The 68,391-nt window shown below is 58.4% G+C and overlaps 2 protein-coding genes across 14 annotated transcripts; both read left to right on the top strand.

Annotated features, from left to right (window-relative positions):
- Positions 1–12,921: 12,921 nt before the first annotated feature.
- ELN (elastin) lies at positions 12,922–45,968 on the top strand. 13 transcript variants are annotated; one of them, XM_062592281.1, is made up of 34 exons: positions 12,922–13,263; positions 22,447–22,500; positions 23,094–23,120; positions 23,397–23,429; positions 25,382–25,426; positions 26,287–26,379; positions 26,962–27,021; positions 27,163–27,231; positions 27,317–27,364; positions 28,939–29,010; positions 29,278–29,307; positions 29,531–29,602; positions 33,423–33,449; positions 34,286–34,354; positions 34,710–34,754; positions 35,074–35,157; positions 35,250–35,309; positions 37,212–37,316; positions 37,408–37,452; positions 39,389–39,541; positions 39,626–39,685; positions 40,062–40,130; positions 40,243–40,305; positions 40,665–40,808; positions 41,218–41,271; positions 41,602–41,736; positions 41,926–41,973; positions 42,770–42,826; positions 43,288–43,347; positions 43,983–44,024; positions 44,440–44,481; positions 45,049–45,078; positions 45,217–45,267; positions 45,384–45,968. In XM_062592281.1, the coding sequence occupies exons 1-34, from the start codon at positions 13,185–13,187 to the stop codon at positions 45,431–45,433; spliced, it is 2,175 nt and encodes a 724-aa protein (XP_062448265.1). In that variant the 5' UTR covers positions 12,922–13,184; the 3' UTR covers positions 45,434–45,968. The 13 variants fall into 13 exon arrangements, with proteins under 13 accessions (XP_062448265.1, XP_062448264.1, XP_062448268.1 ...); XM_062592280.1 differs by having other exon boundaries at positions 33,423–33,464; XM_062592284.1 differs by lacking the exon at positions 25,382–25,426 and having other exon boundaries at positions 33,423–33,464.
- Positions 45,969–47,752: 1,784 nt separating this feature from the next.
- LIMK1 (LIM domain kinase 1) lies at positions 47,753–64,150 on the top strand. Its single transcript, XM_062592294.1, has 16 exons — positions 47,753–47,860; positions 51,494–51,590; positions 57,078–57,216; positions 58,061–58,170; positions 58,285–58,491; positions 59,158–59,263; positions 59,355–59,539; positions 59,642–59,825; positions 60,142–60,228; positions 60,912–61,043; positions 61,220–61,279; positions 61,685–61,750; positions 61,883–62,039; positions 62,166–62,221; positions 62,308–62,465; positions 62,652–64,150. Exons 1-16 carry the CDS (start codon positions 47,803–47,805, stop codon positions 62,836–62,838), a joined length of 1,989 nt encoding a protein of 662 aa, XP_062448278.1. The 5' UTR covers positions 47,753–47,802; the 3' UTR covers positions 62,839–64,150.
- Positions 64,151–68,391: the final 4,241 nt, after the last annotated feature.

The raw sequence follows: 68,391 nt of genomic DNA, 5'->3' as shown, positions 1-68,391 counted from the left end.
CTGGACAAGGTGGTCTTCATTAGAGCAGACAGGGTCCTCACCTCCCAGACTCAGACTCTTCTAGAGATTTAAAGAAAGTAAAAATGAGAAAAAGAGAGCTTTTAATGTAAAACATCTGGCATGTTATTCTGCCTTACACACTAGGATAGGAGAGAAATGAATCCTACAGATAGCAGGGAGAAAATGGTAGCTTTCCCACTCCAGGTGTATGCAATGACTGGTATAATGGTGGCTGGTTCAGAAATACCTGCATACATCAAATTCTGTTCCATGGTCTGGTGTCTGAACTGAGAGCAAAGGGACATGTATCCCGAGGGGATGTGCCCGGAGCCATGGATCAGGGAGGTGTCCTGTACTCTGTAGACTCCAGAGACAGAGCAGGCTGCACAATTTACAATGATCTGGAAGAGCTTGAAACCGACTGAAGATAAACCGGCTGCACACAAAATCTTGGGACAGACCTGCTGACTGCAGCCTGTAAGCTGACATCAATGTCCCATGCTTCCTTTAGGAAGCTCAGCACCCAGAGCCAGAGGGAGCCAGGAGAGTTAAGCAGAGACAGGCAGGCTCTAGGAAGATGTCACAGAACAAACCATGCCTGGGAAAGAACTGTAAAACATTTGGTAGTTTCTCTAGCAAGCTGGCAGGAAAGCAAGTTCAGATGGACTCAAACATCATTTCCACCTGATCTGAGAGCTGTCCAGAAAAGAGAGGCAGTGTGCTGAGCTGTGCTGAGATCAGAGCCTTGCAATGACCCAGACTAATGCTCCCTTTTATCACCCAGCTTTAAACACATGCTTTTATGATGTGTGAGTAAGGGGCATATGGTTCTCTAATTAACTCAAGAGTGCTGAGTTGTGAAATGTTGCGAGAAAAAACAGCTACAGCAGAGATGGCAAGGCATGATGTGTCAGAGCGCAGCCTGGTCCCTCTGCCAAGCAGCCCCTCTTGCTCAGCTCAGGGGAAAGATGCCTTTGCCTGAGTGCACTGTCTGCTTCTGGCACCAGGTATCTGAAAGGGCATGGCCAACCATTCCCATGGTAGAATATTTGCCTTTAAAAAAAAATATTTTGTGAAAGACTTGAAGGAATCCACCCGAAACCCTCTGTCTGATGAATCTTATATTCATACTGTGAATACTCTCACCCAGTAGTTCTCTCTCCCGGGAGAACTTTGCATTGTGGCTGTCTTTTCTTTAGTCTCTTGTTTGATGGGACTTTGTTCTTTGTTTTTCCCAACTGGACTCACATGAAACAACAGAGCAGTGACCTTGGCCCTATGGCTTCTGCTCTGGATGACCTCTCACTTGGCACATTTGCACAGTCACAGGCATGTGCAGATCCAGACTGAGCACCAGGTGACCTTAGAAACTGGGAAAGACCTTCATCATTTCTGACTTAAGCTTTTTTCCCCGTTTTACCTGAAACAAAATTTTCTTGTTTTCCATCACTGAAATCAAAAGCAAACTCCAAATCATTTGGACGCAAAGTGAAATGATCCATATAGCATAAAACAAGAAGGCTCATTTTGTTTTATTTCTTCTCATTTAAAATATAACCCAATTCTTTGCTAAAATGAAAAAATTCAAAAAATTCTGTTCTGAAATTGTGAAATATTACTTTTTTCTTTTTTGTATGGAACTTCTTCAGCAAGCAGTTTACATGGACTGAGGTGCCATTCTGCAGTAAATAAATTATTAATTAAATTAAAATATTAGCCATATGCTAGTTATGAACAGCATCTTAACTGGCCTAGTTAGGCCAAAGTGTAACTGTGGATCATAGGATCTGGGTGACAGGGCAGAGACTAATTTGAAAGTTGTCCCAAGAGCTTCATCCATGCGTACATCTGTGGCAAATGGCCCCTGTAGTCAGCAAATGCCTACCATCAGGACAGTCAGACAGTCAGAACTAGGGGCTTCTGAACACAAGCAAGTGGATGGAAGAATTGTCTCTCTTCAGACTTTGTTGCTGGGAATAAATGAGACAAGGACAGTAAAGTCTCTGTTAGCTCACTGGGAATGGAGGATTTGCAGGGTTAGAGACATCATTGCTTGAAGTAACAGGGGAAACTCTGGAAAAGCTGAAATACAAATTTAATGATTGCTGTGACCCTGAGTAGAGAGAGACTATGGAGATACATGTGCTGTTTCTATCTGAAAGTGAAGGAGCTCTGCCCCTACAGAAATGCTCCAAGCAGCAGGGCCTGCTGGTAGACCCTGGCAAAGAACTGAATCAGAGACAGCCCAAAACCTGAAAAGAATGACAGATACAAACTTAGCAAGAGAATGAGCCCTGAGATTTGTGCACACTCTGGAAAACAGCAGGAAAATTAGGAAGAAAGCTACTGAGGCACAGGGAGAGAGTTGCAGAAAGCTGAGCCCCTTCACCTCAGTGGCACTGTGAGCTCAGCAAGAGATGAGTTACTTGGCCAGGAGCAGAATCCACCAGCATCATTTCCTATACCTTCATATCTGGTCCTGTGCAGACAGGTTTAGCACCAGCACCAGGAAGTTGCCTGACCCAGCTCTGTACCCTTTGTTACCCTTGCTTCCCCTAAATCTCCCTGTACTCCCAGCTTCCTCTCATGTCCTCATCTGACTCCTTTTGGCCAGCCAGCTGGGAGGAAACAGCAAGGGTTGGTGGAAGGCCAGGGCTTCGCTTGTGCAGCAGTTTGCTGCCAGACTGAATGGCTAACAGCTGATCCCTCCCCGCCACTGTCCAGGGGGTTGTGTTTTGGGGTTTGTTCCTCAGTCTAGACAAACGTATGAGAACCAGAAGTCTGTGAGTCCTTCTAAGAGCCTCAAAAGTGCAAAGCACGGTGTCCAGTGGCTCTCGCCGAACTCTTTGTAACCCCAAACCAGGGATCTAACAGTGTTCCCAACTTACACCTCCTCGTGCTGTGCCATACCCAGGAGAGGCATCTGGAATAGCCCCTGCATGTCTCTATGTGGGATATAAGGGAATCTCTTAGCATGACCCCTCCTGACTGTGCCAGGCTTCAGTAGCAGTCCAAAGACTGGGGGTCTGCCTGCAGATGGCAAACAAGGCTCTCCCCTCATTTCTGTCCTACAAAGTGGCCACTCAGAGGGAAACAAGGACTGAGGATATTTTAGGAGGGATTTTTCTAGCACAGTCACTGATTGGGGAAGAGTAACCACTCCCTGCAATGGGGAACAGCAGCCAGGTTGGGCCAGACAGAGCCCGTCTGGCAGGAGGAGCCCAGCAAAGCATGGCCAGAGAAGAAATGTGGTCACTGCTACTGCTACTCAGGTAGAACAACTGAAGAACAACATCAGCCCAAGAAATGTGGGCCATGGCTGGCCAGAAACACGTGTGATGGAAAGAGAAGTCCTGCAATTACAGTGATACAGCCCTAGATGAGCCCCTGGAGTTGTGAAAAGGGGTCCTGGCTGCTACAAAAATGAAATGTGCCCCACAAGCCCATTAGCTCATCCAGTGCCCTAGTGTCGATCCCATCCCTCATGTTGTTCATGCACGCTCAGCTCACATAGGAAGTTCTGAGTCCAGTTCCCATTAGCACCTGCCTCTGGTGTCACCAGCCCTCACTCAGACCTTAACTCCTCTGGCCTTCCTCAGCTGCCTCTGACACACTCCTCAAAAGGTCTCAGCCCTTCTCTTTCTCTCCAGTTCCTGCATCTGGAATTGACCCTTCCATTCCACATGGTGTCTGCATTTACCTTGACCTCTCATTCCTTCACATTCCCATCTTGCACCAGACACTTGCATGGTGTAGATATCTTCTTCCTTGTTGCCGCTTTGCAACACTGGACCATCCATCTCTCTGTCCTTATCCTTCTATGGTGCTGTCCTTTCCCCTTCTCCCTTGCTTCTCCTGTGAGCTATTATCTGATTTCAATGCCTGGTTCCTCCTTCTCTTTTTCAGTCCCCTCCATCTCTTTCAGTGAATTCAGCTCCCACACTGTTGACTCCTTTGTGTGCTGCAGACACCTCCACATTCCAGCGCTGGCTGGGTCCCCCTCACTGTGGGTCACTCTGGCTGGCTGCTGTTGCCAATCCTGCCCCAGCTGTCTATGCCATGGTCTAACCACCTCCTTGGCCCAGCATTGGGCTCTTCTGCCCTCTCTTCCTGCTAGCCTGCTTGGCCCCACACCTGCTTGCACCTGCAGAGCATCGCTGTGGAAACCCCCATCTTGGCTGGTAAATAGATACCTAACTTTGACCATGAGCTCTCTTGGTTCCTCACTACTTTATTTCGTTAGAGTAATGAGTCCCACACTTACATTTCCAGCTGCTTCTTCAATAGCCAGGCATTGCAAGACCAGGGCCAAGCCATCAGCATGGAGCTAAGTAGCTGCCTGCAGCCCTACTGGAAAGGACGTTTTAACTTTTAGGGTCGTTTCTGTCATTTCCCAGCAGGAAGAACATGAAATGCCAGTGCCAGGAGTATGAGGCTTTTAATTATACATATGCTGCCTCTTCTGGAGTCAATCAAGAGTGCAGGAGATAGTTGTTGAACCAAATCCCTCCCCTGATAAGCATTTTGACACAGTGACCTTATCTCAAGGTCACCCACAGCCAAGCAGGTCCCTCTCAGGCCTCCAGGTAACCTCAAAACAGGAGACTTGCATCTGTGAGTCTTTGTGGGGAGTTAATTCCCTAGAAGGGGATTATTTGAAACAGGACATCTGTGCTGACCCACAGCCTTGTCCACATTAGCAAATGTATCCTCTTGTGTGTTTTTCTTTTAACCTAAGCTCCTTGAGTCATGTGACTGTGGGAGACTCAGATTTCACTTTACTGAGAAGAATATGTTAAGCTTTTCTGGATGCATAGAAAAGTTGGAGGCATAAGTATTGCGGCTTAAAAAGCAGAACACAAGGATCCATATCCAGTATGTACTTTTTTTTTCTTTTTTTAATAAGTCTTAATTTGAAGCTCTGCTCTTGATTTTTGGGCTCTGACTCATGTTTGGGATTATCAAGGCTCTAGGAGCCATCGACTGGCATTTGCAGGGTGCTTTGGGAGAGGAGGGAGACAGCCTAGCCCTGCCTGCTATATGTTTCCCCTCAACACCACAAGGATCTGGCTGCGAGATAATAGAGCTCCACCGCCTTTTCCTCAAGGGCCTCTCTGTGCTACAGACACAAACTGGAGCACAGGCAGTGTCTAAAGTTCATGTTCTGGCTGAGTGTTACCAGTTACATCTCTGTTTCAGTTGCCCACAGCTTGCTTTAGCTTTCTCCTTCTGGGTTGATATTTTCCAGCCTCAGTCTCCGCACAAAGGCAATCTGAAAGGAAAGTCTCTTTGAACACGATTTGGCCATTTCAGAGTATGAAGGCAGTGAAAAGCAATGTCTCTATAATAAACATACTCTTTTTTTTTTTTACTTTCAAGAATACAAAACAACCTTCTAATATTTAAGTTACTCTACTGCAGAAACTGCTGGGGGTCAAAACTGATGTCTGACAGAGAATCATTCCTGACTGAGAAGAACTCTGGAGTGTTCCATAAACACTGTGTTTGCTAAAAACCATACCCACCCAGGCACGGCACATTTTTTAGTGATGGTACCTTTAATCAACACTTGGAAAGCTCACAAGCTGCCTGAAGAAGTAAGAAAGTAGACACTTGAAAGATATGACTGAACATCCCAGTCAATCAAGAGAGGGGCAGAAAGAGGGAGAGAGGTTTGAACCCCAAGCTACAAAAGCCAGACTAACGCCACAGCCTAAAGTTACCTATCAACAGCAGATGTTTAGCTGTCCTTGAGAAGGACAATGTGAATGAGATGTATGGAGCCAGGACCACTAAATCCCTCCTTGGCCAGCATCAGATTGCAGCAGTTCAAAGATACATCGCTGAAGACTTCCCAGAACTACAGAAATACCAAAGAGAGTTCAACATAAATCATGGAAGAATTTAGGTTGGGAGGGATGTCTGGAGATCTCTAATCCAGCCCTTGTGCAGAACAGGGCTAACTCCAAAATCAGGTCAGGTTGCTCAGGGCCTTCTCCAGGCAGGTTTCAAGTATGTCCAAGGACAGAGATCTCACCGTCTCTCCAGATCCTGTCCCAGGGCTGCATCGTACTATAATCTGAGCCTCACAGGTGCAGTATGTCCATGGGTCTTCTCACCTCAAGGAGAGCTGGTTATCTGAAGAGGAATGGAAGAGGTGATTGTGAGAAAGAGAGGTAAAGCCTGCAGAGAAGGCCCAAGCACCATCACAATGCTCTTCTGGATGTTCATGCAAGGTGCAAAACTAGGAGCCTGGGCTGACCTACCTGAGACTTTTTCCTCCCCTTCTCTCCTCCTCTTTTCCCTGGGGGTGGGGGGTGGGGGGCAGAATTTGTCACTGAATCCAATGTTCCAGCCAGGTGCTGACAAACATTCACAGAAGAACTTATACTCTCTTCATGTCAATGGGTGAACAATGCTGTTTCTGTCATTCACAACAAGGGAAAGCATCCCATCATTGCACATGGCTGCAGCTCTGGACCCACTGAAAAGCATTCTTATGTTGGAAGAATCTCTTTCTGTAACAACCATAGCAAGCAATTACCAGAGAGAAAGGAGTTAATGGAAAATTAAGATTGGGTGGGGTACAGCTGGGGTCACACAAGCCTCGTTACTTACTCAGTCAAACCCCACAGATACACGTACAACGGGAGCTTCCAGCAATTGGCAGTTGGCAGAGACAGGCTGCCTAATCCTCTGCAGTCCCGGGACAGCTCTTGCAATGCTGGCAATGTATTTTGTGCTTGAAGAAACATCCACACAGCAAGTGTACACTGGAATAGCTGAGAACATGGAGATCCTGCCCACAACATACCCTCCCTCTAAGGTGCTGCAACATGTGTCCATTTTTGTTTCCAGGCCTTGAGTATGTGCAGGAAGGGGAAGATTTCAGACTGTGAAATGCTGATGCCAAATGGACATATCATAGGGCTGTGGCTTGGGCTACAAACAGGGTAATTGAATGTTCCTGCAGGACTGGCCCACAGAGGTAATATGGCTACAGAAGTGTGGCTGATCTGATGGGAGTCTGAGAGAGCGTGGCAGTGGGGAGAGTGGAGTGCTAGGATGAGATGGGCCCCTTTAAGCAAATATGGGTAATATACTCAAGCAATGCTCAGGGATGTGAGCGAGAGAGACCCCATCTCCCAACCGTGCTCTGAGTAGCCAGTGTTCATGGAAAGGGATATCGATATTTTAACAGACTTGGTTTCGAGAGAAGGGATTATTAAAAAGTCAGAGTGACTCTTAGGCTGAAAAGAGGTGTCTGACAAGAGGCTACACAGCTTCTTCTGTGCACAAACCCATGTACACACTCTGCTCTGGCCTCCCAGTTGTGCACACCTCAGTGGCCTTCAGGTCCTGCTGCATCAAGCGTGCCAACTGATGAGTAGGGGATTATCTTGATTCCTTGCTCTGCTCCTGATTTTAGGAGCTCTGAAAGCACTCACAGCCATATGCAGGGGTCGTGACTGGTCATTTCTCATGGTGAGACACAGCTGGCCACAGCTGCCAGCCCCTCGAGGACTACCTGGAAAAATCAGAATAGATTCAGGGGAGAGCTGCAGAGACAGCTGAAAATACCTTTGAACAAGGAACTTGACAAGCCTGAATGTTTGGCTTGCCAAAGGTAAGAATGATTTGAGCCCACAGGAAGATTCCTAGGTACTACAGAGCCCTGTCCATGCCCCATACATTGCCTGTTCTTCCTGCTCTGTGCTCTGTGATGCATGTCTCTGTGCTGCTGTAGCACACAGACCTGCAAAGGTCATCATTTCAGAAATCCTTGTTAGCCTGGAGCTTTGTGATCACAGCATCTAGTAGCATGAAACCTGATTAACCAAGAGAGGATATCATAAGGATGCTCAACCATTCAAAGGTAGGGGCAGATTCCTTGTCCTTTGATGCTTTGGATAAGACTACATTGCCTTTCCAGAAGACATGCTGTGGCTCAAGCATGAGTCACTCTCCCAGGAGAGGCATGAGCAGCTGAAATGAAAAGGTCTGCATAATGCCAGTCAAACAGGGTGAACCAAACATACTCAGTGGCCTATTTTTCCTGAGACCATGACAGACCCTGTATAATAGGGTCTATTCCTATTCTGACCTGAGAGTCAGTGCATGGCAGCAGCAAGGATCAGCAGCTGCTCCACTGCTGTCCCAGAACTCTCGCTGCTCATGCATGACACCTGTAGCTCCCTGCAGCTGCACTTCTCACAGCACTAGCAGCTGTCTGCTGCATCTGCCTCTTGCAGAAACGCAGCTGCTGCAGGACGTGAGTGTGTTTGTGGAAGCCCTCAGTGAGTCTGTGAAAAGTCCAGAATCACCTTTGCTCTTCTGTGGCCTATTTCTTTCTTCTCCATTGCAGTCTGCTTGGTCTCTTCACTGGGCACTGTTCAGAGTTTCGACTCATCTGATTTTGCCCCTGCTCCCCTGGCATCTGCCTACCCAAGCCTGAAATACATGTTCCTCTTGTGTGGCCAAAGGCTATCCCAATCACTGCCCCCAAGATCCTCTTGTGTTTGGGATCTGGCACTCGCAGAGCAGTGAGCGTTGCATGCTCTGCACCATACATGACCTGTACCAGCATGTGTCCCCACAGTAACCATGAGGGGATCTGTCTGCAGAGGTGCGGCTGGAACTGGGACTCCACACCTCATGCAGATCCTGTCAACAGGCCCTCTGGATGCTCTTTGGAGCAAAGTGAGTTTGCCAGGCCTAGCTTCTGAGTTGATGGAAAATCCCTTGTGGTCCTTATCAGTCCTCACAACTCCCGATCATCCATTTTGGGGGGCAATTCTATCTCCTCCAGGTAGCTTATACCAGGTAGCTGGTAATCTATATCCATACACAAAACTCTAGGCCCCTTTTTCATTATCATCAACACTATACATCTCTAGTCCACTTTTCTCGTAGGATGAGCCAGTGCACAGCTTCCTGTGGTCCCTGTCTTGAGGTTTCTGGGATATTCACAGCTGCAAATGCATCTTAGTTTCAGACCAGACATTAGTGAGAATTTCTTCCCCAGGAGGGTGATGTGGCCCTAACACAGGTCCCCAGAGAGCTGGAGAATATCCATTCTTAGAGGGTTTGAAGCCTCAGCTAGATAAAATCATGGCTTTTGTGAGTACTGGTGACGCTCTTGCTGTGAGCCCAAGCTTGGGCTGGACATTTCCAGAGGGCTCTTCCACCAAATATCCTGTGCTCTTCCCCTTACATACAACTTTTGTTTAAGCGTATTCTATATATTCCCGCATAGGCGCCATAAAGCTGTGTCACACCCCGTTAGCAACTCACAGCAAGCTTTGTTTCCTATGACAACGGCTGTAAACAGCATGCGTCAGGAAATTCGGTGTGAATCCCTGCAGAGGCAGGTGCTGGGCTCCTCTGTAGCTATGGCAAAGGTGTGTTTACTTCTATGTTTTGTGTGTTGGAACGGAGCAGTGTTGCCCCTGGGACAGTGTGCATGTCTGTGACAGCAGGGTAAGGCTATCAAGTGCCTCCCCCTGCAGCAATTTCAGCATTTATGGAAAATGTGTGGGGCTCACACCTGACATCCATGACAGCCACCTGGGGACCTGTGCTAGAGACCAGCCACATGAGGCTTCCTCTCTGCAGCTGTCACCGTTCCTGGGTAAGGCACCCAGCCTTTTGCCACCAGCACTGGCATAAACAGGCAGATCCTGGACATGGTCCCAAGTATACTTCTCCCTCCAGCGCTTGCAATGTTTTTTTCTCACCCTGATCTTGCGCTACATAGCAAACTCTTTTCTGCTTGGGCCTCCCTACAGGAAATGTTTTCTGCCTTTCTCCTTTCTCTTTAGACTGTACCCATAACTATGCCTTCCTGGCGCTGGCCAAATTGCACAGCTTTTCCCCAACACTTTGCAAACTTAAGCAAATGCTCCCAGCCCTTCCCTGCGGGCAGCTCATGAAATGCTTGACTCTACCCTGGCCAAATTGCAAAGTGCTTGGATTCCAGTCCCCTGTGTAATTTTTAGGGGTGGAGGAATCTTGCCTTGCATCTATTCTTTCTAGGTACAAAACATGCTTTCAAAATTCAAAACTGTTTCACTGGCAAGAGATAAGGAAGCTGTTAGAAATGTCCAGCTGCCCCAGTTACAATTCCTCGCAAGGCCACTTTCCTGGCCCTGCTCTCTGCATGTTCTACAGATGAATGCACTGAGGATGCATTGCCCGGACCCCCTGGCCAGCACTGTTTAGGGGCTCTCCATCCCCGCCGGCCACATAACTGCACTTTAGGTGGCTGGAATTGCTGCAAAACTATTTCTTGCTAGTCCTCGAATCCATTTGCTCCATTCCTTCTGTTAGAGCACAGAGAGCTTGTGTTTAACAACTGCGTGTGTTTTCGCTCAAACATTACGTAATTCGGCAACGAGAGCCTAGTGGATGGTCGGGCCAGCCAGACTGCTCTGCCTCCTGCTGATGCACACCCCACCCTCTGAAACGGAGGGTGCTCTTTGCCCTCCATGGCCACAGCCCACAGTCTTTTGCAACAGCCACAGCTGCTGCATGCAGCGGCTGCAGGGTTGCCGTGCACAAAGAAGAGCAGGTGAAACAAAAAATCGTCGTCTGTGCAAAGCCCATGAAGGGCCGAGTGGTTCCTGCGACTGGTGCTCTGTAAGGGCCCCCCATTCCTAACATAGCCAAACTCCAACCGTCGAGGGCAAAACACTCTGCAATTCTCACCTTACGGATTTCCTGAGGCCATAGAAATCAGCACTTTCCCTAAAATAAAGTGGGAGTTGAGATAAGCCAGACAGCTGGGCCCTGGAGGGACAATCCTGAACAAGGATTTAGCTAACACTTCTTTAAGTAGGTGTCCAGATTTGGGACTTCTCATCTCTTGCAGGAGAAGAGGAACTCAGTGGATTTGCTAATGATTTGCATTATCAGAGGCTGCCAATTTTGCCAGCCATGAAATAAAAGTGTGGACTGTGGGGGCTACTAAGGACCATGGTCCAGACCTTATGGGGAGGAAGTGCAGGCATGCTGCTTCCTTGCACATGCTCTCCCTGAGTGTGAAGGACCGAGAGTGGCTCCCTGACCAGCGGCCCTGGGCTCACAGGGGAGTTTGGGTGCTGAGACAAGCTGCATCCCAACGTCTAGCAATAAGCTGATGCAAGGTGAAAGCTCCCGTGTTGGACTTGCGATGGTAGAGCATGATGGCATGCAGTGCAAGTGCTTGGCCACGCCTGTGGGCTGCAGCAACCTCTGAGAGAGGGCCATGTTGCTCACCTTGCTCTTCATTCCCCAGGAACTATATCGCTGCCTACCATGCTGCTTTTGCTGCCTGTGCCCCAGCTGCTCCCCAGCACTTGTCCAGGGATGCCCTGTGAGAAGGGGGACGTGGTGTCCAGGCAGGGCCACACGGACTTCTTCTGAGTTCGCACCAGCCTTAATCTAGGACTGAATGGTTGAAAGGGGACTGAACCCTGAGTTCAGTACAGCCATGGCCTGATATCCAGGGAGGGGGATTGGACAGGAACAAACAGCAATCGCCTGGACCTGAACAAACTCGCACTGGAAATGAGGCAAATATCATTCTGCATGGGAGCAACCCAGTTCAGCTACATACCAAGCATCACACAGGCAAGAAATCCCCGGCACCAGTGTCTGGATTGGTGTGGGATAACATCTGTGGGATGTGGTGGCCTTTGCTAACCAGGCCTGGCCACAGAGAGCCAGGAGAGATCCTGTGGGCCTTCACACCAGGGATCAGTGCTCCGTGTCCCCAGGACACCTCAGGGCCAGGCAGAGGGCTCAGCCATGTGCACTGCTCTCCCCCGCTGGACAGTCTTGGGTTCAGACAGCTCGTTTTTTCTGCAAACTCTCAGTTTTGTCCTCCTGCCGGAGGGCTGGATCCTGATGCCGGACACCTCGCGCCTGCCACCTAACGGCCACTACAGGCCGGGCTGCCGGGCACCGTGGCTGTTGGCTGGGTCCGTCCCATCAGACATCTGTCCTGGACACCGGGACTGCAGCCAAAGTCAGGACATCATTGCTGTGCTCTTTCCACCGCGCCAAGCAGCCCCCCTTTGCCTGGCCGTGTCCTCGACCCCACAGCACCCTGCTGGGTCCCTGTCACCATCCCCGCCACATGCCCCCTTCCCCTCCCACCCAAGCTAGACCCTGCCCTGTCCCCGCAAGCGTCCCCCCTCAGTGAGGGCTCTGCCTCTGTCCTCCAGTGGTGCTGGGACCCTTCTGGAGTGAGCAGGGATGGTGAGGGTTAAACGCTTTCTTCTTCCTTCCCGTCCCTGGCTCGGAGCAGTGAGGCTGGGTGCCTGCCAGCTGAGCACACCGGTCCAGGTGTAGGATGTCTGAACACAAACAACATTAGCAATTGTAAGAGAGAGAAGCAGGGGCCAAAGGGGCCAAGCCGGGAGAAACTCAAAGCCTCAGCTGCAGTGTCTTGGAGCGCAACACCAAAGCCGGACCCCTCCTGAGACAGCTTATCTCAAGACACTAATGTTTAATTTCCGCCACTTTTTGCCCTCCCCCCCCCCCATGTCTGCTCAGGCTAGGGGAGCTCCAGCCCTGCCCTCCATGTTTCCCTCAGCTTTCGGAAACCAGTCCTCACTTGATACCCAAGTTGCATCTCCGAGGAGTGCAGGGCTGCTCCTCAGCCCAGCTGGCCCCCCTTGAGCCCCCTGTGCCCAGCCCCAGCCGGCAGAGAGAGCAGAGCTCCGTGTCCTGTCCCCCCGCAGTGCATCACGGAGCGATGGGCGAAACCTGGCCTGCCCCCAGGTGCTGGCCCCGGGCCTGCCGAAGTGTGAGGGCGCCCGGTTGCCACCCGAGGTGCGATGTATGGCCTGGCCATTATGGTACGTCGCGGGTCGGCCCTCCCCTTTCCTCCCACTGGAGGCTGTCTTGGCAGCTCCCCCGCTCTTTTGGCAGAGATGCACCAGAATTGGAGAGAGCAGCAAGGGAGAGAAATTAAAAAAAGGAAAAAAAAACCAGCCCAATAGCCTGGAGAGGCTTGTGTGTTTGCCCTTTCGTCATGACGTAGTGTCCTGTGCCTCTTTCTCCCCCCTTCTCTCACTCGTTTTCCCCTCCCTCCTTCCAACCCCCACCCCCCCTTCCCCTCACATCCTTGGAAGCAACAATTAAGCAGCTCTGGGATAAAACACACTGACTGCGAGAGCACGGGGGCATTGCTTCAAGAGATGGCAAGGAAGCCAGCTGCACCCCTCTTTCCCGGAGTCCTCCTCCTCTTCTCTATCCTCCCAGCTTCTCAGCAAGGAGGTAAGGAAAGAAAACGCTCCTTCCCCTTAACCTCTGAGTGTGCTTTTGCAGAGAGCCCAGGACTGCGGTGCAGGGACCTCCATGGGCACCAGGGCTTGGGCACTGCCCCTTGGCTCAGGGGGGAACCTCTGGGTGACACTGGGTGCCTTTCTCCCCAAATGTTTTTTATCCCCCCTTGTGCTTGGCTGATGTAGCCTGGTGGGTCTCACTAGAAGAGAGGTGACACCCTGTTGTCCAGGATGGCACTGGTGGACAAAGTACTTGACAGTAGAGGCTCTGAGGTGCTGTTTCCTGCCAAGTGCGCCGTGCTCCGAGACACATTTGCAGCCTGCAGGGAGAGCAGAGGGCAGGACGGGCAGAGACAGCTGCCAAGCTGCAGCGGGAACTTGTGAGGATGAGGGTCTGGGGGAGTGCACATCCACTACCCTGCAAGTTTGATTGCTGCATGAGAGCGGGAAAGGGCAGTTGGGACGTGTGTGCTCGTGTGCGTGCATCCCGCAGTCAATGTGTGTGAGTTGCCGTGCAGTGTGTGGCTGCGACAAAGCCTGCAGCGGTCGCTGGTTGCATTAGTGCGACTATGGAGCAGCACGATCTGCCCAGATCACAGGCTCTTGGTGCTCAGGGCAGCCCCTGCACCAGTCTGCTTGTGCATGTGTTCCTGGTGGCTGGATGTTTGTGCGTATTCCCTGGTGCATGCACAGTTTACACAAGTGAGTGTGACATGCACCTTGCGTGAGTGCGGGCTCGTCCCTGACATGGCAGCATCACCTGTAGGGACCGGGTGACACCTCCAGATCATGCATGAGTATGCACAGGCAATGAAACTACTCCTGGTGCCATGGTGGGGAGGAGAACACACCATGCACCAGTGTACGCACACCCCTTCCTTCATACCACGCTATGTGACGAAGGTCGCAGTCAGCCCACTCAGCAGGTGCCTGCCTACAGGACAGCTCACGTTTCATGGTTGGGCCATATGCAGGAACAGGGGAGACCAACCTGTGCAGCATGGCATGTGTTCAACCTGCACTAGTCACACTGTGTGGGAGTTTCCTAGTCAGTAGTGATCAGTGTGCAAAAGAGCCCCGGGAGCAGTGTGCTTTAGAGAAAAACTCATTTGTTTCACCAGATTTGTGTCCTGGAGCAGTCAATGAACCACTGCAGAGAAAGGCAGAGAAAGGCAGAATACTGCTCAAAACATAGATTTATAGGATGCTGCACTGGCAAAACCAGGCAAGGGGCTGTGAGACAGGGAGACAGCATGATTAGGGTGGGAGGCCAGAGATGAGACCGTCTACTCTGGAGAGCCAGACGACAATCTGGCTTTACTGCAGACAGTGCTGTATCCGTGCACACAGGTCTTGTGCTAGGGAGAGCGTGCGATGCACTGCCAAAAGGGGAGACCTGAACAGGGTCAGTGCCAAAGCTGCTGCTGTGTGGGGCCAGCTTCCTGATGAAAGGAGCAGAGGACAGAATACCACGGGCAGCGGCAAACATAGCTGGGGTTGCATGTAGGAGCAGGCAAGTGCTGGCTGGAGGTACCCCCTTCCTCAGGGCTGCTCTCTGCAGTTGGCAGCTCTTTCGTGCCAGTTCCCCAGTGCACTCTGCTCTGACCCAGTGCTGCAATTTCCCAGGACCCTGTCTGCTGTCTGGTTTGCCTCTCGCTAAGCAGTCGGTGTGGCTCCGGAGTGGTGCCAAGACAGGCAGCTCCCTGTAAAGCCGAGTCACCGCCTGTGCCTGATCTTGGATAGCTGCAGCTCAGGGGCCCGTGGCCAGGGTCAGAGTGCCATCCTTGATGGGATGCAAATAATTCCTGGGCGCTTGCCACCACTCAGTGTGATACTTCATGCTGGCTTGTTTAACCATGGTGGCTTTGCAAACATTTACCAGTTAGGACAATTCCAGGAAGGTTTTGGCTCTGTGGAAGATCCTGCAAGATTTTCTGACCATTTGGGGCTTTTGGCCCCACTCCAGTTCCTGAATTGTTCTCAGTTTGCTGCTCTGGGGAGGTAGCTCACGGAAGAGCTGGCCCTGGCCCTGGCCCTGGTCCCAGTGATGATGGGGACATCAGGAGACATTCTCCCATGGAGGAGTGACCACTGTCTCTGCAGTCTGGCATGCTGCAAGCAGGTGCTTGGTGGTTGAGCAGGTTCAACCATGCTCCCTGCTCTGCCAGCTTTCACAGGGGCCAAATTGCGGCAGAGGCTTTTCTGGTGGCATGAGGGAGAGATGGTGCACCTGCAAGGGTGTTCTGAGGCATATCCACACAGAGGTGGCTCAGGGCAGCACCTGCAGACAGTGTCAGTGGACTGTCTCTTGTGGTGCCTCCAAATCAGCCTAGTTTTGAGCTAAACAGAAAAGGAGACCCTTGAGAGATCCCACAGTTAGGAGAGGTGAAAAGAGGCAGCCTCACTGCATATGAGCAGATCATTTCTGACAGAGATACTATGTCCCAGGACCATGGGGCAGCTCCCTCTAAGCAGTGCTTGCCTGTGGAGGAGCTGAGCCCTGGGCTTTCAGCTACCTGGAACTGGCTGTAGTTGGGAAGCTCCCTGGTCTGGATGTCCAGGCAGTGAGCTGGGCTCAGGCCTTGCCTGCTTTGCATAATCCCTGGGGTGCAGATGTGTACAGGACACTGTGGAGAAACTTCACAGCCTCTAGGCTAGAACCAGGCCCCCATATGGGGAAAGCACATTTCTTCTAAAAGGTGCCAAATCCAGCACTCCCCAGCATTTTGAGATAGTTATCTGTCCTTCAGGACTTTCCATGCCAGGGGGCACAGGGATGGCCCCAGACAGGGACAGTGGCCATCCTCAGAGAGGACAGAAACACCATGGGGTGTCCCAGCCCAGTGGGATCTGGGGCCACAGGGGGAAACTCAGGTGGGTGTAGACAGGCTGGCAATGTGTGTGTTGGTATACTGGCCTCCAAAAGGGCATCGTGACCCTCCTGAAGATCGTGTGAGGATACAAAAGTCAGCCAAGAGTCCCAAAGCCTCTGAGGAGCTAGTGCTTTGGTCTCCTCGAGGCTTGGCTCCTAGTAAGGCGATTAGTGCAGGTTCTCAGAGGAGAGTCATTTTGTGACCACCATATATACTCAGAAAGCAGCTCTGGGGCCCATATCAGATCATGAGAGGGAAACTGACCCAGGGCTGGGATTGCCAAGAGCCTTTCAGCTCCTGACGCCGCTCTCCTCAGCTGCCTAGGCCAGAGCCCAAGTCGGAGCAAGGGGCAGGAGTCATCCTGCCGTCTCCAGGCTGCCGTACTTGTGGGCACTCTAAGCACGGTCCTCTCCACCCGGCATCTCTTGCAGGCTAGCCCGGGAAGGCATCTCCCCTTCCAGCACAACACCTCCTGGGACACTGGCCTGGTGGGGCTGCTCCCTCAGCAAGTAACTTGCACGGTGCAGCTTGTTCACAAGGGAGGTTTCAGTACTCAGAAATGAAAGCTGAAGTTTTTGGGATTGGGCACAAGCCAGGCTCTTAAACACAGCTTGCCCCACTCCCCCTGTTAGGCACTCACTCCTGGCTGGTTTCCCGAGCTGCTACCAGTGGGCTCAGGTCAGGACACAGCTCGGGTTCAAAGCGTGCCGGGCAGTTGCCTGGAGATCTCATGTTTCCAAAACTGATTCTCCCAGAAAAGAAAACAGAAATGTGAGGAAAGAGGGAAATATCTCCAGCAGTTACTTGCTGAGACTCCTTCAAGAATGATTTCACGCACACATAGAAAGGACAGCAAGGTCTGCTGACGAATCGGATGTTTGGCTGCTTAGCTCGGGTGCGATGAAGGCTTTAGTCAGCGTCAGAACTGAGCATTAATGTCCTATGGCGGATGTTTCAGCCTGTTCTCTTCTCTCTAAAGAGAAGAAAATAAAATGTTGATCCCAGAAAACATCTGTATTTCTTACTCATAAAGAAATCTGCAAGTCATAACGCAGATAGTAAAAATCATGGAGATAATAGAAATAGTGATCAAATGATAGAGAGCACTATGGAAGAAAAAGTCCATGGTTTAGAATAAAAGTCTCCATGCCAGATCCTGAAATATTTCCATGTCTTAAACCTTAATGCAGCTAGCACAGAACACTCAAATGCAAATTCTCCTGCATCTGAATTGAGAAGAAAGTTCCCCATGGTGCTGCTGACAAGCCCAGTGCTTGTCAGATCTGTGGACTTACTAGCCAGCTGCAGTGCCAGCACATGAGCACAACCCTGAGCATCACTGACAGAGTGCAGAATCCAGGAAGACCTGTGTCTGACTACTTTACTGCAGCACTGGTACTTGGCTCTCCCCAGGCTGGGAAATAGAGAGAAATGCTCTCTTCCCAAAGTCCTACGCAGGCTCGGTCCATGGACAGAAAAAATGTCCTTCAGAGACATCAGGGACTTCAGAGAAAAATGTCCTTCAGGCATAAAGAGCCTTCAATCCTGGAAGATGATTCAGTTCCTTCCTTTTTAGACAGGTCAGGGGAAGAGGGGGTGGAGAGGCCAAAGGGAGAGCACCCTAAACCAGGGATTAGCTCCGTGAGCTGTGCTGCAGTGAGAGATTACCTCCTGCCTGCAGCCCTGAAAGAGGTCCATGGATGGGCCCTGGTGAAAAACTGGGCTTAGAGGTGTATGATAAGCGTGGCCATATGAATGCAACCAGGACACCAGGTGGAGGAAAGAACAGTTGTCCTAGCTTGATACGGCCTTGGAGAGCCCAGCAATGCAGGCAGAACAGGAAGCAAGGACTGCCTTGCCAAAGCTGTGGTGGCTCTGCTGATCAGTGGGATTGGCAACATTGGGCCAAATTTGGCTGTTGAGCTTGGTCCTTAGCCCGAGACCTGAGTGGGTCAGAAACCTCCCTGTGCTGTCTGGCAGCCAGAGCACTGCCTCCCTGTTGGAAGAGCACCCGGCTCTGTGGGGCTCCTGAGTACCAGATCTTGATGCCAGCAAAGGGGGCCCATGTCAGCTTGTAAAAGAGTCATTATAACTTCAAAACCAAATGCAGAGCTAACCACATTTGGTATCAGAGCTGGTCTTTTTAAGCCAGGGAGAACCAAAAAGGGGAGAGCAGGCCTCTGCGATGCTCCTGAGCAAACCCATCATGTCCTCAATCCTCGAACAGCTCCCTACCACAGACATCCTGCTACTCCCTCTGCCAAGACCATGGCAATCCAGACTTGTGTCAAGGCTTGCTGTCCTACTCAGCCTCCAGAGCTGGGCATGGAGCAGGCTAATGAGGCTGAAGCTAATGAACATCTGTCCACTGGCATTATGAGGCAGCCATGTCCTCTTTAACCCCCTCAAACATGCATACCTCCCACAAATCAAGGTACTGGGATGAGCACAGAGACTTAGCCCTAGGCAAGAGTCAGGACAATGTCTGGGAGATGCTTCCTGCGAGACTCAGGCTGCCAAAGGTCACCGCTATGCTCTCTGGGGCTATGGAGGCAGGGATGGTGTGACTGCAGCAGCCACAACTGGGGAATCTCCCTGGCAGTGGGCACAAGTGCCCAGGCAGGCAGGAGAATCATAGAATCGGTAAGGTTGGAAGGGACCTCTGGAGATCATCTAGTCCAGCCCTCAGACAAGTGGCCCGTATGGGGATCGAACCCACAACCCTGGCGTTATTAGCACCATGCTCTAACCAACTGAACTAAACCTAACCCTGGCTGTGTTCCCAGGCAGGCACACAGGAAAGAAGAGCTGCAGCCCCAAGGTGGCCTCACCTGTGGTGTTCTTTTGTCCCTGTGCACCCTAGGGAGGTTACAGGCCAGTTGGGCCTCCAGCTTTTCCTGGCTTCCCCTCAAGGTCTCTGACCAGCCAGTTGATGGGGAAGAAGGACAAAAGTGTGAGAGAGCTGAGCTCAGCTTGGCACCTGGGTTCTCAATATGCCTAACTTTGCATTCCCAGCACCATCCCAGCACTAGCCTGGTGATAGCAGGACTCTAGCCTGACCTGGCAAACAAGGCCATGGGCTTGGGGGCGCTGTGGGGAGCCACGCACAGCTGGAGGAGCCTCGCTGGTGGGGACTCTTCTGCTTTGTGGGGGACAGCTGATGGCCTTGGGCATCCTGCTCCCTGAACATGTTTATGGCTCCTGGCTGTCCTGATGGCTCTCGCTCCCAGCAGCAGTGGAGCATCCTACGCAGCCAGCCGCAGCCTTCCCTTCCCAGCATGACGGGTGGGGGAGGACAAGTGATGTGTGGACATTTCCAGTTTGTTTGGAAACAAAAAAAAAAAAAGCTGGGATTTGTTTTTCTGAACTTGGGGAAAGTGGGGGGTGGAGGTGGGGATGTGCTGGGAAAAGGAGCCTGCTTCTTAAATCCTGGCCAGCTGCCTCCCTCGGCAGGGCCGGGCTGTGCCGGGCTGTGCTGGAGGGGCGAGACGGCCATCCAGACAGCAGGGCAGAGCAATGACTGAGTGCATGCCTCTGGCTTGCTGGAGCATGTTATCAGCCCCAAATTCCTCCCAAAGTGAGATCAGCTGTTTGAAGGCTGGACTTAATCCCTGGCCCTGGCGGGCTCAGCCCAGTGCTAGCCATGCTGGGCAATCTGCACCAGGAGAACTCTCTGGGCTTGGAACTATTGAGGTCCCAGGCCAGCTGGGGTGGTCCCAGGCTGCCCTAAGGTAGCCAGGAGCCCTGGGAGGCAGCTTTGGGTGTCACAGAGCCAAACCCTGCTATTTGGCATCCTTGGGCACATATAGTTGTTATGGGGAGAGTGGCACTGTTTGGGGGGGGGGGTTGAGTCCTGGGCACTGGGTCACAGATATAGCACTACATGCATGTGTGAACGCCTGATGCATCTGTTCCCTGTGTATGTGATGAGTCCTCTGCATGTGCCCTCACAGGTCCTCTGTGTGTGTATCATGACACGCCCTCTGCATGTGTGTGAATCCTAGTGTGTGTGTATGTGTTTCCTGAGATGTCTTCTGCATATTTGTGTGCATCCTGAGACTCACAGGATATATGTGCGTATCCTGATGGCTTTGCTGTGCAGGTGTCTGTGTGCGTGTTTCTTGGCATGTGTCCTATGCAGGTGCATCTTGACTGCTGTGACGTGCATGTGCCCTCTGTGTGTGTGTTTATGTGTATCTTGACGCCCATTCTCTCTGTGCAGCTGAGCTGTGAGTCCAGCTGGACCCTGTCACAGGTACCCTATGTGGTGCAGGGACACATGCGAGCTGAGGAAAGGGGGTGCTGATCTGTCAGGGGGTGCCAAGGGTGGGCACAGGGCTATGGGGGAGCTCTGGCATTAGCGCTACATCTGGTAGGTGCTAGGAGAAGGAGAAGAGATAAGCAGTAAAATGTGAGCCCCCATCCTGCCAAGCTATCTCTGCCATCTAGGGCCTTGCTCAGTACCTGCATCTTCCATTGGTTACCCTGCCCTGGCCACCTGGACGCTGCCAGCCCTGCAGCCAGCTAGTGGCAGGGGCAGCGCTACACGCACATGCCTCCTTGGTCCCCTGACAGCCTGGCTGGGGAGCTGGGGAAGCTGCTGCTGCCCCGGAGTAGGGGAGCAGGTCTGTGTCACTGCAGAGCTCTCGGCGCCCATCCTCTGTTAGCTCTGTCACCTCTGTCCAGGACAGGCAGGAGAGCTGGGTGCAGACTGCCATGGCAGGGCTGGCCGTGGCAGCCCTGCACTTAGCTCCAGTAGTCCTCAGCATCCAAAACCACAGTATCCAAATCCTGCAGTGCCCAAATCCTCCTGCAGCCTTGTTTCAAACCCTACAGCACTACCAACCATATTGCATGTCCTACAGCACTGCCAGGCCCACTGCCAGCTTCGTTGCCCACCCTATCACACTGCCAATCCCACTACCAACCTTATGGCAAACCTTACAGCATGCAAATTTCACAGCACTGCAGATCCCATCCGCAATCTTACAGCACTACAAACCCGACCACATACCTTGCAGCACCTCTAACACTGCTGCCAACCCCACCAATAACCTCACAGCACAGCATACTCCATGGTACCAACCCCACCCACCCACTCCATAGTGCTGAAAACCCCACAGCTCTGCAGTCTCCACTGTAAGCCCCATTGTGAAGCCCGCAGTGCCAAAACCCCAAAGTACTTCCAGTACTGTGAACCCACCGAGACCCTGAGAGAGCTCCCCACCCCACAGGACCTCACTGCCAACCCCATTGTAAACCCCACAGGACATCTAACTCCACACCATCACTTACGTCCCACCATAAATTCCATTGTGGATCAACACCAAAGCAAGCCCCACTGAAAACTCATTGACCTCTCTCCCCCACCAGTCACCTCCATAGTGCCAAGGAGCCCAGCAAAAAGCAAAGTACCCCTCTGCATTGCAACCTGCAGACTTGCCTCTAGATGAATTCCCCTCCAGTCTCTATCCTATCCAAAGCCCTCGTGGAACAGGCTGGACCATCCAGGTAATTGCCTGGTGACCTGCAGGAGACAGACAGAGTCCAGACCAACAGCCCCCCAAACATTCCCATGGCATCTGAGTATGAGCTCTGAGCATGAGCACAAACTGCCTTGAAACCAGTGGGGACTGGGAGCTTACCTCAGTGTTGCAGAAATGGCTAGAAGGACATGGGCCCAGCAGCAGGTGGGTTTGGTGGGTTTTGGTGCCATCTCCTCCCAGCTTGAGCCCAGGAAGATCTTCCCACACAGAGTCCAGCAGGCAGCTAGTATGTGTGTGGGACAGCCACATCCCACTGCCTGCTCCCTGCAGGGATGCCCAAGCTTGAGTGGGACCCATGTGGACTATGGGGATTAACTGGGATGACCCCTATTTCTGAATACTGTAGGGCCTGAACCCATGTGAAGGACCATGTGAAGCTGAAAGATAGTGGGAGATGGCTCCAGCTGTGTTATGGGACTGGCTATCAGGGGCAGAGCTGTATGCTAGCCAGACTCACTCAGTGCCAGGTCCAGTCTTCCTCTCACCGTTAAGGGACCTATACCATGTCTTGCTGACACCTCCATCAAGCTCTTTGCCCTGGCTTTCAGCTGGGGCAGCTCCTGTTCACCATCAGCGCTAGAGAAACTGAGGTGCAAGAAAAGGCAGGGACCTGCCCTTGATCCCTTACCCTGGAGGTGTGTATCACATCCCATCTGGAGAGAGCAGCTCCCCTGCCCCAGGGGAGTGCCACCAACCTTGACCTACTGTAGGCAGGAATCCTTGTGGGGCTTTTAATGTCTGCTTCTTCTCTTGCAGGGGTCCCTGGTGCTATCCCTGGAGGGGGAGTCCCAGGAGGAGGCTTTTTCCCAGGTAAGGGAGGCCCAGACACTGCAGCACAGCAGGGAGCAGACAGTGCTGGGGGGAGGCATCTCCCTGCTTGGAAGGAAGAAGCAGCATCCACAGGGCAAGTCCTTGGGGGGGCGGAGGGGAGAGGGAGGAGAGCAGTAGCCAGGGCATCTCTGAGCCTGAGCAAGGATGGCTGTCAGGTGTGGGGGCCCTGTTAGCTGGTGCTGGGAGGAGCTGAGGATGCCCTACCAAGCAGCTTGGCCCTAGACAGCTGCCTAAGCCCCAGGCCCACAGCATGGGGGGCACAACTGTGTGGCTGTGCCAGGCATATACTGGGAGTCACTACTCCTGGGCTGTCATTTGCACACTGCTTGGAGCTTGCCATGGGAAGCTAAGACCTGGGGCTTGTGCTTGGAGGTCACAGCTTTCTACCAACATTCCAACCAGAGGCTTGAGGACACCACAAGTGACACCCTATGCTTGTCATGCCCCTTGCGCCCCACTGTGCCCTCTTCCACCTCTGATCCTGTGGCATCAACCCAGGGGGAACCTGGCAGGGCAGTAGGGCCAGAGAGAACTTACAGGGACCAGAGCTAAAACTGTACAATCTTTTGCAGGTGCTGGGGTTGCAGGTTTGGGAGCAGGTGAGTTCTGGGACCCCTTTGCCCACGCTACACCAGCAAAGAGAGAACTATGTCCCCACAAACAGCCTTGCAGTGAGGGGACTCCAGAATGGGGGGGACGCAGCACAGAAAGGCAGAACACTGCAAGCTGGCAGCAAGAGCTGGTCCCACTCATCTGGGAATAATGGCTGGTCTTGCAAGAGGGCCCAGGCGAGTTCCCCCTCCCTGGACACCCGCAGAGGGGAGTTGTGTTCCAGGGAGGGATAGCTCTGACTGCTCTCCCCTCATCTGCCCTAGGACTCGGGGCCGCAGCGAAACCTCTCAAACCAGGTAAGAAGTGTTTCCTTCTCTCTCTCGCTGACTCCAGCCCAGCTATGACAGGAGCCAGTGCTCAGAAAGAAGCCATGGAAGACAGGTTATTTCCCAGCACCTGATGTCCTTTGTTTCTCCTGTGTGGCCAAAGCCCAAGGGCTTCCCCTCCCAGGACGTACTCTTGCCTAAGGCAAACATCAGCCTGCTGCTTTCCACTGCTGTCCCACCATCCTAACCCTTGCCAAGCTCCTGATAGCTCTGAGGGCTCCACATACTTTCTTTCCTGGTCTACTGCTTTGGCCAGCTGATGTCTCCTTTTCCAGATGATCCCAGTCCCCAGGCCTTAGGTGTCACCTGTGGCTGTGGACCCTACAGAGCTGCTTGCTGCGTTCTTGCAGACTGCAAACCTGCACCAATGCTCCTTGGCTTGGGAAAGATCTAAAGCCCAGTAACATGAGTTCTGCACTGACCTCAGCCCTGCCAGGAGCTGGTGCCTGTGGGAAGCTGGCAGCACCTCTGCCTGGCTGGATTTGTGGCCAGGTGGCTTTGTCAAGGGTTCCTGCACCCCATGCTGAGATTTGTTTGTCTCTGAAGCCGGGGGCCAGGAAGGGGATGTTGTTGGGGCAGAGATGAGGTTGTAGCAGAAGGATACCTAGCTGAGGGCAGTCAGCTTCTCTGATATACCAAGCCAGCTGCAGGGCAAGGATTGCCAGGAAGTGCTGGGGAGCACTGCCCCAGCTGGTGGTGGGTAATGTGAGGCAGAGTGCAGGGCCTGGCCACCCAGGCGCAGGTCTGGTGCTGATGGAGAAGCCCCAGCCTGATGCCTAACCTGAAGCCTGGGTGGAGATGTCCTTTCAGATTGGGGAAGGGGTCTCTCTGCCTTGCCAGGTGCCCAGAACCCTGGGGCCCAGTGCAGATCCTCTGGCCCACATGCCCACAGCCACCTTGGAGTGAAGGTGAGCTGTCCTCCCTCAGCCCCCGGCCGGCCTGTCTGCGCTGCAGGAGCGCCAGCCCAAGGCGGGGGTCTGCAGCCTCCATTTACTCAGATTTCAGTGTGTGGAAAGAAAAACAAGGCCCTTTATTTCTGCGTAATTAAAACCAAACGCCATGCAGCCGTGAAGCCCCAGCCGAAGCAGTGTCCGCGGCATGAGCCAAAGGCAGTGGAATTTGCGCCTGGAGGGAGCAAGCACTGATTAGGCCCAGATGTTGGAAGGCAGCATTGGCTGGAGCCAGAGGGATTCATTCCTCAGCCATAAACATTTCAGCTCCATCCCCTCCTGGCCCTGCAGGGTGGGGGGCAGGCGAGGGAGAGCGAAGAGGGACGGCAGCGGAGCGCGAGGCCGGGGGCTCAGAGCACTGCCAGGCAGGGACACATGCCATTCCCCACCCTTGTCAGGCCTGCCTTCATCCCCTGTGCTTGCCCCCCGGCCACGGTGCTCGGGAGAGAGGGCTCTCTCACAGGTTGGGATCATCAGGGTCATGCCACAGTGCGGGTGGTTAGGTGCCCCATCAGTATGGACCGGGAAAGTTTGCCTCCGGGAGCTCTCCATGCACACGGGCACGGTCCTGCGCTGTCCCACTCTCAGCTATGAGAGTCGCACACCTCTGTGGGATGAGATGACAGCTGCGATGCTGGAAGCAGGGCACTTCCTCTCAGCCAGTCCTGGTGGGGACAGCCCTTCATTTGCCTCGTGATGCTCGTCCCAGCGCCCGGCAAGGGCTCTTGGAAGACCTGAAGCCAGTCCGCCCTGCCTTGTGCATGGAGCAGGAGATCAGGCCAGCAACCTTCCCAAATGGCTTCCAGGGAAAGCCCACAGCCAGCCATGCCAGCTGGAGACTGCAGCTGTGTTTGCACAGGACTGGCCAGAGCAAGCAGAGCAAAGCCCAGGGCCTCTTCCAGCCCCTACCTGAGTGCCTCTGCACCTGGGCTCAGCTCTAGCTCTTCCCCTTTCACCCCTTTCTCTTTCCAGGGGTCGGAGGCCTCGGGGGACTTGGCCCACTTGGCCTGCAGCCAGGTGAGCAAAGAGTGCTCGAGATCCCTAGCTGAGGACTGTCCCCAGCATCCAGCAGATGCAATGTTCCATCCTGTCCCCAGAGACCCACCCTGGGGATAGCATGTGTCCCTGCCAGGTGCTTGCCTCACCCTGCCTGGTGGGTCCTGTCTGGGCTGGGCAGCATTTCCAGGCCAGCAGCAGACAGATGAGTGGTCCCCCAGCATCATGATCCCACCACATCAGACCTTGTACAGCCCACAAGAAAGTTGGGCCCTACTGTCCCAAGCAGTAATAGGAGTAGAGGTGGCAGGACCCATGGTCCCCACAGGATCTATAGCAAAAGGATGGTACCCACAGCTGGCCCAGCCAATCTGCCCAGGGCTGCAGGGGACCCAGATGTGCACAGCAGCCTGGGTGGCAGAGGCACTACTGGAGACAGGCAGGTACAGGGACATAGTGAAGGACAGGAGGGGAAGGTGGGGAGAGGTTACCCCATATCAGCAGGGAGAGAAGTCATTTGCACAAGCCTGGCAGGCACCTCCAGAGCTAGGCTCCCAGCTTGCAGGCTGCTGCAGACATCTCCTAACCACTGCCTTGCACAGACTAACCGCAGCCCTGGCATTCCCACTGCTCCCCAAGTCAGTCTCAGCCTCCCCTCGCTCACCACCCATTGCCATAGCCTATATGGAGGATGGAACATCTCTCTTCCTGAGCACTTTTCCCTGTCCACAATGCCCAGAACAGCCCAGAGGTCAAGTCATCCTAGGAGAGCTGGCACTGGAAAGCATGGGACAGGGGAGTGCCCCACGCCCCACTGCTCCTGGCCTCCAGCCAGTCTTGGGCTCCAGGGCACTAATATTGGTTCTCCTTCTCCACAACAGGTGCTGCAGGCCTCTTCCCCGGAGGCATCTACCCTGGCGGTGTCTTCCCTGGTGCTCCATCTGCAGCTGCTCTTAAGGCTGCTGCAAAAGCTGGTGAGTGCACATGACACCCTTGGAGATGTTGGCAGGCCCAGGTGTTTGGGCATGGGGCCTGTTCCAGCACCACACACTGCTTGTGCTACCTAGTTAAGCTACAGGACCTGGGCAAGGTAATACTAGGCTCTGACAGACCTGAGGTTCCAGGTATCTTCTCTGGCTTTTCTGGATGAGCCTGCCCTTCCCTCTGGAGGCCACAAGGATGGTAGATGTGGTACAGAAAGCAGGAGATGCTGCTCTCTCTGTTATCTTTGCCAGGGATATGGTAGGGCAGCAGAAGTTAGCAAGCAGAGGAACCCTAGCAATTTTTCTTGTGCCAGCCGTACCAATAAAGAGGCATTAGCCAAGCCTGAACTTAGAGGTAATCAAAAGCATGGAGCAAATGTTCAGCTCCTTGCCCTGGGAAGCAGGCTCCCGTGCCCAAGCCTGGGGGAAGACCTTTCCCCTCTGCTGGTTCGGGATGTCCCCTTCACCTTGGAGAACTGGCCTGAAATCCTTGCTTCCTTCAACGTAAGTCTGGCCACCCATAGCTCAAGGATGGGCATCTCACTCTGCAGTCTCCCCTTCCAATGCCCCCAGGTGCTGGAATTGGTGGCGTGGGTGGAATCGGTGGTCCTGGTGGCCTTGGGGTCTCCACAGGTAGGGAATACCCTCATCCTAAGCTTGCTTGTCCCTGGGCATAGCCTTGCCTAGGGCAGACTTGTCCCTGTACCTGGAAAGGAACAGGAGCTTGTGTGCCCACTGTGGGTTGGTATTTATGGGCTCTCTGCCACCCTGCAGGTGCAGTGGTGCCCCCGGGTGGGGTGCAGCCCGGGGCTGGTGCAGCAGGGAAACCCCCCAAAGTACCAGGTAGGTGCATGGCCCAGAGCAGGCCAGGCTGCAGTGGGAAGGGCTCTGGCTGGGTGCTCACCAGTGCTTTTCTCTTGCCTGGCAGGTGCTGGGATTCCTGGAGCGTTTCCAGGCGGTGTACTCCCTGGAGCAGGTGAGCTGGAGGGTCCTTGCATCTCACGGCATGGCCCTTGCCTCCTTATTCTGCAGCTTGAGTTTGTGGCCTTATGGTCTGCTATACCATGGGCTAATAGACCACCTTTCTGCCCTGCCCATGCAGACAGAGCTCTCTGCTATGCCTGAGGCTGGGCACCATCCCATGACAGGCCTGGTGACTTCAGTGAGGTTAGGCCTTGCTGAGAGTTAGCTCCAAACCTCCCTGGCTCTCCGCCTGCTAGATCACTGCAAACCAATTTGCCGAGACTGAAGCAGTATCTCTGCAGTGCCAAAGGCAGGACCTGGCGTCTCCAAGGATCTCATGCCAAGCTCTGTGGGAGCGAGAGGCGTTAGTGCCGGACACTTCAGAGGACTTGGCATGGACCTTGCTAGGGATGACTTGCTCAGCCAAAGGCAATGTGGAAGAAGGGGAGGAGGTGGGGGGGGCAGGAATTCCTCACTGCAAAGCAGTCTGGGGAGGAAAACTTGAGAAAACAAGACATTTCGACATTGTCAGAATGAGAAGTGTGTTGCTGCTCAGGAATGCCTTTCCGTGTCTGAAAATGCATGAGTTATAATGAAAGACATTTGTAAAAGGATAGAAAAAAAAATTACTGAAAAAATCACTGAAAAGCCAGGCCAAAGTGAAGCCTGTTTTTCCCTGGTTCTGTCAGGAGGTCAGTGTCTGAACAGGCTGAACTTCACCTCCAGCCTGGGAGCAGCAGGAACTCGGTGCAGCAAAATGGACAAGTCCAAGGGTGGAAAATACAGCAATGGCCAGGACATTCCCCTCTGAGAGTTGAGGGACTGAGAGCTCTGTATCCCTAAGAGGAGGCCAGGAAGGGGAAGGGAGGCCAAGACTATGCTGGCTGGATTTGGGACACAGTGTATATTGTGGGCCAGGGCCCAGGAGGGCAGTTGCTCACTGCAGAGCCCTAGTTTGCCTGAAGCCACTGCACCATGTCACCAGGGGCAGAGGAAATTGCCTTGGCTTGGGTATATCATGAAGCTTTCTTTAAAGACTGTGATCCACTCAAGGAATCCACATACTCATCAGGCTCCCAGAGCCCCTGCAGGACAGCCAGTGGCCATCCCCAGAGCTGAGGCAGCAAGAGGGCAAATACTTCCCAGTCTGCCAGGAAAGTGCATGGCAGCTCTTTCTAGCAGGCACATGCAGGCAACGTCATGGCAGTGCTTGTGCTAGTTGCTGCAGAGTCCCAGCAAGCTCCTGGCAGCGGTATGGCCCAGTCCCTGGGGGCAGGGCTAACTCTGAGCCAGGGAAGGATGGAAAGGACTTGGGGGTTGGGGTGCCCATGGGACAGCAGTGGGTAGGCATGGCCAGAGGAGCAGAGAGAGCAGTGAGGAGGGCTAGGATACCTGGCAACAGGGAGGGGAGCAGGGCTGCAGCACAGCAGAAGTTGGACTAGAGCAGAAGTAAGGTCACGGAGGGCTCTCTCCCTTGCACCCAGGCTAGAGAGCTGACAAGGAGGGTGCAAGGGTCTTGGCTACTAGCTCAGAAGGCAAAGCCATGAGATTCTGCCATGCTCAGCTGGCCTCTGGTCTGTGTCGTAGGTGTCCGCTTCCCTGGCGTAGGGGTGCTGCCTGGAGTACCAACTGGCGCTGGAGTCAAGCCGAAAGCCCCAGGTATGTCTCTCCTCTTCCAGGCATGGCAGGATCTAGGGCAGGACTTCTGCTTGTTCCAGGGGGGCTGGGCCCAGCCCTTGGCTTATGGTCTTGCTGGGGAGGGCCTTTCTGTTGGGGTTACAGCTCTGTGGAGGCTGGCAGGGCTTTTAGGCAAGTGTGAGCTGACCTCTAGCTGAGTGCACATATAGCCTAACATACGTCCTTTACAGACTAGTTTGGACTCCCGTGGACTAGCTGTGAGACTCATGTATTTGTATTTCTGTCTAGGAGTGGGAGGAGCCTTTGCAGGAATCCCTGGTGAGTGTCTCTCTTTCTCCCTTGCTCTTCTCTTCTTTTCCAAACCTGCTCATCATGGCCATGGCCTCCATATGCCGGAAGGTGCCTCAGAGCTTCCCAAGCCACCTGCTCTGCTCTGCTGTGGCTGGGGAACCGAGGTGGTCCTGGATACTTCCTTCTCACATGGACTGGGTGGCAGCCTGGGCGCACGGCTCCAGGTGAGAGTCTGCTGTTGGCTTTACAGGACTGGGAGGCTTTGGAGGCCCGCAGCCCGGTGTCCCTCTGGGGTATCCCATCAAAGCTCCTAAGCTCCCAGGTAAGCTGCCATAGCCAACAGGGATACAGGTGAGGGCTCCTTCTTATGACAGTGTCAGGGGACAGACCTAGATTTCTTCTGACTGTCCCCAGAATAAGCCGTGGTGTCCCTGGGTCCCCAAGACCTGGCAGTGCCAACTTTGGCGAGGACAACAAGACAGAACAAGGGACTGCTAGGCAGTGAATTCCAGCTGCAGCCCTTCCTCCTGCAGCCCTCAGGGCAGCCCCTGCCCAGGTGCCCAGGCTCGGGCCCAGAGGACTGCCAGAATGCTGCTGCTGGGCTAGTTTTAGCCGCAAAGACGAAGCTATGACTTCCTCCAAAGGCCAGGTGTTGTAAGGGGAGAATAGGCAAGTGCTGAGGACATAGTTTGGGCCAGGCCACCAAGGCTGCTCCCAGAGCCTCTGGCCTCCTGACACTAGGCAGGTCAGGAGTTAGCTGCATTCGAAGGGGTGCTTACCCTTGATGGCTCCTGCGACTCTCTCCCAGTATGCTCTGCCAGGCTTTGTGCTGGGCCTTGTCCTCAGGCGACCAACTGGTCCTGGACAAATGTCTCATATCATAGAGTTCTTGCCAAGGCCCAAGCCCCAGGCTGGCGGTGGCCATGAAGCTCAAAGCAGGTCACCCTTCCTACTGCCTAGAGATACGAGGCTCAGCCTCAGCTTGGGGAAGCTTGATCGGGGCTGCTCCAGGGACCTTCATCTCTCAGCCCTGCACAGGATGCTAGGCCTGCCCTGACAGCTCAGTCTGATCCTCAGCCTTCAGTACCGACATTGGGGGAGCAGCGGGACAGGTAGTACCAGCTGGCAACAGCGCCAGCAGTGGCATAGGTATGCAGGTCACCCTGCCTGGGGCTGCTGTGCACCCCAGCAGCAGCAGGGATCAGGCTGCCAGGTTGCTTCACACTGTGCTGCTGGTCCCGAGAGCACACCCAAGGCACACCCGGGCAGGAGGAGAGAAGCCAGAGCCAGGCCAGGGAGCTGCATTCCCAGGAGTGCTGAACAAGAGTAGATCCACGGTCCTTTTCCTGCTTTACCGAAACGAATTGCTGCTGTCAGAAAAGCCTTCACAGAGGGACCCCACCTGCAGGTGCTGGAGCCCCTCACAGAGACCAGATCCCACCCAGACAAGGGCACCAAGCCCAACAACTTCTCCAGCTTCCCCTGCTGGGGCCCATTGCCGCAAGAGGCAGAAATACTTGAACCACACTGACTTCCTCCCACAGAGGCAGAGTTACACTCATTAGGGCGATTCTCTTCCTGAACAGCCCTGCAGAGATCGGATACTGTCTGGCCTCCCAGCCACAGCCCGGCTCCTCCAGAGGAGCTGCTGTCCCAGACTGCCTTTCATGGGGTGCCTGGTGCTAACAGCAAACCGCCAGCGCATGGCTCAGGCTGCACCTGGCTCCTTCCCGGGGCGGCCCCACCAGTGGCCTGGAGCCCAGATGGGGCGCCGCTGCCGACTGACCCACTTACTGGGGAGCTACCATTAATAAATCAGAGAAGATAGCCCTGCAGGTAGCCAAATGGCTGCATGCTGAGACCTGTGGGCAGGAACTGTCCCCCCTCCCTCCCTTGGCAGGGGAACCCAATCCCTAAGGCCATGCTCAGAGCATCTCACTCAGCTCAGCCAAGTCTCTGCTCCTCTCCCCCAGAAGTAATGTCCCTGGCTGTAGTTTCAGTTGTCGAGCACTTTTTGGCACTTGAGTCATTCCCGAGGAGCTAGGGGATCCTGTTGTATCACTCCTGAGCCCTAGGGCTGGCCAGTGGGAACATGCTGGCCTGGCTGTTGAGGCCCTTGGTTTGAGCAAGGCAAATATGATGATGACATGTTCCTCTGGGACAGCAAGTACCAGGGGCTGGAGACAGACCAAGGGTTGCCAGAAATGTTTTACATCCCTCTGTCTTTTGCATACCCTTGAGTTGCGTGGGAGCTGCAGCAGTTGGCGAGCATGAGTCCAGAATGAAGGAGCCAAAGGGACATCACTGAAAATAACATTTTTAGTGGAAAGTCTCCTTTTTTGATGACTTGCTCCAGATGTCCCAGACAGCTTCTGTTCTGTGCTGCCCTTACTAAGGAGCTGGGTAGCAGATTTCCTTCTCTCCCTCCCAGAACCATCCTGCTCTCCAGGATCTCAGGCCCCATGGGCTGACGCTGTGGCTAGTCCCTGAATGTGTGGCTGAAATCTTGCTTCCACCCAGTGCCATACAGAAGGGAATTGTTTCCCCTGCCTGGCTGCAGATGTCTGTCTGTGAAAAGCCTTCTCCCTGCCAGGCGGCATAGCTGTCAGCCCTTAGCACCTTCAGTTGCACCAACCCCTGGTGCCAGGCATGCTGGTGGGGAGCCCCACAGCTGTACAGAGTGGCTGCAAATCAGTTCAGTGCAGAGCTTTGGGGCAAAAGCTGCTCTCATGTGTGGCTGGAGGATGGTGGAGAACTGGGCTTGGGTCCTGGCAGGAGGAGTTGCCTCATGACCTCCAAGTGAGTCACAAAGAGCTGGGCCTTCCTGGCTTTTCTGCAGCCAGGAAGGTCTGGCCGGCAATGAACGAAGCCCCTTCTTCCCACCTGGTCGCTTCTGGGTGGTGCCGAGGGCTTGGCATGAAGGGTGCCAATTGAGACCAGTGGGCCTGTGCACAGTTCAGTGAAATCTGGTTCTGCTGGCAGAGAGTTCACAGCTGACTCTGCCTGAAAAGCCTCTGCTTTCCAGAAAACTTGTGTTTATGTGGGAAAGCCTGGCAGGGTAGAGGGGAATTTGGTCCATACATGTTAGCCTGTAAGAGGGAAGAGCAACCCATACTTGAAAAGACATTCATTTCATGAGCAATAGCATCCTGGCTCAAGACAGTCCCACCCCCTGCCCCCCTCCCCAAGCCCGTCCCATGTTCCCCTGTGGCTGGAGAAAGCTTGGTTCGTATGGAGAGACACTGCCCTTGCATGCCCACTCAGGCCCATAATATCAGAAGACATCCTCTGGCACTTCCCCTTTTCCATATGCAGCTCAAGATCCCCATAATTGGGCACCCAGTGAGGATGTGGCTCATCTTTGGGCCATAACCTCTCTCCATGTGTTGGGAGCTGTGGCATTTGGAGGAGATGGGTGCTTGGAGCCAGGAGGCCGGAGGCAGAGAATCTCCAGCTCCCAGTGAGCAGTCCCCATTTAGTCATGGGTTTCCCCATGCTGTCCCACGTGATGGGATCCCAGCCTTTCGCAAGAGGATGGTTGTACAGCCTGCAAATTTCCTCCACTCCTCAGCCACAATGTTCCATCTCCTAATCTTACTCCATCCCTTCTTGCTGACCTCTTAATGAGGTCACGTTTCAGCAGGAGGCTCCCAAGCCCTGATTCCAATTAAAGCCTTTCATTTGGAGTTGGCCTGTGTGGAGCCATCTGGGTACAACTCTTCCTGCGGGGCTCTTGGGGGGCCCCCTGCTGAATTTGGGTGGCGGGAGACTCCTGGAAACATGCATTCTTACTTGGAAGCTGGCTTTGGGCACTGCAGCCCTTGGCACAAGGCTGGGAAGAGATGGCCCCTCACCACAGCTGGGAACCGCTGCTTCCAAAATGAGCCCTTGCTGGTGGAGAGGGGAGTCTCCTGGCCTGTGGAGGAGCCCTGGATGTTGGGCTGCATTGCAGGGAGGGTTATACCAAAGGATTCTCCAGCCAGGTGGAGAATGGTGGCTTAGAAAGAGCCCCCCAGGCTGAGGTCTCATGTTGCACAGCCAGTTGGCAAAGAGGTGCTACACCGCGGGGCAGAGGGGGCACGATTACCAGCAGCATTGCCTGGCACAACATGTGCTAACCGGCCACCTTTTCTCCTCTCCAGGTGGCTATGGATTGCCCTACAGCACTGGTAAGCTGCCCTATGGTGAGTGCTCTTAGCTCTTGCTCCACGGTTGTAGCTCCTCATTACACTGCTGGCTGCGATAGCCACATGGGCCACAGACCCCAGGCAGCACTGCGGGCAGTGCCGGGCAGGCTGGACAGGCTGCCCGCTGCTGCCCACAGAGGCTGTGAGAGAGGGGATGGCTCCTTGTGCAGGGGCATTTGGACTCCTCCCCTCCCCCTGCCATGGTTGGCCATGCCCCTCAAGTCCCTTGTCTCCTAGGGCAGCCCAGTGGGAGTGAAGGTGATGCTGCCCACCCAGCATCCTTCTCCCAGTACAAGATGGCCCAAATCAACAAGGCCAAGGCAGTCTTCAGCGATGTCCAGGCTCCTACTTGCCTCAGGGGCAGGGAGCAGGCTGAGGCCTTGCCCTTCCCTTTTGGTCCTTGGAGACAGCAGTGGAAGGAAAGGAAAGGTCTGACGCCCGTGAATGTCTTCCAGCTGGAAGCAGCTCGTGCATCCCCACACCCCAGGGCTATAAACTGTTAATCTGTAGACATGCGGTGGCACCAGCATCAGTCAGCTCTCAGCTTGCTGAGGCAGCTCTTGTATTGAGCTGAATGTCTGGCTCCTAGGACACATCCTGATCTCCAGCCAGCTTCACTTGGGGATATTTGAACTGGCATCTCCGGAGATCTGATTCCCTGTTCTAGCCAGGGGAGCTGGCTCAGGCACCTCCACCACATCCCCAGATGTGCAGGGGGGGGGGGAAAAGCCTTTGGGCCAGGGAGGCTGCTCTGTCTACCTTGGCCCCCTTTCTAAGGCCAGCACCTGACCTTTCTTTGCTTCTGTTTGTGATTGCAGGGCTTGGACCTGGCGGGATAGGAGTGGGACTTGGTGCAGCAGGAAAGGCAGGATTCCCCACTGGGACAGGTAAGAAGCCTCTGCACTGTCTTCACAGGCAGCTCCAGGGTTGGAGATGGCACAGACCTACAGTTCCTTGCGTGCCTCCATGTTGAGGGGAGTGGGCACCCCATTAATTTCCCCAGTCTTCAGACAGGACATTTGGGACTGCCTGGATGGCTGGCAGCAGGAGTGAGCTGTCAATGAATCATGGGTGACTAGAAAGGGGTCGGGGACAACCAGAACGGGTGTGTATATTACCTCCTGAATGAGAGAGGAGGTCAATGCTGGTAGGAGAAGATGGTCTCTGAAGTCCCTGTGGCATGGGGGTGGGCTGAGAGGGAATGGTCCTGTGGCCTCAACCTTTCCTCTCATGTTTTCTCAGGAGTTGGAGCACAGGCGGCAGCAGCAAAAGCAGCAGCTAAGTATGGTGAGTCACCCACCATAGGCACGTCTAAGGCCTTCAAGGCCCACACCCTGGAGGGAGGGTTCCCGCTAGACCCTGGCTCCAGCCATCCACACACTACAGACCCTCTGCTGCTCCAGCCATCCCACAGCCCTGCAGGGGCTGGCAGGTGCTCGGGGAGGAACAGAGCTCACCAGCCTTCACCCAGTATTTGTGGGGAGCACCCATGGTTCCTGGAGAATTCCTGCTCCCTGAGGGAAGACTGCTTCCTCCATCCCAGGCTTGCAGGTGCTCTGCAACTTCAGCTCCGGGGAGCTGACAGTCCCCTTTTCCCCTGCAACAGGAGCCGGTGTCCTGCCCGGGGCTGCTGGCATTCCAGGAGTTGGTGGAGTGGTGCCTGGTGTCGGAGCTGTCCCAGGAGTTGGAGGTGAGTCTGTAGCTGGACTCAGCCTTGGCACTTGGAGGTTCATGTCCCCCCCCATATCACACCACTGACTCTCTCCCCTGGTACCATGGCAGTTGGAGGGCCAGCAGCTGCAGCTGCGGCAGCGAAGGCAGCAGCGAAAGCGGGAGTGTACGGTGAGTTCGCTGCATGGTTGGTATCTCGGCCAGGCCTGGCAGCTGCCTGCAGGGTTAAGCTTGATTTCTACTGTGCTTCGCAGATGCAGGACATGGTGGAGCAATGCATTAGTGCCAGAGGCTACACAGCTTAGCGTGACACATGGCTTTATCACCTGCCCTCAGCTCACCTTCTGCCCACTGATGCATCTGCCCAGGATGCTCTCCCATACCTGAGCTCTTGCACAGCTGCTGCTTGCCTAAAACTTAGGGCAAGGTGGATTCAGTCTGGTGAATCGACAGTTTATGCATGTGGAACACCAGCAAGAAGTTACACCTTCCCCAGGACTGGAGAGGAGCTTTATTACTTGGAAGGGGAGCTTTCAGCAGCTTGATGGGACAGCTGAGGCAGGAGGTAGCAAAGTCTTGACAGTCTGGTCTGGAAAGCCAGCTCTTTCCATGCTGGCTGGAGGGCTCCCTGGCTGCCTCCCTGGCTGGAGGCTCGGCAGCTGGGTGATGGGAGATGCAGGCAGTGGCGTTAGCAGTGGAGGGGCACGGCAGTAGTCCTGACACAGGGTCATAAAGCTCTGTCACGCACTGCTTTTCTGTAACAGACGTGGCACGTCCAGGCGCTGCATGATGGGAGACACTGACAGCTCTCGTGGTTTTGCTGCACTAGGCTCCAGCAGGATTCTGCAGAGATGTGTCTTTAATGAGCTGTTGTTCGTTAGCAGAGGGATGTGGTTGGTTATGCAGATCTCATGTTTGCTGCTCCTCTTGCTGGCAGGGGAAACCTATTCCACAGGAGAAAAGCGAGTAGCAAACAATCACTCACTGGAGCATCCAGAGGAAATGCGTCAGCACTGGGAGCAGCTGGGATTTACAAGCATGTCTTTGAGGGATAGCAGGGTCCCTCCAGCTGCCACCAGCTCCCAGGAGACTGCACAGGCTCCAGGCCACAGAGTTGTGTGGGGGGAGCTGGGAATTGCCTGCCTGGATATGTGAGGGGTGGGAGGTGTTGCAGGCACTCCCTGGAGAGTATTCCCGGGGCTCGCTGTGGATAGTGGGGTTCAAGCTGCTGTGGCTCACAGCCGTGGCTGACAGCCAGGGCAGATACCAGCTCAGGAGCCTGTGAGCAGGAACCTGCGCCCTGGAAGAGCTAGGGCAGCATCTGGTTCCAGCTGGGCAGTGCAGAGGATGTAGGACTTACTGCTCCTGGAAAGTCCACCCTGTGTCAGCCTGTGCCAGTGCCTGCTACACGTGGCAAGAGTGCACATGCACAGCTCAGCACCCAGTGCCCTCCAGACAGCTCAGCTGCTGCACTGGCTTCCTGGGGGAGGCACACATGGACACCAGTCTCCTTAGAAAAGCAGCTGGTTTGGGAGGTGAGTGGAAAGCCCTTTGCTGCACCAGCCTCTGCTACAAGGCAGCTTTGCCACAGCAGCTCCCTGGGCAGCTGATGGTGCCTTCCTGGAGAAGGAGCAGCGAAGTTGGAGGAGTCTGCAGCTGCAAATCTTGGCATGTATCTCTTCTCAAACCTGTGTGTGCTAGAGCTTCCCACATCAGGAGAGGAGGCTAGCTCCATACCCAGGACCTCTGGCTCCATCACGGTCAGCCTGGTAGGGCTGCCAGGAGCTGGAACGAGGCAGGGAGCTAGCTGAGTGCAGAGGACAGGACTGCATCTCCCTGCTTGGCAGTGGTGGAAGGTTTTGTGGTGCAGCAGCTGGAGGCAGCTCTCGTCACTTCCTCCAGACTAGCCTCCCACTGTATGGTCTGGCCAAGGCGTTGCTTTAGTCTGCTCTGTGCCCAGGGCTGCTGCAGCAGGGCTGCGCCTTCGGCTGGCACTATGCCCTCTCTCCTGTGGCACTGTGCATTTTAGGATCTGGAAAGAGTGTTGGGTCTGACTGCTCTGCTTCTCTCCAGGTGCAGGGGTCCTGCCTGGGGTTGGCGGTGTCCCAGGCCTAGTGCCCGGCGTTGGCGGAGTCCCTGGCTTGGTGCCCGGCATCGCAGGTGTCCCTGGGGTGGCAGGTGACTATTCCTAAGAGCTTTGCCCATGCTCTATCTCTAAGCAGGGAGCATGAGTTAGGTTTCTAAATATCCCTCTCTCCCTTGTTCCCAGGAGTTGGGGCACCAGCAGCAGCAGCGGCAAAGGCAGCTAAATTTGGTAAGTGGGATCACCTCCCCATATCCCACTGTTCTCCATAGCAGTTGGGTTATCCTGGGGGCCTCTTCTACCCTAAAGGCATTGCTGGATCTCCCCCTTCCCCTCTGATGTGGGGGATGAGAGGGGTCCCAGACAGGCAGATCTCCCGTGGAGATCTCTCCCAATGGCTCATGATGAGAAGGCACTTAGGGAATCGATGTGCCCAGTCCAGCTTTTAGCTGCTCCATCCGGACCAGCCTTTTCCCCCAAGGTGGGGCTATCTCTCTTCCTGGTGTTTCTACAGACTGTGACACTGCTAGTGCTTTACAGGAATGAACGGATGAGGCTGAACTTGCTTCTTCTGGATCTTGTCTGAATTCTCAGCTTTTGTTTCAAATCCTTTTTTTCCAGCATCAGCACCAGAATCAACCCAGTGACTAGGGCCTCTGGGCTCTGTGTCACTGCACAGACAGGCAGAGGTCCTATCGGTACCTCTGGGGCAGTACTGCCCTGGGAGTCTCTGTCCCAGCTGGTGCCAGACTGACTCCCAAAGCCCTTTCCAGGGGTACTGTCTTCCAAAAGTTGATTTCTGGTGGGATCAGTTCCTTTCCACTTGGTGTTCAGCCATCACTGGACCAAGCCATATCCCAACTCCCTGTGCAGGCCAGAACAGAACTCATCTTTTGATATATTTTCTAATTTCTGTAATTTTGCAGTTATCTGCAAATTCTAGCAACTGGAATTTGATATCAGAAATCCTACATTCAGTTCTGTTTGCTCCTGGTCACAAAAGTGAGCTCCAGCAAGAGCCCTGGAGAGCCCAGAGCCCAGAACCTGCAGGAGATGATGAAGGGAAAGCTTATTAGACCCAGGCTCTGGCAAGTACACCTCACTTTATCTGGCAAAACCCAGGTGTCTGACAAGCACAACTATTCCACGAACACCTCCACGGAGGAGGAGCTCACAGGGGAAAACGGAACATTGCTGAGCAACAGCAAAGCTGAAAGGTTGGAAAGAGAGAGGATGCAAAAGTGATCCTAGGCTCCATGCAGAGATATAGGCTGCATGTATTGCTTGGAGAGTTAGTGGAAGAGGCTGAATGATGTGGGCCAGATGCAATGGCCAGGTCCCAGGAGTTTCTTCTGCTTCATCCCTGTAGCTGTTGCAAAGCTCTGGTAGCCTCCTGGGAATCATCTTTCTTGCTGACAGCTTTCCTCTGCGAGCTAAACAATTCCTGTCCATTTCATTCATTCCTTTTTTTCATCATGTAAAAAAAAAATCATCAGTGCCCCAGAGAATGCTGTGATTTGGGGAGAAATTTGACAATGAAAACTTGACTAGTGTGTGTTCTGACACACATGGGAGCTGGCAGTGACAGCGACATGGCAGAGCAAGGCTCCATGCAGACAACTTCTGAGGCCGTAGGCCTCTCCACAAAATGTGACCAAGCACTTCTCTCAGCAGTGTAAATGAATGCCAGAGGATGAAGGCTGGAACTACCCACAGCACCTTTCCAGACTGGCTACTGCCTAAGCATGCAACTCTTCCAGACAGTTACCTGGTGCAATCAATCTTTTCTCCTCTCAGCCTTGACTTCACCACAAGGAGGTCCCTGCTGCACTGCTGTCTGCCATTCCCCATCATGTGGTTTGCTGGTCTGGTGACATCACAGCAGCCCATGGTCCTGCTGTCTGTCCAGCTGGGCTGCATTCACAGTTTATGCTGGTTCTTGGCCTGTCCTTTTAAACCTCCTGCAAATTTAACGTCCTCACTGGATCTTCTTGGGAGACACAAGACTAGTTTCTCCCCTGCTGGGCTCTACATCTCTCTTGGCCAAGGCCAAGGTGGTGGAACACTTTCCCCATCCTGGTGTTATGACAAGAGCAGATCTGCCTCTAGGTCTCATCTTTCAGCTGGTGCTGCAACAAGACCTAGCCTAACGCCTCATTCCCTGCAGGAGCTGGTGTTGGTGTTCCTGGAGTTCCTGGAGTTCCTGGAGTGCCTGGTGTGCCTGGCGTGCCTGGTGTGCCCGGTGTGCCAGGAGTGCCTGGTGTGCCCGGTGTGCCTGGCGTGCCGGGTGTGGTACCTGGTGTCGATGCTGTCCCAGGAGGTGAGTCCATGGGCTGGCATGAGTTGACAGCTTGCCTCTGGCCCTCTCTCATCCTCCTGACTCTCTCCCCTTCTGTCCTAGCAGTAGGTGCTCCAGCAGCAGCTGCTGCTGCAGCGAAGGCCGCAGCGAAAGCCGCAGCATTTGGTGAGTTAGCTTTGTCCCACATAAGGCTGGTCTGCACATTCAGGGTGGGTCTGCACATTTGCACATTCTGCAAATGACCAGTGTGGCCAGCATCAAGCCAGAGAAGAGATCCTAGCAAAGGCACTGTCTGATGCCATCCAAACTGGGTATGCAAAAAGAGCCTTGTGCCTTGGGTGCAGCTGCAAGCTGGAGTGGGAGGAAAACCCCCAGGTGAGAGGCCCCAGGGCCGGAGCCTTGTGCCAGGCGGAGGGCAGGGGTGGGCAGAAGGGGTCTCCCTCCGCACCCACAGCTAGCCCATGCACTGTGCTGCACGTAGAGGGGGCTGTGCTCCACTCACCTGCCCAGGGCTCGGCCTCACCACTGAACCTCTCTGCAGGAGCAGGACGCCTGCCAGGAGTTGGCGTTCCTGGTGGGGTTGGTGCTCTGGTGCCCGGAGGAATAGCAGGTAAAATGGTCTTTAAGTGTGGTCTGGCCATGGCCAGGCCTGAGACGCAGCAGGAGACATCTGGCATGGCTACCACATGCCACCCGTGCCTCACTCTCCCCCTCTTTCCCAGGAGTTGGAGGCCCAGCCGCAGCAGCTGCTGCCGCCAAAGCAGCCGCCAAAGCAGCCAAGTATGGTAAGATGGGACCCCTCCAGGGTTACTAACACTTGTCCTGCCTTCTGCTGCCTCCCCACCTCAGCCCCCTGGCTGGGGACACTGTATTGGGCCTCAGCAAGTCTGGGTGTGGGGGAAGTCTCTGCAGGGCTGTGCATGGGATCAGCTTCCAGCTCTGTTGGAAGGTGCATGGAGGGCCGTACACTGTGTCATGCATCCACCCTCCCATCTATCTGTCCATACATCCCACCATCCATCCACCCATCCATCCATGCACAATCCACACATCTCAGCCTGCCATGCCACCACCTCTCCAACCAGCTCTTTCTACCTGCTGTCTCTCCATGCCACACCCCCAATCCTTACCTCTCTTCTTGTAGGAGTAGGCGGCCTCGCTCCCGGAGTGGGTGCCTTGGCTCCTGGCGTGGGTGGCCTGGCTCCTGGCGTGGGTGGCCTGGCTCCTGGTGTAGGTGCTCTGGCTCCTGGCGTGGGTGGCCTGGTCCCTGGTGTTGGTGCCATCCCAGGTAAGCTCCTTTCCTCCTGCAGGAGGGAAAGCATGGGGTCCTTTTGCAGTCTGTTGATTTGCGGGGGTTGCCTACACTGTCCCCTACTTATCCCCAAATACGTCTGTCCCTTTTGCTGCCTCCCTCCTTTTAGTGCCATCAGTGAGTGCCTGATGCGCTCATGAAGCCTGTCAAGGCCAAGGAGCAGAGTGAGGAGGAGGGAGGCAGGTGATGGTGGTAGCTGGGCTTGTGCAGAGGTGGTTCCAGGGCAGGCTGGCTGTGAGGAAGGCCTTTGTGGTCTCCATCCTGCAGCCATTCCTTGGGCAATGTAGACAAGGCAGGAGGGGCAGGCTCTGCCCAGCACTGCTGGCAAGGGCTGCATCAGACTCACCCTGGGGGATACTGACCGTGTCTTGCTATCTCTGCTCAGGAGTTGGAGCCCCGGCAGCAGCGGCAAAAGCAGCAGCTAAGGCAGCCAAATTTGGTGAGTCTTCAGTGAAGCCCGCTCCTCCCTGTCCAGCACCATGGCATGAGGCCAGTGGCCCTGTGAGAAACTTCCCAGTGATCCAGCTTCTTGCAGCAAGGCAACGCAGGGAGCTGTGGTGTAACAACTCAGCCTGGGGAAATCTGGAGGCTCTGGGGTCACCCCAACTCCAGGGCACACTCTGTGCTGGGATAGTGGATACAGGGAGCCTGGCATGCCCACAGCATGGACATGGGGGCTCACATTTTGGGCAGGACCAAGGGATCACCCTGGTTGTGACCCCCGTGCAGCCTACCCAAAGCTGCTATCCTCAGCGCCCTCTCTCTGCAGGTGCTGGGGTTGGAGGGGTGCCAGGAGTAGTGCCCGGGGCTGCTGGAGTGCCAGGAGTGACACCCGGCGTCGGTGCTGTGCCAGGTTTGGTGCCAGGTGTGGGAGTACCTGGTACTGGCATTCTCCCTGGAGCAGGTAAGTGCCTCATTCCCCCCTGGCTGGGGACCAGCCTGGGAGCAGTGGTGACTGGCGCCAGCCTGTGATGGGCAGCAGCTGAGCGGGAGGACTAAAAGCCGTTGAGTCGTGCAGGGTATGCAGGGAGGCCAGGCGTGGGGCGCAGAGTCGGGGACTGACCTAAGCATGGCACCCTTGTTTGTTTTGCAGGCATCCCCCAAGTAGGGGTGCAGCCTGGTGCTAAACCTCCCAAATTTGGTACGTATCTCTGGCACTCTTCCCCAGCCCACTCCCCCTGGGCACCCCATGACGCTGCCTGGCCAGCCCACCTCGGTCCTCCACCGTTCTCCTCAATTTGCCGCCTGGGCCCTGCCCTCCCATCGTGTTTGTGAAACCCCATGTGTGGCCATGTCCTTGCCCTACATACTTCTGCTGCTCTCGCTTGGCTCCTCGGCCTTTGTCCCCCCTGTGCCAAGCCATGCAAAAGGCTTCCAGTGCCCATGGCCGTGTCGGCTGGGTTGGGCTGGGGAAAGCTGCTCTCTCCCGTTCAGGGTTTTGCTAGCCAGTATCTCCTGCAGCACCTGGTTCCCTGGTACCTTCCCTGCCATCTGCTTCAGGGTCCTAGCCCATCCAGGAGTGTTGCTAGTCACCCGCAAGCCCCTCTGGGAAAGGGTGAAGGATTTTGGCTTAACAGATAGCTTGGTGGTTTCAGACCGCAGGATCCTTCCCAGCAGCCTGCCACAAGTTCTGTGCAGAGCAGTCCAGGGCTAGAAGCCAGTGTGCCCTCAGCCATGGGTGCAGAGCACCACCCAGTGCCCCCTCCCTGGGAACATTTTCACCTGTTCTGCATCACCTGGGACAATCCATCTCCCATGGGCAGCAGGGCCAGTGAGCTCTCCCCAGGTCTCCTCTGTCAGAGTGCTGCATGAGGGGTGTCATGGCCACCCCAGCGGGCCAAGCCCTGGCTAGGGCAAAGGCTGTCTGAGCTCTCTGACACTTTCTGTTCATGCTGGGCTGTGGGAAGATGCAAGTTCAAATGTCTCTTCTCCGGCAGGAGTTCCTGGGGTCGGAGTCCCAGGAGTCGGTGTCCCAGGGATCGGTGGCCTCCCAGGTACGATCCGGTGGTAGCTGAGTGCCTGTGCTGGGGCCTCTCTGAGCAGCGTGGGTGTGCAGGGCGGAGAGATGCTCCCCAAGGGCATGGGGCAAGCAGGGACTGCCCGAGAAAGACCAGGGCACATGTGGGGCTGGGGCGAGGAGTGGGTAAAGCCCCCTAAACTGGCACCGATGGGGCTGTGCTAGCTGTGGCCCAAACTAGAGCAGAGATGTCCCACGTGAGCTCCTCTGCCCCAGGGGCCATCCAGCAAAGGCAAGGCCTGGTGCTGCCAGGGTGAATCTGCCCATGCTTGCTTACCCCCTGTCCTCATCACCATGTCCTCACCGTGCCAGAGGCTGGGAGGCTGTGGTGTCCACTGCAAGCTACCCCCAGTGCAGCCCCCTTAGCCCTCACTGCCTGTGCCTGGGGGGCACCCCCTGCCCTGTCCTGCAGACCCTCACCCTGGCTCCCTGCTACAGGTGCTCTTGGAGTTGGTGGCCTTGGAGTCGGTGGCCTTGGACCTGGTGGGCTAGGGGCAGGTGAGTGACGCTGGCCGGACCTGGCCCTGGTGGCTCCCCGGGGCTGGAGTGTGAGGGCAGGGCGCAGAGCGGATGGGCGATTGCCTGGCCCCGGGGGCTGCCCGGAGAGCTCCTGAACGTGCCAGAAGCATGACGAAAAGCAAGGTGCATTTACGGACTGCAGGACACTGGGACTGGGGCGAGCAGGGAAGGGGCTCACCAGCCGGGACTGTTGCTGTCGCTCCGGCTCTGCCCATTCCGCGGGAGCTGGGGCATCCCGGGGACTTCCCCAGCACCTTGGGCGTATGTTGCCCTGCCGTCCCACGGGATTCCTGCACCGGCCCGGCCGTTGGTGTACCCAGTGCCCGAGCTGTGTCTGCCTGGCATGGCACAGCCACGACACGCTGTCCTGCCCCCAGCCCTGGGGCTGTGGCTGCCACTAAGCAGGTATCAAGGACCATGGCTCCAGTGTGGCCCAGGGCAAGGGGGCAGGGGACAGCGCTGACGCGTCCCCCGCTCGTCAGTGTGGTGGAGATGCAGGAGCTGTCCCTGCCTGGCTGACCCGCCTGGCTAGTAGCCAGGGCTGGCCATAGCCCTGGGCGCCAGTGAGCCTCGGGCTGTGGGCTGTACTGAGTTGCTCCTGTTCTCTGCCATAGGGCTCTTGTTTCCTGGGGCTGCTGGCAAACCTCCCAAAGCAGGTAAGACGCAGTGGGGCTGCTCCCTGTCCTGGGGGGCTTTGGGGCAGGATGGGCTGGCACCCCTGGGACCCCCATGTTCCCATGCCTGATCAGGGCTCTCCCTTCCTGCAGGTTTCGGTGCTGGGGGGCTGCAGCCAAGTGAATGCTGCGGTGGCGGGCATTGGGGGGGGGGACACCAAGCAGCCCACTGTGCAATGCCCTGCCCCACTGCTGTCACACGCAGGGCATGCCAGGGCCACGTGGGAGCTCCCTACAGCCAGGCAGACGCCCATGGGTGCCCTGGCAAGGCCAGGCCTGTCTTGCCACCTCCCTGCAGTGCCCACGGCCGCTTTGGGGTGCATGGGGTGCTGCATGGGGGCTGGAGGGGGTGGCAGCTGCTCTCACAGGCTTTCACGTGCTGCTGCTCTTTCCCCAGGGGCTGGAGTTCCTGGTTTTGGTGTGTCACCGATACTTCCAGGTACTTCACCCAGCTCAGTTCCTCTGCTGGCACCAGGGCGCAGCTCTCCCATGCCTTTTGCGCTCGGGAAAGCCCAGCCGGCACGTGGGGACACAGGCACAGCCGCCGCCTGCAGAGCACCGGGGGCAGCCCGCGTCTGGTGCCTGGGGACAGTCCCAGCGGTGTGGGGCAGGGGCTGCACCCAGGGGTGCTCAGAGTGGAGGGGTGTGGGGCAGGGGCTGTGCCCAGGGATGCTCAGAGTGGAGGGGCATGGAGCAGGGGCTGCACCCAGGGGTGCTCAGAGTGGAGGGGTGCGGGGCAGGGGCTGCGCCCAGGGATGCTCAGAGTGGAGGGGTGTGGGGCAGGGGCTGCGCCCAGGGGTGCTCAGAGTGGAGGGGTGTGGGGCAGGGGCTGCGCCCAGGGGTGCTCAGAGTGGAGGGGTGCGGGGCAGGGGCTGCGCCCAGGGGTGCTCAGAGTGGAGGGGCACGGGGCAGGGGCTGCGCCCAGGGGTGCTCGGAGTGGAGGGGTGTGGGGCAGGGGCTGCGCCGGTGCCCAGGCTAGCCCTGAGGGGTTGCGCTCTGCTTTCAGGTGGGGTCGCTGGCCAGCTGGGATTTGGCGGTGAGTGTCCGGGCGGCCTCGCAGCACGGGTGGCACGGGGGGGGGGGGGGGGGGCGGCGCCCTGGCCCAGTGCTGCTCGGGGGGCTGCGGGCGCCGGGGTGCCCGTGCCGGCCTGTGCTCACCAGCTGCCTCCCGCAGCAAAGGCCGCCAAGACCTACGGCGGGGCCCTGGGAGCCCTGGGATTTAGAGGTAAGGCCCGGCAAAGCAGGAGCCCCCGAAAAGGGGCGCGAGGGGCGCCGCTGGCCCCCCCCCGGCCCGCCGGGCGGCGGCGCTGAGCCTGTGCCCTTCGTCTCGCCCCCCGGCAGGCGCCGTCGGCTGCGCACAGGGCAAGTACTGCGGCAGGAGGCGGAAGTAGCCGGCCCGCCGGCCGGCCGCCAACCTCATGAACTTTGGTGCTACTGCATGGCGGAGAACGTCAACCCGAGCAAAGCGGAGATCCCCCCCCCACCCCGCCCCGCGCCCCCCCTGCCCGGCCCCCCACAGCCCCGGCCCGGCCCGGCGCCCCCGGAGCTCCGCGGCAGCGCCTGCCCCCCACCCCCCACCCCCCAAACTGCGGGGAGCAGCGTTCCCCACTGGTGCTAAGGCTCCCTGCGGGGAGGGCCCGGGCGCCCCCACCCCGGCGCCTCTCCGAGGAACGGGGGGCCGTGGGGGGCGGGGGGGGGGGGGCGAACCCCGCGCTCGGCGCCGGGGCAGCCGCGGGCGGGCGGGCGCCGGGCTCCTCCTCGGCCTCGGCGCTGCCCTCCCCGGGGGGCCGGGCGGCCCCGGAGCCGCGGGCCGGGACGGATTCGCCTCTCTTCATGTTACTCACTTTGATATAACTCGGATGGGAACCGGTATAAAGAGGGGAAACTGCTTCCAAACAGACTAATAAAGGACAAGTTTTTAACGGACTCGGCCTCCGGCCTCCTTCGGGCTCAAACACCCCGGGCCTTCCCCACCACGTCCCCCCGCCGCCCTTCCCCACCATGTCCCCCCGCTGCCCTTCCCCACCACGTTCCCCCGCTGCCCTACCCCACCCCATCCCCCCGCTGCCCTTCCCCACCGCCACCCCGCTGCCCTCCCCCACCCCATCCCCCTGCTGCCCTTCCCCACCGCAACCCCGCTGCCCTCCCCCACCCCATCCCCCTGCTGCCCTTCCCCACCGCCACTCCCGCTGCCCTCCCCCACCCCATCCCGCCGCTGCCCTCCTCCACCACCACCCCCGCTGCCCTCCCCCACCCCATCCCCCCGCTGCCCTCCCCCACCGCCACCCCTGCTGCCCTCCCCCACCCCATCCCCCCGCTGCCCTCCCCCACCAGCACCCCCGCTGCCCTCCCCCACCCCATCCCCCTGCTGCCCTTCCCCACTGCCACCCCGCTGCCCTCCCTCACCCCATCCCCCCGCTGCCCTTCCCCACTGCCACCCCGCTGCCCTCCCTCACCCCATCCCCCCGCTGCCCTTCCCCACCGCCACCCCGCTGCCCTCCCCCACCCCATCCCCCTGCTGCCCTTCCCCACCGCCATCCCCGCTGCCCTCCCCCACCGCCATCCTCGCTGCCCTTCCCCACCCTGTCTCCCTGCTGCCCTTCCCCACTGCCACCCCCACTGCCCTCCCCCACCGCCACCCCCGCTGCCCTCTCCGCCGCCCTTCCCCACCGCCATCCCCCCACTGCCCTTCCCCACCGCCACCCCCGCTGCCCTTTCCCACCGCCATCCCCGCTGCCCTCTCCCACCCCATCCCCGCCGCCCTTCCGCACCGCCATCCCCACCGCCCTTACTCACCGCCATCCCCGCTGCCCTTCCCCACCCTGTTCCCTCACTGCCCTCCCCCACCATCCCTGCTGCCCTTCCCCACTGCCATCCTCGCTGCCCTTCCCCACGCCATCCCCCCGCTGCCCTTCCCCACCGCCGTCTCCGCCACTCTTCCCCACCGCCATCCCCGCTGCCCTCCCCCACCACCATCCCCGCTGCCCTCCCCAACCCTGTCCCCTCACTGCCCTCCCCCACCCCCCTGCTGCCCTTCCACACCACCATCCCCGCCGCCATCCTCGCTGCCCTTCCCCACTGCTGTCCCCGCTGCCCTTCCCTGCCGCCATCCCCGCTCCCCTCCCCCACCCAGTCCCCTCGCTCCCCTTCCCCACCACGTCCCCCGCTCCCATCCCCGCTGCCCTTCCCCACACCGCCCCCCTGCTTCCCCACCCCATCCCCCCGCCGCGCTTCCCCACCACCATCCCCGCTGCCCTTCCCCCCCGCGTCCCCCCCCCCCCGCTCCCTTCCTCTGCCCCGTGCCTCGGCCGGGCGGGCAGCCCTGCTGGGGAGGCCCGGGCGGTGGGGAAGGCAGCTCGGCGGGCCGGGAGCTCTGGGGAGGGGTGAGGGGCGCCGGGGGCCGGGGCGAGCCGCGGGGACGCGCCCAGCGCCGCGGGCCCCGGAGCGGGGTGGGGCGGGGCAGCTGCCCGCCCCCTCTCTGCCCGCCCCGCCCCTGGCCCCGCCTCTCGCGCCCCGCCCCGCCCCGCGCAGCGTGCCCCGCCCCCGGCGCGGGCGCCGCCCCCAGCCCCGCGCAGCGTGCCCCGCCCCGCGCCCGCCCCCTGGCCCCGCCCCTGGCCCCGCCCCGCGCAGCGTGCCCCGCCCCCGGCGCGGGCACCGCCCCCAGCCCCGCGCCCGCCCGCCCGCCCCGCGCCGCCGCCGGCCGTGCCCGCGGGAGCCGCAGCGGCGAGGGCCTGGCGCGGCGCCGGGCAGCGCGGCCTGCATGAGGTTGATGCTGCTCTGCTGCACCTGGAGGGACGAGCCTATGGGAGAGGACGAAGGTGCGTGACCCCGGCCAGGGCCCCGCGCCCCCCGCCCCGCGCCCCGGCCCGGCCCCCGCCGCCTGACTCAGCGCTTCCGCCGCCGCGGCCCGGCGGGGCCCTGCGCCCTCCGGCCCCGGCCGCCGCGGACCCCGGCCCGGCCCGCCGGCGCTCCGGGCCCTGCAACCCTCATCTAGCCTGCAGCCCCCCGCGCCCCCCCTGCAGCATGCAGCCCCCTGGGACCCCCTGCAGCTCCCCCATCCAGCCCGCAGACCGCCGCAGCCCCACATCCGCCCCTTGGGCCCCCTCATCCAGCCTGCAGCCCCATATCTTCCCCCTGCGCCCCTCATCCAGCCTGCATCCTCCCTGCAGTCCTGCATCCAGCCTGCATCCCCTCTGCAGCCCCACATCCTCCCTTGAGACCCCCATCCAGCCTGCATCCCCCCTGCACCCCTCTGCAACCCTCTTTCCAGCCTGCTTCCCCCCCGGGGACCTCTGCAGCCCTCCATCCAGCCTGCAGCCCCCCTATCCAGCCTGTGTCTCCCCTGGGACCTCCTGCAGCCCCCTCATCCAGCCTGCATCCTCCCTGCACCCGTCTGCAGCCCCCCATCTAGTCTACATCCCCCCCAGGACTCCCTGCAGCCCCTCATCCAGCCTGCAGCCCCTCTGTGACCCCTACAACCCCCCATCCAGCCTTAAGCCCCCTGTGACCCCCTGTAGCCCCTGATCCAGCCATCATCACCCTGCAGCCCTCCCCCCATCCAGCCTGCATCCCCCTGTGCCCCCCTGCAGCCCTCCATCCAGCCTACATTGCTTCTGCAGCCCCACATCTGCCCCTTGGGCCCCCATCCAGCCTGTGTCTCCCCAGGATCCCCTGCAGCCCTCCCATCCCCCCTGCAACCCCATGCAGCCCCCTATCCAGCCTGCATCCCCCCCCTGCAACCTCTTGCAGCCCCCCATCCCTCCCTTTCGGCCCCCATCCAGCCTGCATCTCCTCAGCCCCCCGTTGGAACCCCCATCCCCCTGCATCCCCAATCCTCCTCCTTCGGCCCCCCTGTCCAGCCTGCAGCCACATTCCCCCCCTTGGGTCCCCCATCCAGTCTGTCTTTCCCCAAACCCTCACACCCTGCACCCCCAAATCCCTCTAGCACCCCGTCAAGCCTGCATCCCTCCTTGAACCTCCACACCCTCTCCCTGTACCCCTTCCTTCCCCCCACTGCTTCCCATCCTTCCCTGCACCCCCATGTAACTCGTATCCCCACATCTTTGTTGCACCCCATATCCAGCCTGTAATCTGGTCACCCCCTTCCCCCTTCCACAGCTCCTGCCTTGTACCCCCACATTCACCCTGTAAACCACTCACCTCCTTCCTTCCTTGTGCCCTTCTTTAACTCGTGCCTCTATGTCTTCCTTGCACCCCGGTGTCCTCCTGCATCTCTAACTTTCCCTCCCACATCCTCCTGCACCTCATATCCAACTTATATCCCTCCCTGTACCCCCACATGCTCTTGCAGCCCCGCATCCTTCCTGCACCTCACACCTAACCTGCCTCCCCCTGCATCCCCACATCTTCTGCACCCCATCCAACTTCTGTTCCCTGCACCCTCTCTGAACTCGTCTCCCTGTATCCATGCCTGCACCCCTATCCAACCTGGCTCCCCTTTGGCCCTCTCTGCTCTCCCGCTGCCTCTGCAGCCATGCTGCATCTCTCCCTAGCTGTACCCCGAATCGCCTGCATGCCCCCTACACCCCTTTCTGTCCTGCAGTCCCCATCCCTCTTGCATCCTCTCTGCCTGTGCATGCCCAGAACCTGCCTGCCATACAGCTCTCTGGTCCAGCACCCTTCCTGCACCTCTAGTGCTCCCCTGGACCTTCCTCTACCATCACATTCCCCAGCATCGTCTGCATCCCTACATGTATCCTGTTCCGCTCCTGCACCCCGTCAGTCCTGCACCCACCACTTCCCTCTAGCACCTCTGTATCCTATGTCCCCCTACATCCATCCTGCACCCTCTTGTGTCCCTGCACATATCCTTCATCCTCCTGCATCCGTCCTGCGCCCCTAGTGCCTCCACAACCATCATGCACCCCATCCGTTCTGCAGCCTTCTGTATCCCTGCACCATTCCTGCACCCCATCTGTCCTGCATGCATCCTAGTTCCCCTTGCATCTGTCCTGCACCCCTCTGTACCCCTGCATACATCCTGTCTTTCACCCTGCATCATTCTTACACACTCCCTTCCATCCTGCATCCCTTCACCTCCCACTCACACCTTCTGCATCCATCCTGCACCCCAACGTATACCCCCACATCCCTCCCCATCTGCACACCTGCTGCACTGCAGGATACAGGCACCTCCTGTATCCCCAGTGTCTCTTTGCACCCCAAACATTTGTCTTGCACCTCTGTATCTCCCTGCACCCCCATATCACCCCTGTATCCCTTCCAGAGGCCTCCTTGCCCCAGGTCGCTGCTGCACCTCCACACCGCGGCCAAACCTCCACTCCTGCATCTCCCTTGCATCCCCCCAGACACCCCGACCTGCCTGCCCTCTGGGCTCTCTGCACCCTCATGTGCACCTCCTAACCCCTGTGTCACCCATGCACCTCTGCACCGCCCATGTCCCCTTGTATCCCGCACACACCTCCTGCACCACAGGACGCTCCTTGTACCCCCTGTTACCTCCTGTACCCCCAGCATCGTGCTCCCAAGCCTCCTGCGCTTCTCTCTGTACCCCCTGTGCTCCTCTATACTGCCCTTCCCCGCTCCACTGTGCCCTCCATGTCCCCACTTCCCCTTGCACCACCAGCCCTGGGCACTTGGCTGCCACCCATATCCCACTGCACACTTGCATTGCCACCATGGGTACCTCAACATCCCCCCGTGCCCCCTGCGCCATGGGCCCTGGGCGCTTACATGCCCTGTATTTCCCCATGCTGCCAGCCACACACAGTCCTGCAAGCCCCAACACCCCCCCCCCCCAAAAAAAAATTCTCCCTGCACTCCCTCTGTCCTTACTCTGCTGCTGCTGGACACAGGCTGCTGGACATCCTCACGGACATCCCCTTGCACAATCACACCCCACCTCCTGGACCCCCTCGCACAACTAGACTCACACACCTGGACATCTCTGTGTCTCCCTGCACCCCCAACACCCACCCCGTATCCTACTGGCATCCCCCCATGGCTGGCCACAGGCACCCTGGTAACACCCCATAACCCTTGCACCATGCCAGCAGCCAAGGGCACCCAGATACCTCTGCACCCCATATCCACCCCACAACCATCCCACCTCCCCCACCCTGTGCCACAAGTACCCGCAGCCACCCTGTTGGGCTGCACCGGACTGAGCCCCTGTCCCATTCCTACTCTGTGCCGGCACTGGGGACGTGAGCGCAGTGACCCTGTCCCTGTTATGTAAAGCCCAGGGATCGATAGAGCAGGAGCTGGCAGAGGCCCTGGGGTGCTGGCGAGGACTCAGCACCCACGGGGCAGAGGGGGATACTGCATGACGCCAGGAACTGGTGCTTAATCCCTGAGACTTGAGTGCTCTGGGGCCCATTGAGCCCTGCTGCCCTGACGCCTCTGCGCTGGTGGGGAGGGTTGGGGCAGGCTGCAGGCGGTGACAGCCCCACCGTCCTCCGCTCTTCCAGGGACCGACCTGCCTGTATGTGCGAGCTGCAGCCACGGTATCTACGATGGGCAGTACCTCCAGGCCCTGAACGCGGACTGGCACGCCGACTGCTTCAGGTAGGAGCTCGGGCAACTGCGAGCGCCGCGTCCCGAGGGCGGCCGCCTCCGCCACCTTGCTGTCCAGGGCAGTCCCCTGGCCAGGCCTGGCCCAAGCAGCGTGCACGGCACACGCCTGCCGCAGACGGGCTTCCCGGGCCGCCTGTGAGCCCCTGTGCGTGGTGTACGTGCTTCCCAGGGCGTGCGTGCGTGTGCAGCCACGTGCATGCACAGGTCAAGGTGAAAACGCAGCCCCGCGTGCGTGGACCTTGTGTAAGCGGATGCACGTGTGCGCAGCCGGACCGGGCGAACGTGCACAGATACTGGTGCTCCTGATCTCCAAAGAGCACACGTGATCCTGCAGATCTTGCTGAGCGGCAGAGGGGCACGAGCCCAGGCCAGAGCACGTGTGTGCCGGGCTGTGGGTCCCTTGGCGGGTGGGAGTCCTGAGGGCAAGCCTGGGGGAGCCCTGCCGAGCCTCTGTGCTCTGCCCCGGTCCATCACCACCTCCCTTCTTGTTCCTTTCCCTTTTCAGTCCTGGCTCTGCCTCTCCAGACTGCTCCGCTCCATCCCGCAGGCAGTGTGTCCCTGGAGAGGGTATCTGCAGCTTACTGGGAGGTGGCACGGGGGTCCCTGTCTGGGGACAGCGTGGAGGTGCTCAGGGGGGCTGCACCCAGCCTTGGTGCCTGCAGGATGCCAGAGCATCTCGAGGACTTTTTCAACACCGCGAGTCTTGTGCTGGGGCCTGGCCGGTGAGACCCTCGGGGTGCTGCTAGGCTTCTGGGGGTCCCCACGTCTGCCTGGGGAGCAGCGGGGGAAAGGTGGCTGCCCGATGCCGCGGCCGCCGGCTCTGCCGCACAGCTCCCGGCGCTCCGGCAGCCATTAATAGCAGCAGCAGCAGCAGCAGCAGCTGGAGAGCCCGTGAGCGGGGCCATCTGCTCTTCATTAGCCGCCAGCCCGCTGAGCGGGGCTGGGGAGGAGGGGGGCGCGCTTCCCAGCCCTGGGGCTCCCCCGGGAAGGCTGGAGCCGGCAGGCAATCGCGCTGAATCCCAGGCCGGACGAGGTGAGCTGCCGCACCGGGCAGGGTGGCCTGCAGGGACCGCCGGGGACGCGGCAGGCTGTGCCCACCCGAGGCCGCGCGGCTCCGGCCGTCGCCCCACGGGGGGGCCCTTCCCTTCCCTCCCCGCCGGCGCCGAGGACGCAGACGGCCGCGCAGGTGGGCGTTGGTGAGCCTGGGAGCCGGGGCTGCGCTGCTGCCGGCTCCCAGGGCTGATGTCACCCGGCTCCGGTCCCTCCCTGCTTCCTCTTTCTCGCGCACTCTCCCAGCGGCCGGGGCTGAGCGAGAGGCAGGAGGCCCCGGCGGTGCACGGCCCCGGCCGGCCGGAGATGCCCTGGGGCTGGGGGTGCTGAGCGCTGCGGGCTGGCGAGGGGCAGCGCCCACCAGCTCGGAGGATGCTGGCGTCTGTGCTGAAGAGGAGCCGTTTCCGAAGCGCTGGAGCTAAGTAAGCAGGAAATTGAGCTGGGCGCTGCGCTCATCCGTGGATGCGCTGCCGGGGCAGCGGGCCGGGCTGGCTGCTGGGCTTGGGGGACCCCGGGTGCTCTACCTCGCCCCTGGGTGCTCTGCCTCCCCTCCGCTGGTCGGCGGGGACGGCCATCAGGATGGAGCGAAACCAGCCCTGCAGCGGCTGCAGCTGGATCTGGCTGCTGCTCCCAGCGCTCCCAGGGGAGATGGGCTTCCGGCAGCCCTTTGCCCGCTGCATCCTTTGCTGGGGAGCAGCGGGGTGCTTCGCGGAGGACGTGCGAATGCCTTTCTCCCCGTTGTGGCCTCGAGGAGGGCAGTGCCTGCCGCGAGCGTGCAGGCGGCCAGGCAGGGCCGCACGGCTGCGAGTGAACGTGCGTGCTGCAGGTGAGCCAGGGACACGCACCCGTGTCTGCACGACCACCAGTGAAGGGACGTTGCCAGACGGCAGGGGCGGTCTGGCTCCCGCCCACGTCACCCTGCCGTGGGGAAGTTGAGGCACGGGGAAGTGTGTGCTCTTGGGGGGGAACTGCTGCGCTGCGGCAGCGGCAGTAGTGGAAGTGAGTGTGGGCAGAGGCTGCAGCCCTCTGACTCAGCCCTGTTCCCCAGCCTCGGGACTGTGGGCACAGAGGACTCTGCCAGGCGGACGGGAAAGGGCAGTGAGTCACCGTGGGCAGAGGAGGAGGTGGAGATGTGCCGTCCACCCGGGCTGGTGGCAGCGTGTGGGTGCACAGGCAGTGGCGCCCGGCTGGAGGTGTGCAAGGCTGCAAGCGTAGTCTTGGGGCCCTGAGGGGTGTGCAGCAGGCCTGTGTGAGAGCGAGCGTGCACTGGTGGCACGCTGCGTGCTGCAAGCTTGTGCACGGGCAGGTGCATGCAGTGGGGGTGCGGGAGCTTGCAAGGATGTGTGTGTGGGGGGGGGGAGGAGGAGTGCTGCGGCAAGCCATTGGGTGCCCAGGAGGCAACACGCGTGGGCGGCGGCGCGCGGCGTGGGGAGGGGGCGCGCGGACGGGGCGGTGTGCGCGTGCGCGGCGCGGCCGCCCTGTCCAGGGTGCTGGTGCGGCGGCCCCGGCAGGGCGGGGGTTAAGGGGCGGGGCGCGGAGGGGGGCGGGGCGCGGGGCGGGGTGCGGCGCCGCCGCCGCTCCCCATTGGCCCGCGCCTTCCCGGGAGGGTTTGAGCAGCGCATTCGGGCGGCGGACTCCTCGCGCGGTGACGTCATGGGGAGGGGGGAAATTCCGTGCCGTGACGTCATTCCCCATCGGTAATGCCACTGGCGTGCCGCGGCAGCCCCGATGAAGGGGGGAGAGGGGACTGCGGCACGGCACTGCACCGCCCCCCATTGCACTGCACTTCCCCGTGCCCTCCTCCACGGCACTGCACTGCACCTCCCTGCGCCCCCCCCATTGCACTGCACCCCCTATTGCACTGCATCTCCCCGCACCCCCCATTGCACTGCACTGCCCCACACCCCCCATTGCACTACACCACCCCCCATTGCACTGCATCTCCCCACACCCCTCCATTTCACTGCACTGCCTGCCGTTGCACTGCACCTCCCCATTGCACTGCACCTCCCTGTGCCCCTGTTGCACTGCACCTTCCCATGCCCCCTCATTGCACTGCACCTCCCTGCGTCCCCCCATTGCACTGCACCCCCATTGCACTGTGTCTCCCTGTGCCCCCCCATTGCACTGCACTGCTCCACACCCCTCCATTTCACTGCACCGCCCCCCATTGCACTGCATCTCCCTGCGCCCCTCCATTTCACTGCACCGCCCCCCATTGCACTGCACCTCCCTGCACCCCCATTGCACTGCAACACCCCCCATTTCGCTGCACCTCTCTGCGCCCTCCCCATTGCACTGGACCCCCATTGCACCCCATTGCACAGCCCCTGCACCCTTCACCCACTGCACCTTGCTGTGCCTCCCTATTGCACTGCACCTCCCTGTGCACCCCATTGCACCTCCCCGTGCATTCCCTGCCCTGGACCCTCCATCGTATCTCCTTATGGACCCCATTGCACAACCCCTACGCTGCCCCCCCTCACTGCACCTCCCCATGTACTCCATAGCAGAGCCCTCTGCACCCCCCCCACTGTGCCTCCCTATGCGCTCACATTGCACAGCCCCTGCAACCCCTGCACTGCGTCTCCCCCTGCACCCCCCCACTGCACCTCCCTGTGTACCCCCCACACCTCCCTGTACAGCCCCTGCATGCCCTGCACTGCACCCCCCCACTGCGCCTCCCTGTGTACCCCCCCACCTCCCTATACAACCCCTGCATGCCCCACACTGCACCCCCCACTGCGCCTCCCTGTGTACCCCCCCACACCTTCCTATACAGCCCCTGCATGCCCCGCACTGCACCCCACCACTGCACCTTCCTGTGTACCCCCCCACACACCTCCCTGTACAGCCCCTGCATACCCTGCACTGCACCCCCCACTGCACATCCCTGTGTACCCCCCTGCACCCCCTCGCACAGCCCCTGCATGCCCTGCACTGCACCCCCCACTGCACCTCCCTGTGTACCCCCCCACCTCCCTGTACAGCCCCTGCATGCCCCGCACTGCACCCCCCACTGCACCTCCCTGTGTACCCCCCCGCACCCCCTCACACAGCCTCTGCATGCCCTGCACTGCACCTCCACTGCGCCTCACTGTGCACCTCCACTGCACAGCCTCGTGCTCACCCCGCACCATATCCTCCACTGCATCGCCCCATGGACCCCCCTGCACCACCTTGTTCATCTCCCCATCGCACAGCCCCCTGCATCCCCTGCCCTGTGCCCGTGCGTTGCCCGGGCTGGGCATTGCACGTGCCTCACGTGTGTAATCTGTGTGCACACTCCCCTCCTGCCCCTTCCTTGACTCACTCCTCCTCGCACTTGTCCTACCTCTCCCAGCTCCCCGAACCCCGCTCCGTGCCCTTCTCGGGCCTCGCTCGGGGCAGAGCACTTCCCTGCATCACCCCACCCTGCGCAGCCCCGTGCATCCGTCCTTGCTACCATTCGGGCTCTCCCTGACGCAATTCACTTTCCGTCCTGCCCGTGACACGCAGCCTGCGCCCGTAACGTGGCCTTGCACCCTGTACCCCGCTCGCCCTGCTCGCAGCCCTGCAGCTCCCTGCCTGCCCACCCCACGCTGACCGGGCCCAGCTTGGGCTCTGAGGCTGCGTGCTTCCCCCAGCAGTGCCCTGTGGTCTGTGGGCATCCTGCTCCCCCCCCGCCTCCCCCTTGCACTCCACACGTCAGGGTGGAGGGATGTCTCCCCCGTGGGGCTGGAGCAGCCCGCCGTGCCGAGAACTGGGGGCTGGTTGTGGCTAAGCCCGCGGCTGGCTATAAATAGGGGCTGCGAGCTGTACGGGGGCGTATGGGCTGAGAGCGTGGTGTGACTCACTGCTGGTGCCGCGCACGGCTTTGCAGCCCATGAGCCCTGCTGGACTCCTCCAGCTAGCCAGCAGGACCCCAGGGGCCACCAAATGGCTGTGGTGGGCTGCGTCTGGATCAGGGTGGGAGCACAGAGCCACCCAGACTGCTCGGGGGGCTTGCGAACCCTGCGTGGGCAGCACAGGTGGGATTTGCTTGTCCTCCAGGGCTGAGTCCATGTCTGCGCCGGGCTGGCACATCCCTGCCCGTGTCTGTGCCGGGCTGGCGTGCTCCTCCATGTGTCCTTCCCCACATCTGTGCCAGCTCGGACCATCGCTTCTCGCCCGTGCTGGACCAGCTCATCCCTCTGGGCGCCAGCACCAGGCTGACGTGTTTGTGCCAGACTGGTGGGCCCCTCCATGCATGCTTGGCCTGCGTGTCCCCTGCCCAGCTGGCACGTCCACCCACGTGGACGTCCCTGCACCATCCAGCCCAGCGGAGGTGCCAGGCTTGGAGGGGGCAATACTCTCTGTCCAAGCTGGGGTGGCAGAGGGGCTCCAGCAGTGCCGTGGGACCGGTGTCCCTGCCCGCCCATGCCCAGCGCCGGTTCTCCCGTGCCACAGGTGCTGCGAGTGCGGGGCCTCGCTGTCCCACCAGTACTACGAGAAGGATGGACGCCTGTACTGCAAGAAGGACTACTGGGCTCGCTTCGGGGAGCTGTGCCACGGCTGCTCCGAGCAGATCACCAAGGGGCTGGTCATGGTACGCGCGCAGGGGCCGGCCGCGCTCGAGGCGAGCAGGCTGCGGGGTTCCCCCGGGTGGGCGGCGAGCCCGCCGCGGCCGGTCCCCGCGGGAGCGTTGCTCCGCGCCGTGACTCACGGCTGAGCTCACAGGAAAGGGGCCGAGCCGGAGAGGGGCGCGCGACAGCGGTCCCCGCGCAGCCCAGTCACGGGGCCGCGGCGGGGAAGTCGCACGGACGGGGGCCGGTCCCGCGCGGCGACTCAGGTACGGGCCCACGGGGCGGCTATGGGGCATCCGCGGCGTTTTGGGGGTCGGGGACTCCCGGCAGAGCGCAGACCAGTCTGTCGCCGGAGGCGCCACCGGTGCGGCCGCCTGTCAGCCCCAACTTCGCAGCCGCTTCCTTCCCCTCCTCCCCTGCGTGTCAGCAGGAGCAAAGCGGGTTTGCAGCAGCCGAGTTGCCTTTCGCTCGCTGGCCCCTTTCGCTTGAGTTTTTGTGGCCTCTGCGTTTCCCCTTTTGCTTCTTCAGCGGGCTCAGCAGGCCCCGGGGAAGGGGGCCCAAAGCTTTGGTGCAGCAGGGAGGTGGAGCTGTCCCCGTGCTGGACCCAGCTGGTCAACGCGTCCCCCATCCCATGCCATCTGCCATGGCTCAGCCTGCCCTTACCTCCGCCCCAGTTTCATCCCCAGCACTGGCTGATTCCCCTGAGAACTGAGACCCCTGGGCAAACCTCCTTGGAGTAGAGTCCTTCCACCACCGGGCATGAATGCTGCCCCTCGCTCAGTGCCCCAAATGCCTGGGTTTGTAGGAGCTTTCACTCTTCTCTGCCCCTTGAAGCTTGCTTGTGAGGCTCACCGTGTCTTCCCACAGGTGGCCGGGGAGCAGAAGTACCACCCCGAATGCTTCAGCTGCCTCAACTGCCACGTGTTCATCGGGGACGGGGACACCTACGCGCTCGTGGAGCGCTCCAAGCTGTACTGGTACGTCGGCGCCCCGCTTGAGGCACTTCCCATGGGACGGATGGGTGCCCACTGATGCTCTGTTGTGTCTCCCTTTCCCTGCTCACCCAGTCCTCACCTCTCTTGGCCCTGCAGTGGGCACTGTTATTACCAGATGGTGGTGACGCCAGTCATCGAGCAGATCCTGCCAGACTCGCCAGGCTCCCGCATCCCGCACACCGTCACGCTCGTCTCCATCCCCGCCTGCTCCGATGGGAAGCGAGGGTTCTCCGTGTCCATTGACCAGCACTGCAGCTCGCAGGGCTGTGGCTCTGAGCACTCACACACTGTCCGCGTCCGAGAGTATGTACCATGTGTGATAACCTAGCCTTGGTGTTGTGTCCTCACTTCCCTTCTCAATCATGGTTGGCACCAAAGGGCTGGGGATTCCTGGGTCTGCCCTTGCCTTCCTGCTTGCAGGATCACCCCCACCCTGGTTTACTTCCCAGAGCCCTTCCAGGTGTGGATAGGTGAGGGATGGGGCTGATATGTCTCCATCTGCTGGGGGAAGCCTGTGGGTACTGTGCTGGCATGTCCCCATATGCTGGGGACGGTTTGTGAATGCCGTGCAAGTATGTCCCCATCTATTGGGGTGGCTTGTGGGTAATGTGCTGGTGTTCCTCTGTGGTACCATGTTGGCGTGTCTCCATATGCTTGTGATGGGTTTGTGGGTACTGTGCCAGCATGACTTCATCTGCATGGGGTAGCTCAAGGGTACTGTGCAAGTCTGTCCCCGTCTACCAGGGGTGACTCATGGGTATCATGCCTGCATGTCCTCATCCACCAGGGTGACTTGCGGGTTACATGCCAGTGTGTCCCTATTTGCTACAGTATCCTATTTGCCAAGGATGGCTCATGTATAATGTGCCGGTGTATGCCTACCGGCATGTCTCTAGCTGCTGGGCTGGCTCACGTGTGCTATCAGAGCCAGAGGGTCTGAACTCCCACCCTTGCGTGTTGACCCTGCAGAGTCGATCCAGATTGCATCAGCCCTGACATGAAGAACTCCATCCACGTGGGAGACCGTATCCTGGAGATCAACGGCACACCCATCGGGCACGTGCCCCTGGATGAGGTACTGCTCCCTCACCAGCACCCCCAGCTGGTTGTGGGCAAGCCCTCAGGGTCCCCCATGAGCCAGCCCCCAGCATCATCTGTGCCCCTAGATTGACCTGCTGATCCAGGAGACCAGCCGCCTCCTCCAGCTGACCATCGAGCATGACCCCCACGAGCCCCTGGCCCGTGAGTCAGCCCTGGAGTGCAGCCCGCTGTCTGACCTGCACAGTCCTCTGCGCTCCCCGGCCCTTACACCCTGTGGGGAGGCCAGCACCATGCGTCAGCGGGCAGTCATGTAAGGCTTGCACTTGCCCATGTTCCCTGTTGTGGGCTTGGGGTCCCTCCCTGGCCCTTGTCCCAGGCACCGACCTGACTCTGTGTGCAATTTTCCATGCAGGAGGAGTTGCAGCACGGACAAGTCACCTGCCTCTAGCTCTGTGGGCTCACCAGCTTCCCAGCGCAAGGACATCAGCCGTTCCGAGTCACTCCGCGTGGTCTCCCGCACGCACCGCATTTTCCGCCCCTCGGACTTGATCCATGGCGAGGTGCTGGGAAAGGGCTGCTTTGGCCAAGCCATCAAGGTGGGTCCTTGACCTGTCTGCCTCCAGCTTGGCTGCAGCAGGGATAGGTAGAATCGTCACCGTCTTGTCCCTTCTTCATTATCCCTGATCCTGAGGAGAGCCTTAACACTGCACCTCTTCCCCCCAAGCTCTGGTGGGAGACCCTACCTTCTCTTTGCAGCCTCTCATACATGAGGGTCTCAGTTCCCTGGGCACCATTGCAGGCAGAGGGTATGAGGGTAGCATCTCCCAGGCCTGGTGTATCCCTAGTGCTGGATCCATGGAGTTGGGGGTGGCCACTGCAAACCAGTGGCTCAATGCCTGCCCTCTCTGCTAGGTGACACATCGGGAGACGGGCGAGGTGATGGTCATGAAGGAACTGATCCGCTTTGACGAGGAGACGCAAAGGACCTTCCTCAAAGAGGTGAGTGTCCTGATTCTTTCCATAAGACTGATTGCCCTGGGTTGGTGGGACAAAGGATGGTATTGCCTTCCTCCAGGAGAAGGGGGGCTCCTTGGGAGCATAGCATGTGGTCAGTCCCCACAATGCTGGGTGGCTTTGCTGGGACAGGATGGGACAGGTCCTGGGCACAGCATATTGGTGATGCCAGGCAGCCTGGTGTTGACCAGCTGTCAGGAACTGACAGAGAAGATGTCTGTCCTAGAAGTGGGATTAAGAAGACTGTGTGGGGGTGGATGGTCGGGCAGCAATGTGAGCTCCCAGAGCTCAGGCAGCAAAGTGCCCATGGCGCCAGGAAAAGGAAGTATCAGGTAGCGAAAAGCTCCAGGAGCCCCCCTGAGTCAGCACGTTGAGGGAAGGTGAAGGGGAGACTTGATCCCACCATCAGAGACCTGCATAGGGAAGGGAAATTGAATAGCAGAGGAGAGACCTCCAGGCACAATGGACAAAGGGGCAATGAGACGAGGGAGTTGGAGGAAACGATGGAACCAATTAAAAATAAAAAACGGATCTGCCAACTTAAGTTGAGGGTGATTAACACAGGCAGCAGTCTGCCTGTTAGGGTGTAAGCATGCCTCTGTGAGCCTGGCTCAGGCCAGGGCAATCTGGTGAACCTGGATGGCCTAATTGGTGCGGTGATCTCACAGGTGAAGGTGATGCGTTGCTTGGAGCACCCTAATGTGCTGAAGTTCATCGGGGTGCTGTACAAGGAGAAGAGGCTCAACTTCATCACGGAGTACATCAAGGGGGGCACCTTGCGGAGCCTGATCAAGAGCATGGTGAGCACTGGACTGGAGACAGGTTTGGAGCTGCTCTCCAAACCCCTCCTGATGGCCCAGGTCAGAGCCCAGGGGCTGAGTGCGCCAGGCAGGTTGAGGCAAGGGGCACAGCCCTGGGCCAGTGTGGTGGGATCCCTTTCTTCTTCTCTGGCAAATTCTCCCCCTTCTGCCTACAGGACAGCCACTACCCATGGAGCCAGCGAGTCAGTTTTGCCAAGGACATTGCAGCTGGCATGGTCAGTGACAGGCAGGCCAGATGGGGGGCGTGGGGACACTGGGCATTGGCAGGGTGTGGTGTAGGTTTGGCAGGTGGTGATGGTACAGCGGGTCAGCAAACATTAACATGGCTGGGTAGGGGTGCCTGTGGGTGCAGAGGATGCATGCTCTGCATGGGACGTGTGGGTGTATGTGACAGGCTTGTGTGCCCTGGGCATGGGTGTGTTGGGCACAGCTAGATGGGTGTATTGGGTGCTACTGGGTAAGTTTGCTGGGTATACGTGTGCTGGGCATTGGAGGGATATGCTGAGTGCTGGATAGTGCATTGGGTACCTCTGGATGTGGGTAGCAGGCACTGGGCATGGGTGCCACTGGGCCTGGCTCTGGGCGCTGTCACCCTGTTCTCAGCCCATCTTTCCCCTCAGGCCTACCTCCACTCCATGAACATCATCCACCGCGACCTCAACTCTCACAACTGCCTAGTGCGGGAGGTAAGTCCTGCTGCGGCTACGCCCACTGCCCTAAACATGGGAGCAGAGCTGCCCGCTCCCCGCCAGCCTGGGTCAGAGTCTCAACCATGTTCACCTCACACCTCAGCCCTTCTCTATCTGTGTCCTGTCCAGAACAAGAGTGTAGTCGTGGCCGATTTTGGGCTGGCACGCCTCATGGTGGATGAGAAGAACCAGCCCGAGCATCTCAAGAACTTGAAGAAGCCGGACCGGAAGAAGCGCTACACGGTGGTGGGCAACCCCTACTGGATGGCCCCTGAAATGATCAATGGTGAGCATGGCCATGGTGCCCTGCAGCATGGGGGATGTGCCTGATTGGGGCCCTGTGCTAGGGCGGGGGCATGTAGTAGGGCAGGGACAGGGTGTGCAGCATGGCCCAACCCATCTCTCCCTGCAGGCCGGAGCTACGATGAGAAGGTGGACATCTTCTCCTTTGGCATTGTCCTGTGCGAGGTAAGTACCACTGGCAGCTCTGCTCCAGGGTCTTCGGTGATGCTCTGATCAGGCTGTGCCTTCTCCTCACTCCCACTCTCCCGCAGATCATCGGCCGAGTCAGCGCTGACCCCGACTACCTGCCCCGCACTACGGACTTTGGCCTCAATGTGAGGGGGTTCCTGGATCGCTACTGCCCTCCTGCCTGTCCCCCCAGCTTCTTCCCCATCTCTGTGTGCTGCTGTGACCTGGACCCTGAGAAGCGGTGAGCAGTTGAGCCCTTGCATCTCCCTGTCTGAGGACCGACGTGATTGTACTGTGGGCCGGTGCTGGGGCTGCTGACGTGGCCGGGGAAATGATATGGAGCTGGGGCTGTGTGTAGGATGGATGGGGCTGGCAGGGTGCTGAGCAGAGCTGGCTAGGAGCTGCCATCTCCCCCTCTCTTGCTTAGGCCATCCTTCAGCAAACTGGAGCAGTGGCTGGAAACCCTGCGCATGCATCTTGAGATCCACCTGCCGCTGAGCTCGCAGCTGGATCAACTCGAACGAGCCTTCTGGGAGACGTACCGGCGGGGCGAGAGTGGGCTGCCCACGCACCCTGAGGTCCCCGACAGAGCAGTGCACTCGCACGCCCTCTAAAACCGCACCGGTCCCTGGCGTGGGGACCCGAGCGCTCCTATCTCTTGGGGCCGCGCTCTCGCAGCGCGCAGGGAGCGCGGCGCCGAAGATGAGCATCTCTTCCTGCCTACCGATGGCCCCTGGGGCTGGGTCCCTGGGGCTCTCAGAAGGAGCAAGAGCCCTCATCTCGCCTTCTCTGCAAGGACTGGTTTCGTTGCTCCCCATCCTGTGTTTGCACCCCTTATCCCTGGGAGCTGGCTCTCCCCGTGCCCCAACGTCCCGCGGACCCCGTCTCCCTGCCCGTGTCCCCGCCGGATCCCTCGCGGGCGTCCGCTGGGGGCCCTTTGGACTGCACAGAACTGCACGTGGCCGGCGACCGGCCCGGTTTGTATATAGCCCCTGTACACAGCCCCCGCCGCCCGGAAAACACGGCGTGCCGGGAGCCAGAGAGCTGCCTGCAGCGCCGGCCCGCGGGGCCAGGGGGTGGAGGTGGGGGGCTGGAGCGCGGCCGTCGCCCCGTCCCCACGCTCGCTTTGTGACCGCACGGCCCCCCTCCACACACTCAGCACGCTCCGCGGGGCCCGGGGCTGCCCCGCGCGCCGGGGGTGCCCGGCCGCAGCGCCCGCACGAGTCCCGTGGGCTCCCCTGTACAGACCCGCCTCCCCTCGCAGTGGTGCCTTGGGTTTACGTGAACTTGCACTGCAACGCAATAGGGATCTCTCGTTTCGTTTGTGCGCGCTGCCGTCCGCCCCCAGCCCGGCGCCGGGCTGCACGCGCGTGCCCGTCTGTCCGTCCGTCCGTCCCGGCGTGCCTGGGGACAGCCTCGGAGCGGCACCGGTGCCTCGGCTGCGCCCTCTCGCCAGGCTGCTCCTGCCTGCCTCGTCCGTGCGCGAGCCGGGGCGCCGGGCCCCGGCCATCTGTCCTGTGCTCAGCCGGGTCCCCGGTGCGTCTCGCGGGGGGACGGGGCGCGAGGACACGTCCCGTCTTGGCTCCTTTCCCGTCCACCGCAGAAGCGCCGCCAGACGGCCCCGGGGCCCTGCTGGCTCTGCCTCGGCGGCTTTGCGCCGAGCGGTGCTTTCCATGCTCTTTATTCAGGTTCCATTTTCTGTAAGATATTTAAAGAGAAGAGTTTGTATTATTTTTTCATACGATTTAGAGTTTGCCATTTGTCACTGCCTCAGTTCTGCTTACCGAAGGGATGAAACTGTGAAGCGTCTCCGCGCACTTTTGCCCGGGAAGTAAAACGCGACGTCCTCCGTCGAGGCGGGAGGGAGAACTCGAAACTGTGATGTAGCCGAAGTCGTGAGTCAATAAATCCTTCCCCGCTCCGCTGCCCGGCCTGCTTGGGAATCGCTCGCTCCCGCTGGCCCTCGCGCGCCCGAGCGGCTCCGAGCGCGATGAGCTGGGCGAGATGGAGGCCCGCGCTCCGCGCTGGGGAGGTGGCGCTGATGGGGACGGTCCCCCTGGCTCTGGCGGTGCCTCGGTACCAGCGTCCGGGACAAAGAAATTCGAGCACAAACTCAGAAGCTGGGGGAGCTCGGCCTCAACCGTGGGGCTGCCCCGTCCCTGCCCTGGCCAGGAGGAGGCAAGAAAACGCACCATGGGCCACAGCCAGCCCGGACAGGTGCTGCCACCGAGCCACCTCCAAGCAAACCATGGCCTGGCAGAAGCCTGCTTGGGGCATGGCTGGACAGCCGAATGCCTCCCCTAGGGGCAGGTCAGCCCGTGGGGCAGACGGCCGGGCCCGGCCAGCGCACCTGGGGAGCAAGGGATTAGAAACGTGCAATGGGGATGGAGAAATGCCGCCAGCTCTAGCCGCTTTCCTTGCTGGCAGACTAGTAGTGCCTGTGGAGGGACAGGGCATTGCTGCCAGGGAAGCTGGGACGCTGCACACTGTGCTGAGGAAAGTCACGGCACCGTGGCCAGGTTCGCAGTGCAGCGTCTGGGCTCACACTGAGAAGTGACTCCCACCCCTCATTGCCTCGGGCTGCTGTCCCAAGCTGTCTTCCGCCAGGTATTCCTGCTGCTGTCCTGCTCCTTCAGGCTCAGTGCAGCACAACCTTCCCCCAGCAGTGAGGCTTGTGGATCCCAGCTCAGTAGGATGGGACTGTGGGGCAATGTAGGATGCTGAACTGCAGCCATCATGAGCAGCCAGATACGAGCCAAAGATTTCCTCAGAGCAGCTCCCATTCACCTCAGCAGGGCCAATCCCGTAGCATGGATAATCCCTTGCTAACTGGAGCTCTCCCCACCTGGGCTTCGCTGCTCTGATTGCTGCAGGCACAGCGTGGGGACAGGCAGATGGTGGAGCTGCATGGCCGAGGGCAGTGAGGAGAAGCTGTGTAGCCAAGCATGTCCAAAATCAAGGCTTGGCATGAATATAAGACTAAGTGACTACGTGCATGGGTAGGTATCATGCTTCCCACAGATGATCTAAGGACAATGAAGAGGCTAGTGCGTAACACAATGGTGGCCTGTGCATCCCTGTGTCCTTGTTGCCTTCCAGAAGCTAACAGAGGGACTTCTGATTGGCTTTGGCCTTTATCTGAGGAGACTAGAGGGCAGCAAAGCCAACAGGTATAGCTGTTTCCATGTTACACTCTCCCTAATGAGACCTCTCTTTAAAAAAGATTTGTTATCTGTGGGCACCAACTTGACAACTTGTGGCTGTAGCCCAAACAGCTGCCCTTGATATTAACTTTTGGTGGGCTTGAAGAGCCTTGTTTGCAGCCTACAGGGCTGTTTTAGGTTGGCCAGGAGGTGAAAGTGGTCTAATATAGCCTGCACCTGCCTGAAGAACACCTCCAGAGGTAGTGAAACTAAGTTATTCTGGAGCTGGAAAATAATAGAACAAAGGACATTTTTGGAAGTTTGGCAGGACAGTGGGAGAAACTTCTTGCCCAGAAGAGTTGTGTAGCCCTGGGACAGGTCCCTAGAGGTTGCGGGTGTCTGTTGTTGGAGGGTTTCAAGCCTTGTCTAGAGAAAGCCTTGACTGTGATGACTTGATATTAGGGCTTTTCTTGCTGCAAGTAGGAGGTGGGAGTGAGGCCCTGTGGAGGCTCTTTCCGCTAGCACTGGGCTGCTTTACAGCTAATGGGGCACCTCATTCACCTGGAGACAGCAGAGAGGTCCAACAAGCCAAAGCCAGGCAGTTCTCCAGGATGTCCACCTGACTGGGAAAGTGGTTGGGGAAAAAGAGCCAGAGGGGCAGCAGGAGGAGTCCCTGCAGGAACCCCAGGCCAGGCTGTGGAGCAGCTCCCAGTGGGCGTGGATCCTGGGAGGATCACATGGTGCTTGCCATTGCTGTGAGGGCTCTTTAGGAGCAGCTGCTCGTCATTCCTGGCCAGACTATGGGCTGTCTGATCTGGCCAAACAGGAGCCAAACACAAGCAGAGCTGTGCTCCCCGAGCCAGTCCCTTCAGCTTACCACCTGCCCCAAACCACTTCTTGGAAGGAAGTCCCAGCGGCAAAAGGACGGAAGGAACCCTGTTCCCTGTGTGATGACAGCACTGTGACATCGCAGTGTCCTTGGTGACATCAGCCCCATGTCAGGAGTTCTTTGCTCAGGGTGTAGGCAGGGAGGGTGTTCTGGACAGACACCTCCATAGGGACATCGGACCCCCAGGAGCCAGTGACAGAGGCATCACGGATGTGCTCTACCCAGAGAGGGAATGATTTTGGTCCTACAGCAGCGAAGGTCGGCTCTGTGAATGCCTTGGTCTGGCAGGGCAGTGAGATGGCCCCAATCCCCCTGCTCCGGCGAGTGAACAAGGCCCCACGGTCTGCTTCAGCTCAGCGAGGGAGCAAAGCTTCGCTGGCGGCAGTCCCTCAGCACGGCAGCAAGGCTCTCCAAAGCCCTTCAGCCCAGCAAGGCAGTGAGCGACCTGAGAGCCCTTCGCGCCAACAGGGCTGGGAGAAATCCCGGACCCCATCACCTCAGCAAGGGAACGAGCAACCTCAGAGTCCTTCATCCGCAGGAGGCCCAGAGACCTCCCGGAGTCTTTCCCCACACACGATAATGGAGCTGAGAAGTGGAAAGTGCCTGATGCAGCCAGGGAGGCTTGCAGTGACATCCAGCCACTTGCTGGTGGCCCTGCAGAAGACCCTTAATGCCCAGCAGGCAGAAAGCCAGGGGAGAGCCAGCAGTCGGCCAGAGACCAGACCAGGTTGGGGACCCCCAGCTCTAGAGGGCAGGAGTGCTGGCCAGCCGGCGAGCCTGCAGAAGAGCGAGTTGTCTCAGATCGAGCCAGGGTCCAGGAGCTCCCCTTCACAGGGCACTGAGCCAGCTCCACGGGGGACTGCCACAGTGCCCCACGACTCAGCCCCACCGCGGGTCCGGCGGCCCCACAAAACTGTCATCAACCCCAAGGAACAGGCGACCCAGACTGAGCCCATTGCAGAGGTTCCTTTGCCCCCCCGGACTGATGTGGGAACCCAGCTGCCAGCAGCCCGCTTGGCCCCCAAAGCTGCCCAGCGCTCTGACCGTGACCGGCGTGCCACATGCCAGGCTGCTGCAGCAGCCCCCAGGCGCTCTCCATCCCCACCAGCAGCTCATGGCCCAGTGCGCCCCAACATGGCCAAGCGTCCCAGCCCCACATCTGCCTCCAGTGCAAAGCCGCTCCATCGCCCCACACAGCACCCTGTAAGTGACTCTGGCTACCAGTGTATGTTGCACCAAACTGGGTGGCCCTCCCATGGGGCCACTTCCCCCCTTGAGCCACGTCTCCCCATGGCCAGCGTCACTTCCCATGTCTCCTTGCCCTTGTCAGAGCCGGTGGCAGCCCGGTATGGGTCCTTCCCCCACCAGCCTGTAGCAACCACTTTGTCCCCTCTGGACCCAAGTGCCAGGGGTTTGCCAATGTACAGAGCTTCAGCCCATCCAGAGGATGAGTCTGAGTACCGCTGTGCACTCCACCAAACAGCAGAGAGGATGCAGAGAGCCATGGGGTCCATGGAGGCAGACTTGTCCCACCGAAGCTCACTCCTCCCAGCACCGGTGTGTCCCTCCAGGTCACAACCTCTTGCCAAAGACAAGTGCACCCAGACCAAATTTGTGCCTATGCTTCTGCGCCATGCTGAGAGCCACCCCAAGGATGCACATGTCACCTACTCCTGCCAGAACCCAGTGCTTCCCCAGCCTGAGTTTGTCTCCAGGGATTTACCTGCCAGGGCTTTGCCCAAGCTTGGCCCCGACTCAGCTTGGTGGGCTTTGCTTGAGCCAGACACAGAGTATATGGAGAACCAGGTGCCCACACACTTTGAGTCTTCAGTGACAGGCAGCAAGCCAAGCACTGCTGAAACCTTCTCTTTGGAGACGGACATGTTCATAGAGGTTGTGGCCAAAGGCACTGCTGGCCCCAGCAAAGATGTGGACAAGCCAATGTCACTTGGCAGAGCATCTGCCACCATCCTCCTGCACGAGGTGAAGTCTGAGAGCTTCAGCTCCAGCTGTGAAGAAGAGATGGTCAAGCCAGCCATGGAGACAACAGCCACCAGATTTAGCGCTTTTTTTGTGGGTAAGTTTGGCCAGTTGACTAAACTCATCGGGGCTTGCCTGGTTGTATGGATAGGTGT

Source organism: Rhea pennata, chromosome 20 (genome assembly GCF_028389875.1).
Source record: "Rhea pennata isolate bPtePen1 chromosome 20, bPtePen1.pri, whole genome shotgun sequence".
Classification (NCBI taxonomy): Eukaryota; Metazoa; Chordata; class Aves; order Rheiformes; family Rheidae; genus Rhea; species Rhea pennata.
The sequence above is the reverse complement of the archived record's forward strand: the minus strand, read 5'-3'. Positions and strand labels throughout refer to the sequence as shown.

Bases quoted from the DNA above. Each gene is read 5' to 3' on its own strand.
- ELN (XM_062592280.1), top strand. From the start codon at position 13,185: ATGGCAAGGAAGCCAGCTGCACCCCTCTTTCCCGGAGTCCTCCTCCTC. The intron at 29,308-29,530 runs GTGAGTGTCTCT...TTGGCTTTACAG, and splicing joins AGCCTTTGCAGGAATCCCTG to GACTGGGAGGCTTTGGAGGC. The intron at 34,355-34,709 runs GTAAGAAGCCTC...ATGTTTTCTCAG, and splicing joins AGGATTCCCCACTGGGACAG to GAGTTGGAGCACAGGCGGCA.
- LIMK1 (XM_062592294.1), top strand. From the start codon at position 47,803: ATGAGGTTGATGCTGCTCTGCTGCACCTGGAGGGACGAGCCTATGGGA. The intron at 59,264-59,354 runs GTACTGCTCCCT...CTGTGCCCCTAG, and splicing joins GGCACGTGCCCCTGGATGAG to ATTGACCTGCTGATCCAGGA. The intron at 59,540-59,641 runs GTAAGGCTTGCA...TTTTCCATGCAG, and splicing joins ATGCGTCAGCGGGCAGTCAT to GAGGAGTTGCAGCACGGACA.